The 55,744-nt window shown below is 51.2% G+C and overlaps 3 protein-coding genes across 5 annotated transcripts in view; 2 read left to right on the top strand and 1 right to left on the bottom strand.

Moving 5' to 3' along the window:
• CDK18 (cyclin dependent kinase 18) overlaps positions 1-12,009 on the top strand; it is a 28,178-nt gene extending 16,169 nt beyond the window's left edge. The window contains exons 3-16 of the mRNA XM_026053169.1: positions 4,972-5,120; positions 5,361-5,486; positions 7,345-7,401; positions 7,624-7,738; positions 7,864-7,958; positions 8,087-8,149; positions 8,547-8,670; positions 8,831-8,951; positions 9,345-9,442; positions 9,795-9,900; positions 10,116-10,158; positions 10,728-10,818; positions 11,059-11,136; positions 11,449-12,009. Of these exons, the coding sequence (XP_025908954.1) occupies positions 4,972-5,120; positions 5,361-5,486; positions 7,345-7,401; positions 7,624-7,738; positions 7,864-7,958; positions 8,087-8,149; positions 8,547-8,670; positions 8,831-8,951; positions 9,345-9,442; positions 9,795-9,900; positions 10,116-10,158; positions 10,728-10,818; positions 11,059-11,136; positions 11,449-11,483 (1,301 nt within the window). The 3' untranslated portion in view covers positions 11,484-12,009. The remainder of the gene's footprint in view (positions 1-4,971; positions 5,121-5,360; positions 5,487-7,344; positions 7,402-7,623; positions 7,739-7,863; positions 7,959-8,086; positions 8,150-8,546; positions 8,671-8,830; positions 8,952-9,344; positions 9,443-9,794; positions 9,901-10,115; positions 10,159-10,727; positions 10,819-11,058; positions 11,137-11,448) is intronic.
• Positions 12,010-20,278: 8,269 nt separating this feature from the next.
• MFSD4A (major facilitator superfamily domain containing 4A) lies at positions 20,279-34,345 on the top strand. Of its 3 annotated transcripts, XM_026053264.1 has the most exons (11): positions 20,279-20,421; positions 21,449-21,598; positions 24,189-24,387; positions 24,508-24,747; positions 28,918-29,086; positions 29,864-29,979; positions 30,338-30,511; positions 31,356-31,503; positions 32,174-32,244; positions 32,428-32,548; positions 33,238-34,345. In XM_026053264.1, exons 1-11 carry the CDS (start codon positions 20,414-20,416, stop codon positions 33,300-33,302), a joined length of 1,461 nt encoding a protein of 486 aa, XP_025909049.1. In that variant the 5' UTR covers positions 20,279-20,413; the 3' UTR covers positions 33,303-34,345. The 3 variants fall into 3 exon arrangements, with proteins under 3 accessions (XP_025909049.1, XP_025909050.1, XP_025909048.1); XM_026053265.1 differs by lacking the exon at positions 21,449-21,598 and having other exon boundaries at positions 20,280-20,421; XM_026053263.1 differs by lacking the exon at positions 20,279-20,421 and having other exon boundaries at positions 21,350-21,598.
• Positions 34,346-37,288: 2,943 nt separating this feature from the next.
• On the bottom strand, positions 37,289-48,108 carry ELK4 (ELK4, ETS transcription factor). Its single transcript, XM_026053147.1, has 4 exons — positions 47,898-48,108; positions 45,576-46,499; positions 44,341-44,457; positions 37,289-43,358 (listed from the first exon to the last, which is right to left on the bottom strand). The coding sequence occupies exons 1-4, from the start codon at positions 48,102-48,104 to the stop codon at positions 43,260-43,262; spliced, it is 1,347 nt and encodes a 448-aa protein (XP_025908932.1). The 5' UTR covers positions 48,105-48,108; the 3' UTR covers positions 37,289-43,259.
• Between the last annotated feature and the right edge of the window lie 7,636 nt (positions 48,109-55,744).

The raw sequence follows: 55,744 nt of genomic DNA, 5'->3' as shown, positions 1-55,744 counted from the left end.
CTTGCTGCTGCGGGTGCGCTTGCAGCATGCACTTGCTGCTGCGGGTGCGCTTGCAGCATGCACTTGCTGCTGCGGGTGCGCTTGCAGCATGCGCTTGCTGCTGCGGGTGCAGTTGCAGCGTGTGCTTGCTGCTGCGGGTGCACTTGCAGCATGCACTTGCTGCTGCTGGTGCAGTTGCAGCATGCATTTGCTGCTGTGGGTGCACTTGCAGCGTGTGCTTGCTGCTGCGGGTGCAGTTGCAGTGGGTGTTTGCTGCTGCCTCCCACGAGCGCAGCCTGCTCGTGCGTGGGTGCCCTCGGCACCGTTCAGGTCACGCTCCAGCTCTTTCTCTAGCCATAATTGCTAGAAACTTTTGCTGCAAGCAGAGGCTGAGGCTGTGATGAATTGCCTGGCACTTGCATCTGCCCTGGCAAGGAGGGATCGTCTCTCTGACTGTCTGAAATAAGAGATGCGATAACCTAATTTATAGGCACTCCTGCAGCTCCTGACACACTTGTCTCCTTGCGCACGCGCCGGTGCTCTGAACAGCACCCGTTTGCAGCCTCCTTCCCTGCACTGACACCTGAGGCCCCATAGGGAATCCCAGTGCCACCAAAAGGAGGTGGCACCACTCCCACCAACACCTCCCCTTGCACCCTAGCCAGCAGACTATAATTAGTCTCGAGTCCTTAATTAGCTGTATGGCAGATGTGGGGAGGAGATGGGGCAGGGATCTTGCTGGGCACTGATGGCTGCAGCTGCTCCTGCCTTGGGGGCTCAGGGCTGTCTGAGCCTGGGCTCGTTATCTGCGCTGTGCAAAACAGGGCGCTGCTGGGGAACCTCTTCCCGGCTCTGCTGCTTTGATGAGGCTGCAGTCATGGGGCTTCCTTTGCCCTTGAAAGGCAGAGCAGGACGTGCAGCATCTGCCTCTCCCCCACCGTGTGGTCTCCGTCCTCCTGAGATACCTGGRAAGGGATAAGAGCAAGGTGAGAGCTGGGCGAGCCCGGGGCTGGTTCCGGAGGTGTTCCTAGCCCGCGTGGTTGTGGATGAGACGAGACAGGCAGTGACAYGGTAGCGCTCAGGGGATGGTCTTGCTTGGATGCAGGAGTGCGCCAGGAGCTGGCCCTGGGCTCGGGGAATTGACATTCCCCACCCATGGGGTATATTGTGCTTCCTGAGCACCCAGGATGGGGCTGGGAAGGGCCAGCCCTGCACCATTTCCCTGCTTGGATGCAGCACRTTGGTGCTGTGCCACGTTTTCCTGTGCTCATGGTTCCCTATTTACACCCAAGGCTTTTCCCGTGCAAAACAGCCTGGGAATTGCTATCCCTGCTGTCTCCCCCACCCTGACAGGTCTCCTCCATCACGCCCAGCCCGCTCCTTCCTGGCCGGGATCTCTTGATTAAGCCTCGCTTGGGTTGTAAACAAGCCTGAGAAGTCACCTCCACGGTGCCCTTAATCTCCATCCCCTGCAAGCGGCGGCTGTGGTTTATGGAGAGCCCTGACAGCCCCATTTGTCCGAGGCATCTCCAGCATCAGCCCCTGGCCGCTGGGAGCTCTTTGCCCACAGACTTGTGCCAAGGGGCCTTGGCAGACACCCAGCAGAAGCAAGTGGGAGACCCGGCTGCAGAGCTGGCTGGGGGCACAAGCCCAGCACCCCCAGGATGTTTTGGGGGGCAGGATCGATTTGGGGATGCTGGAGGGGGAGCAAATGGGGTTTAGTGGGCAGGTTCCTCCTCTGCAGGGGTTGGTGGGGAGGACTAGATCTCTTGAGGAGCTGCCTGATCTGGAGAGGGGTCTGAATTAGGGAAGCAGGAGCTGCCTGGAATATCCTTCATTTTACATATAGAGAAATCAGGGTGCGGAGAGAGCAAAGTCACTTTGCTAAGGTCATGCAGGAAGCTGTGAGCAGAGCTGAGACCACAGCCATGGCAATTACTCTTGTGCCTCTTCTCTCCTGCATGACACAGGGCTAAGGCTTTGCTTCGGGGCTCCTTTTCCTTGTTCTGCATGTCCAAACATGCCCCTAGGGCTGCCTGTCCTGGTGATCGCAGCTCTCCAGGTGAGTGGGTGCCCGGGGACAGCACAGGGTGATCACTGACACCAGAAAAGGGCAGTAATCGCAGTGGAGATCAGCAAATCATTTCAGCTTCGTCACCTCATACAGCTCTCCGGGGAAACACTTGTGATTTTTATTCCCACCCCAGCATCAGAAATCACAGGTTATCAGAACTCACAGGTCCCCAACAGTCTGCAAGCRCTGTCCTTATGTGGCTTTTGAATGGCTCTGCCTGCCCGTGAAGGTGATGGAGAGGCCGAAGGAGCYGCTTGAGATGCTCTCAGCCTGCAGAGAGCTGCTGTGGCCGGACAAGGCACAGCCGCCTTTGGGTTGAAACCTGCCTGCTTTGGTGGTGGGGCGGGAAATCCCACCCCTGCTCTCCCCATCCTGGAGTCCCTTGGCCTCCCTTGCAGCCACCGAGGCCGAGAAAGCCAGGCTGGGAGGCAGCAGAGCTGGCAAATGGAAAAGCAAACAGCCTTGCAGCTCGCAAAGCTCCCGTCCCAGGCAAAGTCACCTTGGCAGAGTCCGAGGAGGTGGAGAAGGGAGATCAGAGCTTAATTCCAGGCTGGGTTCTGTGTAGTATCTCTTCTCTGACATTGGCCGCACCGGCTGCCTCTGGAGAAGCAGCAGCACATCTGTGGAGATGGGATTCCTTTTCCATGGCTGCTCCAGGCTCTTTCCTTTTGTGCTTCCCTAGCTGTGCATCCCGAGCATCCCAGACCTGCTTTCTAGAGGCATCGAGTCTTGGTAGCTCCCGTTTGCTTTGATCAGGGCTCGGGGCGACAGTTCACATCCATCCCAAGGATTCACAGCTACTGCCTGGGCTGTCCTCTGAGGCCAAATAAAGCCCTATATATGGGCTGCAAAGCGTGCATCACTCCGAGCTTGCAGTGAAATAAATCAGAGGCAAAGCTGGCCTTTGGAGCACAAGGCCACGACGAAGTGGTGATGAACAGGGGGAGGAAGGAGGATGAATAATCCAGGATCTGAGGGCAGCTCTGCCCTGTGAGCATAACAGAGCCTTGAGAGAAGAGTTCACATTTAGCAAAGTAATTAAAAGTTCTAAGTCAGGCAAGAAGCGAAGGGTTCTGGCCCCTTTCCTCAGGAGATCAAAGCTTGTTTTGGCAGAAGCTGTGTTTAAATATATTTATTAAAAAAGAGAAAAAAAAAAGTGGGAGGTTCGTCAAAGGCAGCCGCTGTGTCTGCGGTCTCACTTTAATTTGCTTTGATATCCCATGCAGCCTCATTATTTGTGTGGTGTCAGGGCTCCCTGTAACSCACATGAAATGCAGAGCAGAACCCAACAGGCCTCCTTTGCCGAAACACCGGAGAGAGGCATTTTCAGCTTGGATTTGCYATATATGCCCCATAAGGAGATGTATTCACTCTTCCCGTTGTTCATCTGCTGAGATTTTGCTYCTGCAAAAGGGGCAGCCAACCTTCTTGTCCTGACCTGATAGAAATGTGGTGCTGAGACTGTCCAGCTTGGGCACCTGCACTTGGGTGGCTCAGTGGCCACCATTCCAGCAAAGTGGCACTTGCAGGACTTCATGTGGCCACCAGCAAGCTCTCCTTGGCGTCAGCGGGAAGAGAAAACCAAGGCAAACACGCTTATCTATATGGTGCATCCTCCTTTGCTCAGCGGATTAGCTGAACTGCAATCAATCCTGTGATAAATCACGTCATTCAGCTGCTAAATGGCCTTTTGTTTAAGATAATTTGCTCAGGAGGGCAGCAAGTTAGAGAGATCTGAAACAGTTCAACCCGTGCACTTTTATACCTGTGGCTAAACTAATTCCAGTCRAATTTCCTGGCGCTTTTCTGCTCGGATAGATACTGGGAGAGAGCAGCAAGTGCGTGGGCTGTCTGTGCAGGATGGCATCCTGCTTCCCTGTGCTCTCCATCCCCTTGTGCTCCTAGTGACCGTGGCAGGAAACCACAGCTTTTCCCGGGTCATTTGTGTGCCATCTCGCATCCATCAAATGGGCAAACTGCAGCCAGGTGCCAGCGCTGCTCTGTGCTCAGGATAAAACAGTTTAGACTGAAAAGAGAGCGTTTTTTGGCTACCAGGAAGGGGCCAAAATAGTTGTTCCAGCTCTGCCCAACACCCTATAAAAGGACAATCTTCCCTCTGGGATGTGGCTGTTCCTCCGTCCACCTGTGTTTGAATAGGGTCCTCCCACCTGGAATGTCCCCCTTGGAAACAGCCTCTTTGTGAATGAGGGGATCTGCTTTGCTGGGTCTGGGGGACCCATGTGGAACTCGTCAGGGTTTGGCTGAGGCCTGTTTGTGTTGCTGCATGCCAGAATATTCCCAGCAACCAGCCAGTAATTACAGAGAGAGCAAGTCTAAGTGCAAACTCAAGCTGAAGACCAGAGAGAGCTGAATGGGCTTATTTTGTCCTGATTTCTTGATCCTTTCAGGGTTGCATGGGCTTGATGGGGCTTCACACTTGGAGTCCCGAGAGGAGAGGCATTCTTCTGCATTGCTTTGGTTTCCGTGAGAGTTTTTGCCCTTCTCGGGGCTGTGTGTCTGGCWAAGAGCAGCAGGTTGAGGCAGGAAAGCCTGGAGTGTTTTGGTTCACGCTAAATGACTCTGCAGCCTTTAATCCCAAGCATCGCCTGCTCAGAACTGGTCCTCGGAGGAAGGTGCTCACCCTGATGGCTGTTAGTTTTGGTGGTTCCCCGAGCAGATTAGATAAGCGTGTGTGGAAGCAGCGTGGGAGGCAGCGCACCAGGAGCCCGGAGCAAAGCGTGGGAATTCCCTCTGCTTCTTCCATGCGGAGGAAAAGGACTTGCCATGACCCCAGGCTATCTCTGTGTCTGCAGACCTCCCTGCCCTGGCTGCACTTTGTCCTCAGCACAAGTGGTTTGGGCCTTGCAGCTTTCCCTGCCTCTCCAGCCCCTTCACTCCCTTTTTCTCTTTATTCCCAGACCTGGCCCAAGGGCACCTGCAGCTGGGACACCTGGGCAGGGATTTCCGGGCCAGCACGTCRCCCATCTCCCCCTCGGAGGCAGAAGGCCAGTCCCCCGTGGCCGTGCGCTACCGGAACAGCAACAACCAGCGCCGCTTCTCCATGGAGGCAAGTGCTGCTGCGGGCTGGAGCAGGCACGGGGGGCACGGGGGGCATGGGGGGCACGGGGGGCTCTCCGTCGCTTCTGGGCATCGAGGACCTGCCCGCTGGTGTCTGCACCAGTTCATTCCAGGGAATCGTGGCGGCATATAGGACCAGGGCACATCCCCTTGCGTGCACATGCGSCCCTTTGGTCCTCCCGTGAGGACAAGAGCTGGACATCAGCAGCTCTTGTGGCCCTCTCCGCAGGACGTCAACAAGCGTCTCTCCCTGCCCATGGACATCCGCCTGCCCCCGGAGTTCCTCCAGAAGCTGCAGATGGACAGTCCGGAGTTCCCCAAGCCCCTCAGCAGGATGTCCCGACGGGCTTCCCTGGTGAGTCCCACCGCACGGGGCGAGCAGTGCCAGGCACAGCATGGCATATAGGTCCCAGCAAGCAGATGTATGTGGTATTTCCAGCCTCTCATGTGCAGGAATCTTGCTTCACGCATGTAGGTCCCAGTAAGCAGATGTATGTGTTATTTCCACCTGCTCATGTGCAGCCTTGCCTTCCTATGCCAGCTCCWTTGTATGTTATTGAGCTTGACACACACACGTGCCCATGCAAATCCCCTTCTGCACACACRGCTGTGCACATCCCCTGGCCTGCATATTCCTTCACTCATCCCTGCACATACCTGCCTTTCCTCGCTCAGCCTGACTCCTTGCAAGAGGAGGTGGAAAACCTCTCGGAAAGCCTCTTGTGGTTTAGCAAGTGCTGGAGCCTCTGCTAGTTGAAATGCAAATGGTGCTAAATAATGAATTAGCCTTTGCATTAATGTTGGCTTCTCTTTTTTTTTTTTTTAAACTGCAGAGCATCAGCATATGTGGCAGCAACGACCTGGTGCCCTGTTTATAAATGTGCAAGCATGAGTCCTGCTGCACCGAATGCTCGGTGRTGCACAGAGGTCTTGGCAGGCATTTCCAGCTCTGTTATGGGCCTTCACGAGGAGGGAGGGTAGAGAATAGAGTGCTCATATTTACCTGCACATTTTGTCTAGCGAATAAAATAGACTTGGCCAAAGCAACGTGCTATTAATATTCATGGTCCCCTAAAYGAGGGAGGCATGCGCCTGGAAAATTCACCATATGGCACTGTGCGGTTTTGCAAGAGTTCACGTTGCAGCAGCCACCTCGTTTCCCTGCCCAGCCTGTTCTTGGGGTAGCTGCGTGTTTGGGGGAGCTGGAGTCAGTGATTCCGGGTCCCCCTGGGACTGCTAGAGCAAAACCAGCTGGTGCGAGCCAGGAAACTGGCTCGAGGGCAAGGGCAGCGGTGCGGGGCTGGGAAGCTTTAGCCGGGCTGGAGGCAGAGCTGGCCCTGTGCCTCCTCTGCAGGCACAAAGGAGTTTGAAGGGGAACCACACGAGTTTAGTATTTATGCTAACGGAGCGAGGAGTGCCTCAGGTTTCAGGTGGCTGTGCTAGGAACCAGTCCATGCGCTGGCTGGTGAATGATCCAGATTAACTGAGGAAGTGTCCCAGGAAACCTGAGACCACGTGTGATTGAAGAGAGCTGCTAGGGAAACCTCAATCTCCCGTATTGCAGGGAGATTCTCCTTTCTCCTCCTTTCTTTCCCTGGGTGTACGACAGCAATACATTAAGCACTCGCTGTTCCAAGCAGGGAAATGCCTCTTTCATGCTTCATTTGGAAAGGACACCGAGAAATGGAGTGCTCGYGCAGACCAGCGCATAGGAGAGCACTCCAGGAACAGGCAGGGTGATCCCACTAGGTTTCTCCACCAGAAAGAGCATCTGCTCTTTCAAACCCACTGCTCTTGTTAGACTGAGCCATTGCTGGTGGCGTGGCAGGATGATGGGTGAGAGGGATAAGTGGGGAGGAGAAAAAGGGAATTGGAGGCGTGGGAGCGGGCAGGAGCAATCTTTCAGACTCCGGCTCCCTGCGGATGAAGCCAGGGCCATGGCTGTGCTGGGATGTAGGCAGCTGGGGTCATCCATATTCCTTAAGCAGTTGTGGAGCTTTGTGATTGATTGCCTGGCTGCCTGCACTGCTTGTCTGGAAAAGTAATAGACTTTATGGACCTAGATCAGCTGGGCTGCTGCAGGCAAACAGCTACCTTGATTTATCCGCCCCTAAAGCTATTACTGCCCTGTWTCCTTGACTTAACCTTCCCCAAGGTGGTTAAGCTTTCCCTGGACGAGATCCCCCAGTGATGCTCTCCCTTTTCTTTTGCAGTCAGATATCGGGTTTGGGAAGCTGGAAACCTATGTTAAACTGGACAAACTGGGAGAGGTAAGGAGAGTGTGAGCCCCCTTAAAATTAAGTTTTAAGGGCAGCTTATAGTGCAAAAGACAGACCAGCAGAATTTCTTCCATATCTAAGGCTCTTTAGATCAATTTGCTCTGGATTTCAGGCCATTCAGCTTCAAATTGCCGTTCTTGCAAACAGCATAGAATATATGAGCGTTGTGCCGCTCTGTGCGTGTGCACGGCCTGTATTTTGCCTCTTCCCCAGGGCACTTACGCGACGGTCTTCAAGGGGCGCAGCAAGCTGACGGAGAATCTCGTGGCGCTGAAGGAGATTCGCCTGGAGCACGAGGAAGGGGCCCCTTGCACGGCTATCCGGGAAGGTGAGGGGCTCCTCAGGTTAGAGCACAAGCCTAACGATGCCTGCTGTGGCTAATTGTGCACAGAGCAAGCAGCACGCAGCGCTGCGGTGCCGGCTGCCCGAGCCTGCCCTCGCCTTTCGTTTCAGTGTCCCTGCTGAAGAACCTGAAGCACGCCAACATCGTCACCCTGCACGACATCATCCACACGGAGCGCTCCCTCACCCTYGTCTTCGAGTACCTGGTGGGTCCCGGGGAGCCGCTGCGGGCGATGGGGAGGGCTGCGCTGCCGTGAAACGGAGCTGGGCTCGGTTATAGGGAGGGGCTGTTGGGCAGAGGGGAGGCAAGCTGATGGATTCTTCCCTGTTGCAGGATAATGACCTCAAACAGTACCTGGATAACTGTGGGAGCCTCATGAGTGTGCACAATGTGAAGGTAAGCCAGAAGTGCCTGGGAGCTGTGCCCCTGCTCCCTCCTAGGGAGAGGTGGCAGCTGCAGGGAACTCGCCCCAAGCACATCCCGGGACATCAGAGCTGGGATGAGGCTGGAATGCCCATTCTCACAATTTGGTCCTTTCCCAACACCCCTTGACCTTTTTCTGCAGGCTCTGATGTTCCACCAGCTTTTCTTAAGCCACAACTATCTTAAATAAAATGACTGCATGGGCAGACGTTGTTCTGAATTGCTGGCCATAGGCTTGAACACTGGTCTGCAGTGCATTTCATCCCAGGCCAGCTTCAAGGCATCTCTCCTGCCCACAGGCTTTGCAGTTCTTAGGACAGGCTTGCTTTGGATGCCTGCGCCCCAGTGCTAATTGCCGCTTCCTCTGCAGATCTTCATGTTTCAGCTGCTGCGTGGCCTGTCCTACTGTCACGGGAGAAAAATCCTGCACCGAGACCTCAAACCCCAGAACCTGCTCATCAACGAGAGGGGCGAGCTCAAGCTGGCTGACTTTGGTAGGTAGCACAGGGTAGGTAGCAGCTCTGCATGAGGGCAGCCCCGTGCTTTGTGTTAGTCCGGCTTTGCCTGCCTTGTGCTGCCTCTCGGGAAGAAGGCAGCGTTGCAGCAAGGTGCAGCTGGATGCAGCTCCTTGGTGCACGTGCCCTTCGTCCCCAGGACTAGCCAGAGCCAAGTCAGTCCCTACAAAAACGTATTCCAATGAGGTGGTCACGCTGTGGTACCGGCCCCCAGATGTTCTGCTGGGATCCACCGAATATTCCACACCCATCGATATGTGGTAAGTCCCAGTGCTCGTCTGCAGGACGGAGTGGGGAAGAGGTGAACTTCCAAATGAAGATTCCCAAGGTCTCCAGGACGAGTGGGTTGGGCATAGCCTTCCACCTGCCTGTGTAAGTGCTGATAGAGTTGAGTTGATGGTTAAGAYAGCAGTGTGTGCCCGTCTTAGATGCAATGCTGATATTTGTGTCCCATGGGTCTCAAGGTCTTTGGACACACTTTCCATGTAAATGGTTATCTGTATCCGTGCAGGGGAGCGGCCCTTGGAGCTCATTTCTGTCAGCAGGGACCCAATCAATCAGCTGGGGGGCTCGGGACCCCCTCCAGCCCTTGCTAAGGGGCAATGGGATGTGCACAGGGGTTCCACCTTGCTAATACTCTGCTGCTCCTTTAGGGGAGTGGGTTGCATACACTACGAGATGGTCACCGGCCGGCCCATGTTCCCTGGCTCCACGGTGAAAGAAGAGCTGCATTTAATCTTTAGGCTGCTGGGTGAGTCTTCTGCTATCTCCTAAATCCCCACTTGAGGGCAGTGGCTGATTGCAGGTACTGTGAGAAAGCCACCTCAGCTGCCTGGACGGGGCCTATTGGCAAAGCAGAACCCCATATCTTTGCACCAGCCTCGCAGCCAGCCAAGCTCCTAGGCTGCTGCCCCCCAGGATGTACCCCCAAGTCCAGACCTGCTGATGAAATTCATGCTTTCTGTCCTGCCCCCTTCTTGGGAGAGGTGGGCACGAGCTCTTGTCCTTACATCTATGTCCTTACACCTACGAAGCTCTTTATRTCATCTAATTTAATGATTCCCAAATGATCATGATGGGTTTCCCTCTCTCCCCACCCTCAGGAACCCCAACAGAAGACACTTGGCCTGGAATAACATCCAACGAGGAGTTTAAGGCTTACAATTTCACACAGTACCGAGCCCAGCCGCTAATAAATCACGCCCCAAGGTACCTTCCTGAGCAGAGACATAAGGCATGGTAGGCTTGCGCTGGTCTTAAATGGGAACCTGGGGAGACCAGGTTCGTTTCCACGCTGTGGAAATGGCACCCTCTGAATGAAGTTGGACACTGGAGCTCCCAGATGACACATGAACCTTGTATTGGCTATTGCAATGTGCCCTGGGCGTGATAATGTTGTGCTCTTTATTTCCTCCTCCTCTCAGGCTGGACTCGGAAGGCATCGACTTGCTGATGAACCTCCTCCTGGTGAGTGCTAGCGCAGTCTGGGAGGGTGGCAGTGGGATTTGCTGAAGTACCTTGGCAGCTTTGGATCCAGGCAGAGAGGAGGGACTGGGGCTGCAGAGTAAGCCATGCTCATACAGTTGTGGCCATGTAGATGCTTTCTTCAACCCCATTATCTCACCCTCTGACCCGCACTGGGTTCACTCAAAAATTCTCTGGAGATTCTGCTTCTGTCTCCTCCTGAGTTTATAGCCTGCTTGTTCGGAGCCYTTGTCTGCCCTTCATTGTGTTTGCGGGTGGATGCACCCTCCTTCTCCCCGTGCACGCACAAAAAGAGGTGATCCATAAGACCTGAAATGAGTGATGCACTCCTAGCGTACCGCAGTTCCTCGTGAACATGCAGACTCCCTGCAACTTCCTGCACGTCCCCATGACGCGCTTTGGACCCCCTCTCACCCTGTAGCACATGAAATCCCTTGGGCACACACTCACAGGGGCCCATACCCTATACATCCACACATCCCCGGCTGTGCGCGCAGCCTCGGTGCACRTGCCCGCTGATGCCGCTTTCCTTTCTCCGGCGCTCGGTGCAGTACGAAGCCAGGAGCCGGATCTCGGCGGAGGCAGCTCTGCGGCACGCGTACTTCAAGAGCCTCGGGGAGCGCGTGCACCTCCTCCCCGACAGTAAGTGCGAGCGCCGACGAGCCGCTCGGCCAGCGCCGCRGGTGCTTTGCGGCTGCGGCTCCTCCGACGCTCGCTCCTTTCCCCAAGGGAAGCGAGTGCCCGTGCAGCGTGGTGGGGAGGGCGTCCGCGCRTGGAGAGCGGGAGTTTGGGGTGTGATGGGCACAGTCTTGACCCGGGATTTGCAGGCTCCTGTTGGCTTAGCGAGCTGGACTGACCTTTCTGTCTGCCCCTTCTTCCCAGATGTCTCCATCTTCTCCCTGAAGGAGATCCAGCTTCAAAAGGACCCAGGCTACCGAGGCTCAGCCTTTCAGCAGTCAGGTAGGGCTGGGGAAAAGGAGACTGGTCTCCTCTGGGCTGAGAGAGCCTGCAGAGGTGCCACGGACCGCACTGGTGATGGGGTAACTCCCAGCGCCGGGACCTGTGTAAGGAAAAGACAAARTGGGTCCCTGCCACCCCCCTGAGCCCACAGCAGCCACCAGTTACCCCTGGGGCATCCTGGCTTGTCCCTTGCATTGCACCCAGCTGCTGTGGGGCAGCATCCCCGAAGCAACGCGGGGGTGCAGGGGGGATGTCCCTGCAAATTCCCGCTCTGCATCCGGCCTCTGTGACCCATCTCTCTTTCTTCCTCAGCCCGAGGGAAGAACAGGAGGCAGAGTATATTTTAAACCTGGATCTCATGTTCTTCCCATTGTCACCATGGAGATCAAAGCACTGAGAAAGGAGACAGCAACCCGCTCCCACCTGACCCATCGGAGAATTATTGACTCGAGCAGGACGATGCTGAAGCCCCCTTGGCCGCAGGCTCTGCTCTGCCCGTCCCCACAACCCTCTCCCACCACCCCTCACCCCCGGCAGCTGTTGTGAAGATCTGTGACCTTCCTCCTCACTTATTTTCATGTTGTGTCCATCAGACAGGAGCTGCTACCCTCTGCCCAGGTGCTGTAGGGAGTAGYAGCCCTAATCTCGGGGCACGTGCTGGCCCTATGGAGACCTCCTTGCTGCCCTTGGAGAAGGGAGCAGGGGGGTCTGGTGAGCAGAGGGTGGCTTCTCYGAGAGTTGAGGAGCTGCCAAATCCTGGTACGCCGCCTCTCGGCCTGGACAGGCATCTCTGGCAACACCCCTTTGCTCACACAGCTGCCTCTGGATGAGGAGGATGTCTCCTCCTCATGTAAATGTCTCCTGGAGAGACATTTACAGCCACATTAAGACTCGGGGTCATGGCCCAGACAGGCRCTGGAGAGACTGAAACTCAAGAAACGGGGTAGCCTCCCCCACTGTCCCTACAGAACCCGTTTGCTCTCCCTGTCTTTGGACCTGACTCCTGACGGAAGGATGGAGTGGTTGGGAGTAAAGGGTTCCCGTTGGTTCCCCCAACATCTCCTTGCCAGCATCGCGTTTATAAATACGGCTAACGGGCTGCTGCRGAGATATCCCTAGCTGGGAATGGGATGGAGGATGGCTCAGGGTGGAGCTGGACAGAAGCAGGGCCAGACACACTCCACGCACCCGCTGGTTTCTGTTGCCGAGACGAGCCCTTCATGCAGCCCTTTCCAAGGCACTGATGTCGCAGCCCGTTCCTCGTGCCTGGAGCTACCGCCCTGTTAGCCTGGGACCGTCTCCACCGTCGCCGCGAGGGAAAGGCCACGACTCCCAGCGCCTCGGGAGCGTCGGAACGGCTCTTCCCAGCCAGCCTCCTGCAGGCGCTGTGCGTGGTGTGGCAGAGCCCGCGCTGCCGTCCTCGCCGCCCCGGAGCGCTGTGCACTCCCCCCGCGGCGCCTTTCCACCTGGAGGAAGGGGGAGAGGAGCCAACCCTCCCACAGCTCAGCTGCGGGGCCCGAAATAGACCCGGAGAGGAGCACAGAGCATCCCTCAACCCGCTTCCCAGGGCCCCGGCATCAGTGAAATCCTCCTGCGCGAAATGTCGGAGCACGCAGTGGCTCCGAATGGGCTGTGCTGGTGGACGACGCATCCGGGCGCGTTTTCCCCTCTGCGCGTTTCGGGACCATGCCAAATCCGGGGCAAAGAGGCCCCGCTTCGYTTCTCCAGCTTCCAGCTTCCAGCTGTATCGTACCTACGTCTTGGCTCCGCTAGGTGACTCATCCCATCGCTCCTGCAGCCCTAGGAAGTGGCTGGGAGGCTCTGGGCATGACGGGCACTGTGACCCCGTTACTGGCGGGAGGACTGGCAGGAAATGCCAGTGTCTTAGCCCATCCCGTAGCTCTCCCAGCCTGGCAGCATTGCTCAGCGGATGGAAACCCTCCATGCCTTTGCTTCCCAAGCGAGCAGGGACTTAGAGCCCCCTCGTCCCCTTTTTCCACTTTGCTAAGTGGCATTTCCGCGACTCCCTGGACATGCAAAGTGTGAGGATAAAGCAGCAGATCCCAAAGCTCCTCGAGGGCTCGGGAGGCGGCTGTGCCCGAGTGCTCAGCGCGGTGCTCAGCGCTTCTCCYGTCAGACCGAAGCTGTTAAGCCGGGCTTGTCCTAGACAAGCATCCAGACGTCTGCATTGTTTGAGGTTTGCCCATCCCTGCTCGGTGCCTTTGTCGGTATGTCCAGTGCACGGCGGGCTGAATAGCTCATTAATTGTTTCCATTTAATAGGGGAGAGCGGGAAGAGCCCCAGCAGCCCCCAGTGAGGCGTTTTGCCCTCATACAGGCGCATGTGCAGGGCAGCGTTTCGCCTGGTTTCGCGTGCCCTGCTGCATGGGGATTTTGGAAAGAGCAGAAGGGCGGGGGGTTCGCAAAGGGAGGTGCTGGCTGGAGCGAGGCTGAACTCGCACATTGTCATCCTCTCTTTCGCAAAGGCATTTTACATGGAATTTTCCTTGGCCTAGCAGGGATCTGTGCAGCAGACTTGCGCCTTCCAGGGCAGCCTGTCCCCAGTTAGCAGCTCTGGTGGCATCCAGCTCATGGGGACAGCGGCTGCAGCGGGGCAGGTGCCGGTGGTGGGGCCCGGTGATGGGTGCACGTGGTGCGGAGGTGACTGTGGGCACGTGGAGGGAGAAAGGCTCTTGCTACTGCTGCCCTATAGCTCCCGGGGGCGGCAAGAGCTCCTTGTCACCAGTCCAAGAAGCCTGGCGTGGTTTTGCCTGTCCCCACAGGACCCGCTGCTCCTRAAAGGCAAAGTCACCTCCTGAAAGAGCATCGTGATACGGGGTTGGGAAAGGCTGGTGGAAAGACGTGGCGAGGACTGCGCAGACAGCCCCGCTTTGCCCGGGGTCAGAGAGCAAGGAGAAAGGGCCTGTTAGTTGCTGTTTATTCTTCCACAGCCTTTGCCTTTTCTCCTACAGACCTGTCCTGAAGGAGATCTTTGTGCGGAGGCACTATTATTTATTAGCCCCGTGCGCTCCTAACAGCTCGGGTTTAAGATAACCCCTTTTGTTCCGCCGCATTTAGTGGGCATTTGACCCCTATTCGGGAGAGCGATAGTTTGTGTAAATATTTGGCACCCCGCAGAGCAAGGCTTGATTTATAAGCTCCGTGTGCTGCTCCGCTCGCACGTGTTGGCCGGCAGAGCCCGGCCTCGCGTGGCACCTTGCCCGCTGCAGCCTGCCAAGGAATGGGCTGCAGCGCCGGGTCAGCTCCCTCCTGGGTGCTGCCACCGTCCCGCTGCAGAGCACGGAGCCCACGGCGGGCTGAGCAGGACAAAACCCACACGCAGAGGTGCCAGGCGCCTTGCAAAAGCTCCCGGAGGTGCCCGGCGCCTTGCAGCAGCTCCCACGCGGAGGGTGCCGAGGTCCCCGCTGCTCTTGCACCCTTGGCTGCTGCTCTCTGCTTCCTCGGGCCGCGGTGGTGCCGCCTTTGTGGAGCATTTGGAGCCGCGGATGCTTCCAAATTTGGGTTTTAAAGTGGCGCTAAGGAAAATGCTGGGAATTTCTGTGGCTCTCTGGAATTTCGTGGGGTGTTTTTTTGGTCATTCTGTGGGTTCTTCATCAACAGCTTCACCGCGTGGCTGACACTTCTGCACAGATTGGGAGTTTTGACAAAAAGAAATTGCTGCTCCTCTTCCAGACGTTTTCCTTGCGATTTTTATTTTTATCCAACAGAGTTTGGATGTGCGCTCAGGAAAGGCTGTGTTCTTTCATCCCTCCAGCTGACAGCTAATTAAAGAAATGCAAGTAAAAYAATGTCAGTACCAAGGTCTGTATTACAGCACAACAATAAAACTTTACAGGCAGTTATTTCATTTTACTCTCTCCATACAAATACGCACACGCCTTTCCTGGCCTAGCCCATTGCCAGATCTATGTTAAGATTTTAAATAACAAAACTACATTGTATCTTGGAAACGAAGGAGATAATAGGTGTTTTGTTTCCCTCCCTTAACACACACTAAATTAAAAATAGCAAGCCGTTTTCCCAAGCTTCCTAAGTGTTTGGTTTAATTTGTTTGTGTGTTTTCCCAGGACATATCTTTGGTCAGAAACTAGGTCATCGTAAAACCCAGGGCTCCCAGGATCAGGCTGGGAACAGGCAGGTGGGAAGACATTGGAAAAATGGTCTAGTCTGCGGGAGCAAAAAACATGAACAGATATAGGGAGGTTGGTTGTGTGTCCCTGAAAAAGGGAAGAGATGGGAAGAGGTGGGAGCCTGGAGCTGGGGTGTGTGACAGGTAGGAGCAGAGTCTCCATCCGGACACCTGAGTGGTGCAGASAGGGTTTTGGGGAGCAGGGGCTGGTTTGCAATGGCCGTTCCTCTGAACCTCTGCCTAACCAGAGTAAGTCTGCGCTAAATCTGTGCCCGTCGCTTAAGCAGAGGCTGCAGCCTGCACCCCACGTGACGAGGAGGAGTCCTGCAAGGGCCCTAGGTTTGCATGAGAATTAAGAGTTAAAAGCAATGTTGTCTTGCATGCCAAAAGCCCGGGCCTCTGCATGAGCAGATTGCTCCAGCTCTGCTGTGCCTCCCCTTTCTGCACCCTTGGGCCTCGCCTGAACTGCATTTTGATGTCCYGTTAGCATTCCCACCAGCAGGATTGGGATCCTGCTTGGGTTAACAGGCGCAAAACCTGAGAGCCACTTGCTGCTTTCTTCATTGCCTTCTTTCATGCTGAGCATCGTGCTTGTCCTGCAGCAGCCAAGGCCAGTCCGGGTGGCCAGGGTACACGTACTGTGAATGCTCTCCGGGGTGACTCATTCGCAGCTACCAATAATGCATTTAATGAGCATTGTGCGACTGAAAGGTGCATTTTAAAAGAAACGATTTTAAAGATTTATTCCAAAAGAAGCAATGATTTTTTTATAGGAAGTTTTTTCTGGCATAAATGGAAAGATACAGAATAAGAATAAAAGATTGTATCCATCCATCAACCTTGTGTCTGAATGTTTTATAGAAATATTTAAATTTTTGCATTTCAGATGTTACATGGACTATTTTGTGGATGTGCTCGTTCTTGCTGAGGCTGATCTTGCAATATTACAGATGTGTTGTGACAGCTCCGAAGCTGAGATCGGACAATAAACTTTACTGAGTACAGGATAGCTTTGTGTAGGATATAATTTTTCTTTTTTCTTTTTTGGTAGGACAAAGATCCAGTTTGGTTTTGAGTTTCAAATCGGTAGAACCGGCATCTCGGGAGCGCAGGTACCTTCCCCATGCGGGTCAGTTGCTTTGCTAGGAGATGAAAAAGCCAGGAGGCTGCTTGGACCTTAAGASGGGAATTTTCTTTCCTTTGTCGTTTCTCCACAGCAGTTTTCCTGTGCTTTTTTGGTGAACCCCCTTGTAAAAACCTGGGGTTCCTCTTGGGCAAAGCAATGTGTGCGGCTTTGCAGGGCCTGGCTCAGGACAGAGTTGGTGAAGTCTGGTCTTTGGTGCTTGAATTACTGCCTGGGTAGGGGACACAGAGGCTTCCCAGCTGGATGGCCGGGACGCAGGTRCAGAACTGCCTTGTTGCTTCCTTGATTTTTATATTCTGCCTTGCTCCATTGGCACGAGCTCCTCCAAGCTGTCCTGCCCTGGGCTTTGCTATAGCCCTACACTGTCCCCAGGGGAATCGAAGCCACTGTGGGCTGCAGAGAGGAGCAACTTTCCATATGGGTTCCTGCTCCTGGGGCCGTGGGGACTGGATTCCCAGTTGGGACACAGATTTACTGCGGAGGGAGGTTCCCTCTACCTGCCCTTTCCAGCGAGCTGAAACAAAAGGAACCTGAGAAACTTGCACGCAAGAGGGAAATGTTTCTGTAGGCCCTTGCGTGGATCCCAAGGGCTTAAACAAATATTGCCATAAGCCTGCGGGGCGGATAAGGCGCACAAGGTGCATGTCCTGCCCGGGGCTGCAGAGCAAGGGCAGAGCTGGGGAAGGACAGGGATGTCCTGTTCCTGGGAACCCCGTGGGGCAGAAGGTCTCCGTGTGGTCAGAGCTGTTCACCTTGGACAAGTCCAGCTCTCTGTGACCCCGCATAGTGCCAAAAAGAACCCCAGGCACCCTGTCCAGAGGTCTTGCAAAGAGCCAGAGGTGGAAATGGGGGCACCTCAGGGACCTGGGGGTCTCTGGGGGTGCGGAGCAGGGAAGGGGCGATGCTCTGGTGAGATCCCAGCCCTCCTGAGTCACCTTCGGAGCCCRCTGACACCGGCGTGGGCAGATCCCGAGTGACAAGGTGTTTGTCAAACCAGTTCCTCCGTGTGCCAGCTCATTGCTCCGGTGCCGCTGCTGGGGCAGGGTCCGCAGGAATGCGGCCGAGCGGCCGAGAGCCACATCCTGCACCCCGGGGCTCTCRGGAAGCAGGACGTCACCATCAGCTCCAAGCCAGGAGCTCCACGTTCATTAGGGATGCCTCGGGATGCCTCATGTGGATGCTCAAGTGACGCCAGGAATTGCTTCCTGGGTCTCTTAGCATCTCTTTGCAAAGTGGGGATGGTATCGACTGTCCCCAGTGTGACTATCTCTGCGTTGTTAAGTGACAGAGCCTTTCAGGAGGTCGGTCTGACGGTTTCCCTGGCTCTCCTGCAGATCCCTGTGCAGCAGTTCTAGCAAAGCAGGAAGCATTTTGACTCCAGCTAAAACGGAGTGGGCGTGTTGAAAAGAATTATTTCAGTTGGATGTTAGGAAAACACGTAGGTGAGCATTTCCTCCTTTCCAACAAGCATTGCAGTGTCTGTAATAACTAGGCCAAGATCTCAGGGTAACATTTGACCTAAGGTGGAGCCAGGCTTGCCAAATAACRTGGCATGTGTTGAAACTCCTGCTCCCAAGTTATTTGGGGTTGAGAGCTCTCGAGGGTGCTGCCATTGCCCGTGCCCAGCGCATGCAGCCCGCGCTGCTCCCTATGGTCCTCACAGCCAAGAATCCAACTTGGAGAGCCCAGGTTCCACTGTAAGGGCCTCACGTCTTCTCTCAATAAGGCTCATCCAAGCGGCTGTTTTATGACCTGGTCAAAATTGCATAGTGCTGGTGTTCTTCTCTCGCTGCAGCTATGGAAAGGCAGCAGTGCTCCCACTTCCAAACGAGCGTGTGAATCTTCCCAAATAACAGCTTTCCCAACCCCATGTGTGGGGCCAGAGCTCATGCTGAGAGAGACCAGCAGCACCAAGCCCCTTCCTAGCCCGGTCTGGTACCTCTGGCCCCGCACACCTGAGCAAACCTGTTACTGGAATTGATTTCCTCGCTCTGTGGAGAGCGAGCTAAGGGAAATTATGCCAGTATCACAACAGCAAATCTGATAAATTAGGGCTTTGGGGTTGATGCTCCATAAAGCAGCCGCTGCAAACCCGGATCTAACATGTTAAATAGGTAATTGACCCATTAGCTGAAAAGATTGAGCTTATATAAGTGGACTCGATGGAAATAAATAAATAAAAAGCCTGCTGCGCCACTTGCTGCACCAGGAAGAAGGCGCGAGGACACAGGAAGCAAAAGGAGGGTGTTTTTCAATTGCTCGTCGGATCCTTTCGAGCAGCGTTGGCAGCCGGGTGCCGCTGCCGCCTGTCGTCAGGCGGCTCTGCCCTTCACTCATTCATGATTTCACTTTGCAGTTTGCAGCGAGCACAAAAAATGTGGGTGTTTAATTCATTACAACATAGATTCCAGTTCAGAAAACAGCCTGAAATGCCTCCTCGTGAAGCTAATTCGGGGCTTGCACATACTCATAATCCTATGGCTTGCATTTTTATGAGCTACCTCTGAGGATCTGGCTTTGGGGATCTGGAGCCAGAATGGATCTGTGTGTTCTTGTGCTGACTAACCCACCTACGCTTCAGCTCTTATTTGCAAGCATATCTTGCATGGTTTGCGCTAGTCTTGACAAAACGACCTGATATTCCTGGAAGCAGCACTTAGGCCGTAGCATTTAGGCCACTGCTTAGCAAAGCGGGGTGCCCCGCTGCAGCTGGGGCCAGGGCTATGCTGATAATCCCACCTCAGGTACTTAAATGCTGCCTTTTTGGTGTGTGCATGCAACGAACTTAAAAAGGGCAGGGAAAGAAAGCATCGTGCAGCCGTTTTGCAGGTGGAGAAGCCAAAGCCCAGCCTGCCAACGCTGTCAAGTCATGGCGATGGCGTAATGGACACGGAGAGGAGCCTGCAGGTCTCCTGGCACCCTCTCCRGTGCTCTAAAACTGATCTTTGTCTCAGATAGGGTGCATCTGGCCACCCGTAATAGGCCTCCCTGCGAGCCATTTGGCATCACAAGAGCAAAGTTGTCCGTGCTCGGATGGTCCATATCCTGCCGCTGTCGGCAGCGGAGTTGCGGTTATTTCCTCTCTCAGGGTTGCTCCATTTCAGATTTTGCAAAAAAAACAGACTATTTCTGAGCTTTTTCGGGGGAGTTGCAGAGTGTGTGTAAAATGCCTGGCAACTTGCACTGCGGTAGGATGGAGTTTAACCCATTTTGCCCGAAAACACCTAGGAAGTAACCAGGGGGACGGCACTGAGGGGCTGATGAGCTGTGGCACAGGGTGATTTGGGGCAGAACCAGCCTGCAACGTGGGACAARCCCCACCAGCCCCTTTCTTGGGGATTTATACCCAATGTGTGGAAGAGGAGGGGAGGTCTCTGGCCCATGGGACTGGGAGCAAAGGCTGGTTCTTGCASGGATGAATCCCGCCTCCCCCAGGCTGTTTTGTCCCCACTTTCACATGGGCGATGAGGTAGTCTTGGGTGGCACGACCTCTCAAAGGCTCCCATCCCCATACTGGCCTTAGGGCCTGTTAACAGATGCCTGCAGAGATGGACCGATAGCCCCAGTTCCCGTCACGACGTTGACTCATTCTGCATCCTCAAGCAAATCACTTCATCCCTTTCCGGCCTCAGTCTCCCCATCCGTTAAGCCAGGTAAGAGCATTGGMTCCCTCCAGGCACTTGCTTAATTGCTTCCAGGTGCAGGTCGCTTCCAACCACAGGTGTTTTCCCTTCAGCAAATCCTCAATCAGGGGTCCTTTTCCCATCTGAAATCCACTACAACTGCCCATGCACCATCACCTTGTCTGGAGGAGAGGAGACAAGGGCTTCCCTGCCTTGCCTCCCAGTCTAGAGAGCTGGACATAGTTTGGATTAGCTAAACATTAAACTATGGTTAGGTGGAAATGAGCACCTGAGGCTTCAGAACGGCATTCCAGAGACACGGCTCAGGGGACACGTGAGGTTTCCATGCGGATCCCCCGGCATGAAAAGGTACCTGGTGTGTGGCAGGGCTGGGATCTGCCCCTCTGTCATGGCCCAACACCAGCAGTTCTGGCTTGCCTGGAAAGAGTGTTCTAAAAATTACCAGCCTTTCCCTAAAGTAGGTGAAATATTTATAAACCCATCCTCTAGAGGAGACCTTTTGCGTAAGCAGCAGCCGCTCTGACTTTAAAAGACACGCAGCGAGCCAGCCGAGGCTTCTTGCCCATCGCAGGGGCAGGGACAGCTTTAATTGCATTTGTCYGGAACAGCTGCACTTATTTACCGGTGCCGAGGCTGCCCGGAGCAGCAGCGGAAAGGCAGAGCTGGGTTTCCAGGGTGCCCTTTCCCTGGACGGGCTGTGCTCCTGGGTGCAGCGGGACCGCAGGGCTCGCCCAGGCGGGCTGAGGGTGCCTGGGGGGGTCACATTTTGGGGGGAGGTTTGGGGAGCAGGAGGCGCGAGGGGTTTCTCATGGGTGCCCCGTGAAGCCGAAGCGGCTCCGCGCTGCTCCGCTCGGTCCCGGGGAGGCTCCGCCTGGCCCGGGAAGGCTCCGCTCGGAACCGGGGAGGCTCCGCCTGGCCCGGGAAGGCTCCGTGCGGCTCCGCCCGGTCCCGGAGAGGTTCTGCCCGGTCCCGGGGAGGCTCCGTGCGGTTCCGCTCGGAACCGGGAAGGTTCCGCGCTCCTCCGCCCGGTCCCGGGGAGGCTCCGGGCGGCTCCGCTCGATCCCGGGGAGGTTCTGCCCGGTCCCGGGGAGGCTCCGGGCGGCTCCGCCCGGTCCCGGGGAGGTTCCGCCCGGCGCGACCCGGCTCGGGGAGGCTCCGCTCCGCCCGGCGCCGGTGCCGGAGGCGGAGCCAGCGCCCGCGCGGCGCCGCGGCCCCCGGAGCCACATCCCGGCCGGGCGGCGCGGGGCCGGGAGCGGAGCGGGGGCCGCAGCGGGCCGGGCTCCCGCCGCCCCACGATGTGGTGGGACGAGCGGGTCTCGGCGCGGTTCCGGAGGAACCTGCAGCCCACGCTCACCTAYTGGAGCGTCTTCTTCAGCTTCGGCCTCTGCATCGCCTTCCTGGGGCCCACGCTGCTGGACCTGCGCTGCCAGACCCAGAGCTCGCTCTCCCAGATCACCTGGGTCTTCTTCTCCCAGCAGTTCTGCCTGCTGCTCGGCAGCTGCCTCGGAGGGGTCTTCAAGAGGACGTAAGGCCGGGCAAACTCATCGCACCCCCTGCCTGGGGTGCTCCCCTGCCTCCCTGCTCTGCCCTGGCTGCTCCCTGCCCGCTGCTCCGGCACCCCCCGTCCTTCCCCGGCTTTGCAGCCCTCCTCCTCCTCCTCCTCCTCCTCCTCCTCTCCTGCCCTGCTTTTTTTTTGCTGTTGTTGCATTTTTTCCTCCCTGCTGTGTGTGTGTTTCTTGGGTCTGACGGCAGAGCGTTGCGGGCTGCTGGAGGAAAGCCCTGCGCACGGTCCTGCCTGCTCCGCGGCCACACTCACCTGAGTGCACGGGCACCAGGACAGGCCGCCGTCCCGCTCCGCTGGCGGCTCCTCCCGTGCTCGCACCGCTGCCCACCAGCTCCCCGGAGCTCCGGGCAGCGGCAGCTGTAGCTGGAGTTCCAGAGCTTCCTGGAAGATGTTTTCCCTAACCCAAGAATTTAGCACAAAAAATATTGCTGAAATCCTGTTTTAATAACCTCGGTGTTGGGCTCTGAGGCACGCGGCTCTGCTGCGGGGCCAGGGAAGAGGCTGCGTCTCCCCTTCGCGCCGGGGACAGGGGCTCTGCAAATCAGGAAGGCGCCCGGGCGCAGCCCAGTGGGGATTTGCTCCGCGTCTCCGCTCCAGGACACGTTTGAAATAAATCACACTGCAAAGGTTGCCAGCCAGGCAGCCGGGGTGATGCGTGGTGACAGCTCTGCCCTCCTCAGTGTCAGCTGGGSATTTACTTTGTCACTGATTCTTCCTGCACTGGTGGAAGGCGTTAGCTCAGTGCGTGTCTCTCCTGTGCGTGTCATATATACATATGTGTGTGTTTAGCAGGTATAGGAGAGGATTTTATAGAAGACCTTGGTTTCTGCAAAATGCCCCTGAAATGTCTGCTAAATTCCTGTCCCATGAATTGGGGAGGATCCCGAGTGGTGCCTGGCGGGGAGGGCGGCTTTAGAGCCCCTGTTCACAAAGCGTCACCTACCCACCGTCCCAGCCAAGATAGGCTCTAGGGTCAAGCCAGGCTTAGTTTCCAGTGACTGTAGGACCTGGACTCTGTTGTTTGCTTTAGGTTAAAATCCAGGTGTTGGTCTGAGCTGTGTGCTCAGGGAAAGCGCTGCTGCTCCCAGATGCTGCTGCGTAGGGGTAGGTGGGACCCGAACCCTCCGCTTCCTCYGTTGAGAGACGTTAACGAACCCCAGGTCGTCGTCTCAGCCCTTTCGCAGCCCTGCTGCAGTCTCGGAGCATGGTGAGGAGAGAACATAACGATGGCAGCCTTTCCTCTGCAACTCACCATGAGTCTGGAGCACTGGAACGGGCTCCAAAATTCCCCATTTACCGGATTTCAAGGAAGAAGAAAGTTTGCCCTTGCGAGTTTCCTCAAGTTGTGCAGAAATGCAGGTGTTGCCTTCACCGTTCCGTGCTGGGGACTCGGATATGCCGGGTGGTCTCTTCCATGGCTTGTGAGGAGGTGCCAGCCCAGGCTGCGGGAAGGTGCTAATGCTCCATGGTTCGTCCCACCACCAGGTTCATACAACAAGGGTGCTGGTTTCTGCTAACTGGTCTTTGGTGCCTGCTCTGCTGCAATTACAACTCTGGGCCAGAAGAACGTGACTTCCGAGGCAGTATCTCAGAATCATTCCTTGGTGGGAGCGGGTTTTAAGAGGAGAGCACCTCGTGCAAACCCCACTCCTGTGCGGGGCCAGGGCGGCAGGAGCCCAGTCAYGCATCGCGTCAGCAGGACGTGGCCAAGGGATGTGTTGGTTTCGCCTTGTCAGGACATGGGTACAGACCCCTCTGAAAGTCCCGGAGCACCTCAGCAAAGATGCTTTTGGAGGAGGTTGGTGGTTCCTAAGAGATCCTGCAGCTGCAGGTGGTTGCAATGGGCAGTGAAGGCCCTGGCAGCCCTGGGTGGGATGTGTCTGTGCCGCTTGCTCTGCGGTGGCTTTGCAGTCCCCTCTTTCTGCCAGGCTCGGTCGCCGAGCTGCTCTGCTGTCTGGTCTCTGCTTCCTTCCTTCCTTCCTTCCTTCCTTCCTTCCTGCCTCTGGGCTTGGCAGCTCCCGGGCAGCGCGGTGCCAACCTGGGCTCTGCCCGCGCGTGGAGCAGCCTCCAGCTCTGCGCGTGGGATGCGACTAACGCGCTGGCTCTGCCGCACCGCGAGCATCCCCGCGGACCCACCGTGAGCGCAGGGAAGCGGCCCTTGGCACCGGGAATGGTCAGTGCTGGCAGAGGAGGAGGCAGCAGCTCCCTCTCCAGGGCTCCCTGTCGTGCAAGGCGGGAGAGGGCTGGGGTGGGTGTCGCAGCTCCCTGGGTGACACGGGGACACCAGCAGCTCCAGCTGCCTCTCCTTGCCAGGAGTTGGGGTTTTCTGCAGCTCTCCTGGTGCAGAGCAAGGTGCAGAGCATCCCCCTTGCACTGCCAGCAGGAGCACACGCTGGAGCCACCTCAATGGGAGCTGCAGCCTTTAGGTGCATCTCTTATTGGTGCCTRTACATCAGATGGGCCTGCATTTGAAAGTGCAAGGCAGAACTGTGGCACAGATGCTGCTCTCGTGGTGRTAATTCCCGCGGCTTTCCTCTCTTCCCCGCCCCAGGTTGGCTCAGTCCTTGTTCGCGCTCTTCGCCTCGTCGCTGGCCATCTCCCTGGTCTTCGCCATCATCCCTCTGTGCCACAACGTGGTGGTGCTGGCTGTGGTTATGGCCGTGGCGGGGCTGGCCATGGGCTGCATCGACACCATCTCCAACATGCAGCTGGTGAAGATCTACCAGAAGGACTCGGCTATTTTCCTGCAGGTGAGCATGGAGCATCCRCCCTGAGGAAGAGGAGGCAGCAGGAACGAGGGCTTGAACAGCTTCCCCGCAGACAGAGGCGGTAAATCCCACCTTTGTGCCCATGTCTCCCGTCTCTTGCAGGCGCTGCATTTCTTCGTGGGCTTCGGGGCGCTGCTGAGCCCGCTCATCGCCGACCCCTTCCTCTCGGACACCAACTGCATCCTCTCCAACAGCACGGCCAACGCGTCCCGCAACCTGCCGCACATCCGCAAGTCGCTGCTCCCGCACCACCCGGGCAACCTGTCCCGCTACGACCTGCCCATGAAGGGCATGGTGGTCACGCACGTGTCCTACGCCTTCTGGATCATGGCCCTCATCAATGTAAGTGCTGCAGACGGAGCAGCCCACGCTGCTGCAGGGCCCGTCCTGCTGCTTGGCTCTGCAACCTCATTTGGGGATGTTTTGGTGTKTTTGGGTTTTCCCAGCCACAGAGAGAGGCGTGAGGGTGGTGGTGCTGGTGGAAAGCAAAGGGTCGTTTTTCCAAGAGTCTGCTTCTGGAGCAGGACGGGTGAATGTAGAGCAGCCCTGTGCCATTCTTGCACCATTCAGTGTGACCGTGGCTGATGTCCTGTCCTTTGGGAAGCCCTTGGGAAGCTGTTCCCACCTTGGAAGCTGTTTTGGAAGTTGTTCCCACCTTCAGGCCAACTCCAGCATCCTGTAGCCGGGGGTTCCACCAGTTACTGACACCYGGAGTCACCGCGTCTTCCTCTGCGGTCAGTCCGGGGAGGAACTTGAGGGCTTGGAAARGACTTGGCAGGAGGAGGATTCGCTTCCTTGTTAGTCCCAGGGAAMCGTGCGCTGCGGGACGGTTGGTGCTGCTGCTTTTGCTCGGGACCCGGGTGCAGAGCCATCCCCGCTGTGCTGGTACCAGCACCATGGGGTGGGCACCGCACCGAGCATGGGCGAGGAGACCCAAAACCAAGGGGCTGCGGCAAGGAAGCCCCACRGTGATCCCTGGGTTGCCCTCCCGTTCCTGTTGTGGCTCTTCCCTGTCCTGGTCACTTGCAATGGAGCTGCTGGAGCCGCCGCGGCCGTTCCCGGCATCCGGAGCCCCGCAGCGTGTCCCGTGTCGACGGGAGCGCTAGGCGCGTGTCCTGCTGCTGCAGCCGGGGCCGAGCGCCGCCCTCCGCGCCCGGGTTGGAGCCACGGGGAATCCGCAGGCTTGGGAATTGCCGGGCTGCTTGTCCAAGTTTTCCAGCTCTCCCCTTGCGAGGCTTTGGACAGATTGCAAATAGGTGTGCATTTGTTCTGTCTTTTGGGGTATTTTTATTTTTATTTTTATTTTTATTTTTAGAGAGAGAAATAGCCCTTTGCGATCAGAAGGGAGCTCCTCCTCACCTGCAGACAGCAGGTTTGGTCAAGTGTAGCCCGTCAGTGCCTCTTATTTTTCCCCCTGTCAACCAAAAGGAGAGTTTTTGGAGCYGTAAGGAGAGTTTTTGGGGTCCCCAGAAGGGTCTGTAGGACCTGCAGCTGTGTAAGTCGAGCCCTTTCCCACTATGGGAGCAGGTTTTCCACTGGGGCTCCTGCTCCGGGAGCAGGTTCCTCCGTGCTGCCGGGTCTGCCTGTTTGCTCATTAACTGAAGGCCCCAGGGCCTCGTTAGCCCCAGGCTGGCGCGAGGAGCTCGGGACCCCACGGTGGGTCTCTGCAGCCGCGCTGGGAAGGGAGGAGAAACCACCTCCAATTACCTCGGAGGCGGCGGATGCTCTGGGAAATGGCCTTTTAATTATAATTATACCAGAGCGGTATCTATTTTAGCAGCTCCCGAGCGAGCTGCCTTAGTTTGAAGTGTTTAATGCCCCATTCCTGGAGCATGGAGAGGAGAGGGTGGTTCAGCCCCATCCTATTCCAAGTAAAGTCCCTGGCAGGTTTTGCTGCTGCCACCAAGTGCTGGTGCCACCAAGTGTCCCCTTGGTCCAGGCAGAACCACATTGTCTTTCCAGGCCCTTGTTCAGGGACCTGACTTGGTTCCATGTTTAAATTAAATAATGCAACCCCAGATACGAGGGTGATCTTGCTCCAGAAATGGCCCTTGTTTTAGGTATAAACACCAGAGGAAGGAGCTGGTGCTCGGCATGCGAAACGCCAGGGAAGGGGATGCAATGAGCAGGATACAGGACTGGAAGCCAAGGCCATCAAGTTGTGTTTTTCTGTCAGAAAAATACAAAAAAAACCCCCAATTTCCATGCTGGCTTTTCAGAAATGTGTGTATTCTGACAGAGACAAAATGATTCATTTTGATTTTCTTGCTTTGTTTAGAGTTGAAATGTCTCTATTTTATTTTGGCGTGCCATGTGTAAAGCTATTAGAATAGTTGTTTCAGTGTTCCTGGAGGGAAATGGTTTTGTTTTAGTGGAATTAAATGGTTCAACATTATCAAAATGAAGTGCTGGGCTGACTCCCAGCCCCAATTTTTCATTCTAAGAGGAAAATTTGTCTTTTTGTCCAGATTTGGAACAAAAAACACATTTTAAAATTCAGTTTCCCACAGAACGGAAATTTCATCACGCAGCCCTTTCCAAGGGGCTGGAAATCAGGAAAATGTTCCTCGGAGAGGGATGTGTTTGTCCGGAAGGTGGTTTCCCACGGGAAGCGCGGCACGCTCCATTGTGCTTAGGTTGCTCAAAAGTAGCCGGGACACAATGGGAGGGAACAACGCGGCGTTCCCGGCGGGAGACCCTCGGGAGGAACCGGGCAGGCCTCCGTGAGCTCAGGGAATGGCCACAGGCTGTCCCATAGTGCAGGTTGCTTATTTTGCATGGGATCTGTGCGTGCAATTGCTGCTCGTTTTGCTCTTTCCCCCCATGCACGATGCTGATGTGACCCTTTCCCCTCTAGTCTAAGAGAACCCCTCTCCCCAAAAGGGCTCCTGCAAAAACACCCCGYGTGCAGGGGCGTTTTGCACGGACCACTCTGGATTTGGGATAGMTCCGAGCTGGTGGTGCTGCACGGGCAGCACCCTTGGGTGCAGGGACATGGGTGCTCCAAGGGCTGCTGTCCTTGTCCCGGCTCCGCGCGTCCCTTGGCTTTGGGACGGGTGCCCGGGCACGTCCAGCTCCTCTCCGTGTGCCCAGCGAGCCGCTTTCGCGGGCGCCGCGGCCCCGTCCACCCCCTGGATTTATGGCCGGCCTCTCCCATGTGCCGGTCATGGAAGACTTTCTCCCAGGCTTTTTGCCAGCAGGACACAGGTCTGGGAGCCCTGGGCAGCTGCTTGTCCTTCATCTTGCTCCATCGGCTTTCCCTGCTTTCCTGGAAGGGTCCCGGTGTCTTAATGAAGTGACAGGGAGCCCGCGGAGAGGTGGGAACCAGAGCCCCACGGCTTGTTTGAAGGCCACATCCATGGTCCTGTCCAGGCCCCATGTGCTCCTTAGGACTGGGAGCTCCACAGTGCCTACCTGTATGGTCAGTCCCTCTGCTTGTGGGTGGTTTTTTATGTGTTTTTTTTTCTTCTTTTCTTTCTCTTTCCTGCAAAATCTGCACTTTAGAAGAATAAAATCTGCTCCCGACCTCCGGAAGGATTAGAACTATCAAGCAAATGCATTTTTCTTCCATGGGACTGAACTAACTGTTCCGATTCCCATTGTTCCCAGAACAATGAAATCCTCGTAAATGAATTCAGTGCAGAGAGGCGGGAGGGGGRAGCAGGGGGGGCGGTTCTCCATACATTTACATGCTGTCCCGAGCCAGCAAAAGGCAGGAAATCGGGAGCTAGAGCTCACACTTGCTCCCGGGGTGCAGCAAACAAGAGCACAGCAGCTGCAGAGGGAGCTGCTGCTTGGGGATGTCCTGGCTCTTTCCCGGGCTTGCTGCAGAATGAGCAGCGCGTGGTGGCAAAGGGCGGTTTCATTTACTTTCCTTGATTTTTTTCTCCAAAAAAGAGCGAGTTKGGGTTTGGAGGCACCGCTGTGTTGTGGGATGGAGCAGGATGGAGCTTGTCCCGGCTCCGCRGAGGCGTCGGGTCCTGCCGGGGGTCCAGGAGCTCGGAGGGCAGGTACCAGCCCGGCCCTAAAGCTACTTTATTTGGTTATTATCACTTTATTCTTTGGCCAGGAGCGGCCAAATATTTTGTATGTGAAGGGCAGGTTGGTGCTTCACGGGGGTTGCATTCAGGTGCCTTCTGTTCCGGTGTCCAAAACGTGAGCGGTACCGGGACCCTCCTGGGACAGGTAGAGCTGGAGGAGATGCCGGAGCCGTGGGGCAGCCCAAAGGGGATCACGGCAGACACCTCGGGTTGGGAGTGATGCTCTCCACGTGGGAATGATGCTCTCCACGTGGGAATGATGCTCTCCACGTGGGAATGATGCTCTCCACGTGGGAATGATGCTCTCCACGTGGGAATGATGCTCTCCACGTGGGAATCTTCTTTTCCTACAAGAAGCCCCCGTGCGCGGGGCCGGTTCCGTGCGCATTGCCAGGCTCCCTCCCGCCGGGGACCAGGGCTGCGTCTGTGTGACACCGGTGACGTATTTACGGTGCCCTCTGTGCCCGCCCAGCTGCCGGTGCCCATCGCCGTGTTCTTCCTGCTCTACAAGGAGCGCATGGTGCCGTGCTGCAACGGGAGCAGCCACCCGCTGCTCTCGGCGGACGAGCTGGCCATGGAAGCGCGCCCGGGCGACAAGGACGAGCTCTCCACCGCGGTGCAGAGGCCCCAGGCGGCGAGAGGTGAGTTTGAGCTCGGGACGCCACCAGAACCAGCTTTGGGAAGGGGTACGGGGCAGGACAAGCTGCGCTCTGAGCTTCTCTGTTGAGAAGTGAAATCCGTCCCCTCTTGACTAAGGTGGGGACTAGCACACTGCCCAAGTGACTAACTCCAGGGTGCCCCAAAAGGTATTTTGGGGCCCAGTTACCCTTGAATTTGATGGGATCACACACCTAAGAATATTGAATTTGATGGGATCACAGACTCAAGAATATTAGTTAGTAACTGGCCACTGGGCTTCCAGGCTGGTTTGCTCCAAAATTAACCTTTGACTCCTAAATTACTTAAGTATATGTGAAAGCCGTGCCCTTGTTTCCTCCTGGCTTTTGGTCAAGAGGTGAGCTGGCTTCTCTGAGCTTAAAAGTCCTAAGGACTCTGCAGAAAGCTGATTTCTTTTTTTTTTTTTTTTTATTAAATCTAAGTATGGAGGTGGTGAGGGGCTGCAGGGGCTTTGTGAGCACACCTCTCGTGTCTAATGGGGTTTTGCTCTAAGAGCATTGCCCAGCAGCATGGAGCTCCCAAAGGGGAAGAGGAGCTCGAACAAGAACCCTAAGCAGAGCAGCGAGCTCGGGGTGGGTGGGTGGGTGAGCTCCCAGCCTGGGGCAGTAGCCCCCTGTGCAAAACCCCTCCTGCCTCTCGATATAGAAGTAGGTCTAGAGGGTCGGGGCTCCGTCCTGCAGCCGAGCGTGGGGCAGATGCGCGCGCTCCAGCTGCCTTTGCTCTGCCTYGTCTCCCACCAGGTCACGAGGACTTGTTTAGCTGCTGCCAAAGCAAAAACTTCCGAGGGGCTTCGTACGCCTACTTCGCGGTGCACATCACCGGGGCGCTGGTTCTCTTCATGACCGATGGCATTGTGGTGAGTTCAGCTGGTCCAGGCTCTGGGCTGAGCAAAGCTGTAGAGCTTCTTTCCCTCTAAAACAGGCCCTTGTGGGGGAAAAAGGATTTTTGTCTTTTCAAGCTAAGTGCTTTGCATGCATTTTACCCAATACTGCTGTTAGTCTTGCCCTTTTGGAGTCTTTCCTCTCTATGTTCTACTTCTGCTGGAAGTTTGTCCCCAGATGCAAATCCTTGGGACTAGGGATCATCCAGGTGAGGCTGCAGGTCCCCACGTGGCTCTCCAGCAATCTGCACGTGCAGCAAGCGCAGGGGACAGGCAAGGTGCAAAGCAGGAGGTCTGCAAAGCGACGTGACCTGCTGTGCTGCTCTCCCCGCAGGGCGAGTACTCGGGCTTCATCTACAGCTACGCCGTGGAAGAGCCTCTCTCCGTGGTGCATAAAGTCGCCGGGTACCTGCCCAGCCTCTTCTGGGGCTTCATCACGCTGGGCAGRCTCATCTCCATCCCCGTGTCCTACCGCATGAAGCCTGCAACCATGGTCTTCATCAATGTGGTGAGGCTATTTTTTTTTGGCGTGTCCTYCTCCTGCTGGTCTCCAAGCTGCTCTCTGGCTTGGATGTGCAGAGGGGCAGCTCCTCTTGTACAACACCCAGGGTTGCTCTTGCAGGGAAATTTATGCCCCTGTTTTCCCTCTTTTGGGGCTGATTCCTCAGTATATTCTCTGCTTAGTATGTAAAATATCTGGTATACCTTAATTTCATTAAATATTCTTGTGAAGAAAGGGGAGGGAATCCTGGATCCAAGCTACTCTATGTGCAAATGCACAAATCCAGAATCAGGCTAAACAGTTAAGAAAAATAATGTGTACTGGTGTTGCAGACAGCATGAGCTCCCTCTGCTGCCACTCTGTGCCATTGCCAACAATTGGTCTTTAATATTTTTGCTTCTGCTTGTTGCTAAAGTGAACTGGAGGGAGAGCGCGTTTGGTGAAGTTCTGTGGGTTCTTCAGCTTTACTCCTCATGTTTTAGGGTTCTGAAGGGGTAGATTCCTTARCTGGTTGAATAAGAGTTTTTCGTGATCAAGACACCTAAACATTAGAGAAGTGGCAGTATTGGTTTGTTTAAAAGCTGAAAAATATTTTTCTGGTTATGGTCTACCTAATCAAATTGAGACATACTAATTATGTAGTTAAAGTCCTGTTAGAAATAATAACCGAATCCTATATTGTTAAGGCAGACAGACTGAGCTTAAGCTAGTTGTTTTGCAGATACTGTGATCACTTTCTCAGTATGGCTTATTTTCCTTTCCACAGTAATTTTTATTTTTAAATAAAACCTTCAACTCTCTTGCAGTCAGCCTTTTACCTCCCTACCGCCTCCGTTTGTGTTTTTCCCAGGTGGGTGTCCTCGTAACCTTCCTCCTCCTCCTGATCTTCTCCTCCAGYGTGGTCTTCCTCTTCGTGGGGACAGCGAGCCTGGGGCTCTTCCTCAGCAGCACCTTCCCCAGCATGCTGGCCTACACCGAGGACATCCTGCAGTACAAAGGTAGGCAGGGACCTGCGGGCACCCGCCTGACCTGCCTCCGTTACACCCAGCAAGCCCCTTCCCTGCTCAGGAATGCCTAGAAAGACAAGATATACTTAGGAAAACTATTAAAATTACCTCTTTTTCCTGGTTTGCAGTCAGAGAAGCAGGCTACCTGCGTCCCAGTTTAGTAGCCCGTACAGGCAGTGATCCAGAGTGGTGCTTAGGTTCCTGCAGCTCATCCGTGGGCCAGCGCTAGGCTTCCTGCGTGCTGACCAGCAGTTCTGCTTTCGAGGCTTACGGGCAGCTTGTTTGAAAGCACAGCCCTGCTCATCAGGGAACTGAAACTCCTTGAGCTTGGCCAGCTGCTGCAGGACATCCCTGCCAGCCTCAGGCTTTGGGACGGTGGTGGAGAAGCATGGAAATCTTTTCAGCAGGACGCATTGGTGCTCATACAGACACAGCGAGCGACAAAACAGGCCAACCTCTTCCTTTTCTTGGCTCAAACGTTTACCTTTCYATATTACCGTGTGTCAGAAGAGTCRTTCTCAGCGCCAGAAGGAAACATCCATTAAGGATTAGCAAATGCTGTAGAGAGAGACAGGAAAGAGCAGTTTAAAAGCAGCTACCACCTGACTGCTGCTGTGTTATTTGTTCCCTGTCAACATGACTCGCCCTGTTTTCTTTGCAGGTTGTGCTACAACAGTGCTAGTGACCGGCGCTGGGATCGGAGAGATGGTACTACAGCTACTGGTGGGGTCGGTAAGTGTGGACTAAGTCCAGGCATGCCAAAACCAGCCTGGMACAGGCAAGATCTTTTATTCCCCTATGTGGCCAGCTTCTGGAGCTACCCACCAAAATAAAGCTGGTATTAATGTCACCAGAAGCAAGTTAAATGAGTGCTATGACATGTTCCTCTTTCTTTTTCCCCTTCTCTAACTGCAGATCATACATGAGCAGGGCAGCTACAGTTTCCTGGTCTGTGGGATGATCTTTGGAGGCTTGGCCTTTACCTTCTACGCCTTCCTCTTATTCTTCCACAGGATGTACCCCAAGCCCTCGTCAGGTGAGAAAGCGCCAGCATTCAGCTCTGCTCTATAATGAGAGGCAGAGTGCCACAGGCATCAATACCTAACCAGCGTGCAGCACTTCAGCAAAATGCTAGGAAATGTTTATTTTACTTCTGCTTCCTGTCCCCTCTTCCTGCTTTGACTTGCCCACAAAAGCCTTGGCAGCCACAGCTCTGGATTGTGGGTTTTTTTTTTTTTTTGCATTAGAGATGTGAGGGAAAACTAGGAATGTTCTGTGGACCACAGAAGAGCCGCAACCCAAAGAGGATGGTAGCTGTGAAAGCACCTCTGTGCACTGGCTACTGCAGGGCTAGTAAAAGGAAAGGGTTAAGTCCTGCTAGTGGAGGATTCCACAAGTTTCCTAAGGCTGCTCATTTTCCAAAATCCAGGAAGATCTTGGGTTTCCCCTCCAAAACAGTTTCCAATAAGGGCATCACTGACAAAGGATCCCTCTTACCTATTGCCTCAGACGAGTTGCTTTTATCTAAGCACTTTTTACAAAAGCAGCAGGGTTTGACAGCCAAACAGCTTGTCCAGGTTGGGGAGCTGGAGGCCCTTCTCTCAGCTGATGAAGCTGMTGCTAATGCAGGAGGTGACAGAGCAGCAACAGCCCCTGTTAAGAGAGCATATGCATTTAAATCACCTAATTAGTGCATTCAGAAGTGTCTTCATGTCCCTTTTGCAGATCTGGATGCCACCTCACCCGACAAGCCAGCAGTAACAGAGGACAATGGACTTTATCAGCGCTAAGAAAACAGTGGACAAGCCCTAGACAAGCAATAAAACAACACACAATTAAGCGTTAGCATTGAGGATGATTTCACRTTTTATGACTGAATCGAGCAAGTTCTCTGCAATCAGACGCACATTAGATTGGAATAAGTCAGAATCGAGAAATTGCCCTAAAACACTGTGTCGAGACAAGCACAAGCTGCCCATGTCACACATGCCAAGAAGAAGACGGGAAACAGCAGCCTGGCCCTGTATGTAAAAGGCTGATACAGCAGGTAGGATGGAGAAGAGTGACTGCTTTGTACCAAATCAGAGAACAGGTGGGGTGGAGGGGTCTCTCTGTTCCATTTATTACATTTTAATTACCTCTTGGCTTAGTCAAGGAACTTAACTTTTTCTTTGGGTCTACAGGAGCCTTTCTGATTTACAGAACAGAACTGGTTTTGAATTCATTTTCGTGCAACACTGGGGTACCTAGGTGAGCTCCGTGCATCTTTCCAAAGGGGGAAAAAATGACATTCCTCTCAAACCACCACGTGCACAGTGGTAGCAGGCTCTATCCATGTTTGCACACTTGATAATTCTTGTATATTTACACAGCATCAGACATGTTCACCGAGACGCTGTCTTACTCAGCATGCTAGGGCCTCTTGATTATTAAAATCATTAAGCTTGTAGAGTCAACAATGAATTGTGGTGGTTTGTTTTGCTTTAAGTCATTAGTTTAGCTGCTACACTGCAGTGTTTAATAGGGCGGTTCTATTTCTAGCTTCCAGTTGAAGCTTAAACAGAAGTATTGGGGAGCCAGCCTCCAGCTGCTTAATCTGTGCAATACTTATTGTTAATAACAGGTGCCTTCTGTAAGGTACTTTTTATACCCCACGCATGACCTGTTACAAGCTATGAAGAAAGGACTGGCTTTAGAAGAGCATAAAGCTGCATACATCTATTTCTTCAGTGAGTGATTGGACATGTATTTTTGCTTTAACTGCTGTACGTGGATGTACATATGTATGTGTGTATATAAAGCAGTGTTTAATTAAAGATGATTGATTGCTAGATTTCAGCATGACTGGACTCGGGTAACTTAAGGCCTTTCTGGGACAGGATTCTCAGCTACACCTTAAGCAGCTGAAATGTTCATAATGAMTATAGCTCACTCTGAGAGCTGTTTAATTTAAAGTGGTTTTAGAATTTTCATTTTTTCACCAAGCATTAGTGCTTCCAAAAAACACCTTCGTGTGCACAATTCCTTTCAGAAGAACTGAAGTATTGATTTGACTTCATATGCCAGCCAAAGCAGGGAGAAAGTGTTAAATGCACCTGAGTTTAGGGGCTGTCTCCTAAATGTTCTTCTCATACCTTGTATCCAGTGCAACAGGAGCTGCAATTCCTCTCTAGCACCACYGGATGCCACTGTTAATTCTGCTGGAGATGGCTGGGATGAGAAGAGCGGTGCTGAAAATGCCATTTGTAGCAGAAAATAGAATCTGTCGTTAATAGAGCTCTATGAGAGCCCTGTCTCCACCCCTGTCCACAGGAAATCAGCATGAAACCATAACTCATGTWTACTTTGAAAGAAGTCAACTCAGACAGATTACATATACGTCAGTACAGAGGGTGGCAGAAGCAAACACAAGTCTTGTCCACCTTGCAAGGTTAAGACAGGACCTGGCTCAATGCTGGTGCCAGAACAGAGTTTCTCTATTGTCAAAGTGTGCTTGATAATGCAATTCTCCGTTTTAGCAGCAGCATTTCATAGGCTGGAGCAATTTGCCAAGGAAAATCTTAATCCAACAGTACCTGATCCATGGAAAAAAGCCTGTGCAGTAGCTCCCAAGCTTGCAGCAGCACCTCCAGCGCTGTCTCCATCCGGCACAGGGGCTGGAGCACGGGCCTCTAGGAACAGACAGGTTAGCATGAGCCTTATCACAGAGCTCGCTGCCCTGCACCTCTAACTTCCCCAGCAAAAACAGGCAAAAAGATGCGTAACTTTGTTAAAAATATTTATTTAAAAAAATACAATTGTTTTGCATGTCTGGTTGCACATAACTATTAACATATGATTGACTTGAATAATTTGCTACAATGCTTTTTTAAAGCCAGCTTGCATTATACAAAGCAAATCCCTCTGTCAGTTCTTACATAAAATAGTTTTCTTTAACTATTCCCACCCCTTTTTTAAAAAAGATTGCAATACATTGTTTTTTTTTTTTTTTGCACAAAAAATTGAAGCAATAGAAAAGTCACCTGATTTCTCAGGAAAGACCTTCATTATGTTTGAGTAACAACTGCCAAAAATGCCACTCTTTGAAAAGAGCATTTCATACTCTGAAGTGTCATTACAGTGCACCTCATCCAAAGTAAGCTTGGTAGCTTAGAACTTTGCCCTGCAAATTGTTGCCACACCTGAAATGCATTCAAATAACTGCATATTTGCTATAGTAAAGCTGATTTTTTTTCTTTTTTTTTTTTTTTTTTCAATATGCTATCAACATGCTGAAGGTCTTCCTAATATGTCACCTTGGAAGGTTAAATAAAAGCAAATTGAGTAACACCGAACAATTACGGAAAAACTTTGGCTATTTATGTACTTGCATTACATACCAGCGTTTTTTTAAACACAAGGGCATTAAGATACTCTGTATTATAGGTGTGTGCTCCAAAAACAAGATGTTAGGCTGAGAAGCTACTCTATCCCAGGCAGTGCACCAGCAAGGTCTAAGATTAGGGCTGTTTCTAAAAGACCATGTCTAGAATAAATCTCCAGTGTAGGAAGTCAGCAGACATTCTCTACCCCATACCAGAAATTTATTTCAGCTCTTGACTTGGCAGTATACATTAAATGCAATTCTGTTCTGGAAAGAGTGATTGAAAATGTTCTCTGCTGCCTTCAGTATAATTTTACAGAAAGGTCTGTTCAACTTACTTRCTGGAAAGTAAAACGGACTGTTGTTTCAGAGTTAAGGAGTAAGTTGACTGAAGTGATTGGTCTCAGTTCATCCTACATAAAGATGTCAGAGCTGCTGGAGGATTAAAAAAAGCCTGCAGACATCAGCTTAACTGAAAAATTCAATTGAGAGTAACAGGAAAAGCATCCAAAAGTCACTTTCCAAAACAGATGTGCACTTTTAAAAATAAAACAGAACAACAACTGCCCCATATTACCATTGCTGATTAGGTTGTTAAGTGCTCTATACCTTAATGTAAACTTCCCTGTCCTAAGTCTGGTGGGACATTAGACAAAAGCTGCAAGGAACAGGGGGTTAAATCCGATCCCTTGCAGGGCTCTGCTCCTGTTTCCAGCCCCTGGGCCCCGACACGAACCTGCCACCCCAAAACAGGCCCGCGAGTTCCCCAAGACAGGGGGTCCTGCTGGTCAATGATCCCTGTTGTTTCAGTTGTGCCTTAATTCCAGCTGTCCTAATATACGTTACAAAGAACAACCGATATTTGTATCCTTACTCTGCAAGTCACTAGAATTTGTCCATTTAGTCACCTCTATGATTAAGAATATATACTTCTCAGCTATAAAAACAGAGGGGGGAGGAGGGAGATAAGCATAAATGTGCTACTGTACTTATCACAAAACACTGTGACGTACATAAGGCCATCTGGTAACACTGCAACAGAATACAAACAAGATTTTTTTTAAAAGGGAGTTTCAGAATACAACTTTTTTTTTTTAAAAAACTACAATGAATAATCTCAACCCTGTTCACAGAGAATTAACATTAAAACTAGTACATCATATATATAAAACTGTGCAACTGAACAACAGCAGAACAAAAAAAAAAAAGAAAAAAAGAAAGGTCAACACAAGTCTCTAAAGCAGTTCCAAAGCCTGAAGAGTTAAGACATGCTAGCCAAAAAAACCACAACACATCTCAAGGAGCCTCGGGCAAACCCAGGTATTGTAACCCCCAGCACACACTAGGACCCATGCAGAGGCCGTCCACGAAGCCGTCCTGTGTTCATAGAATGAAGGAAAAAAGAAAATTAAAAAAAAATAAGAGTTTCCAGTTATTGGTGCAGCACTAGGGTGGTGCTGCTCTTGGGCTGGGCCGGGCTCCGACTCTCCTGCCCTGCTCTGCTCACAGTTCAAGCAGTGGCTCATGGCAAGAAGCAGCCCCCGGTTCCCAAAGGGTCAGAATTATCACGTTACAAAGCAAAAATGAAGAAGAAAGGACTTTTTTGAGATGAAAACCTTCTGCAATGCCTACCTAGAAGCACATGTTTGGGGAAAAAGAGAAAAAAAAAAMCRCCAAAATTTTTGTTCCATGAACATAAAACTAGTCAAAGATTAATTTAAGACACTTTTTTGGGGAAAGAAGTGGCATACAACAACGTCAAAGATGCATTTAAAAATAACCTTTGGCAAATAATTAGTCCACAAAGTGGTACAATGGATTGTACACCCCAACACCCCTGAACCCCCCCCAAAAACCCACAAGAACATGTGCAAAACATTCAAAAGTGGCAGCTGCATCCTGCATAGTGCAGTACCCGCCCCGGATACACGGTAGGCGCTGGCTGGCACTAGAACACGCTGAGCACAYGGGCTCACACGCGTGTGCAGCACACGCATGTGCGTATGACCGAGCTCACCCCACCTCCGTTAAGGGTATATATAAACCCCAAAGTTTTCAGCCATCAGAGGATGCTCTCTAGCACATCTATAGAATAGCTCCACAGTCAAAAATCTTCTACAAAAGTCTTTGGAGAGGGAGAGTAACTAAAAATCAGATCTAGTCAGTTCACTGTGGGTTTTTTTTTTTAGAATAATACATACAAAGCTTGCTACCCCAAAAGGGAAACACATTAGCATATACATTCAAGAGAAAACATAGGGCCCTGCCCTGCTTTCTTATCTTGCAAATCATATWTTTTTTTTTAATTAAAAAAAGTGTGGTCGTGGTCAGCAAAGCTGCGTCCTCTGAAAGGATGGACATTCTGCTGCAAACGTCCTTCCTTCTTTATTTGTTCTTTGCACAAAGGCAAAATGAGTGTAAAAGTTTAGGCTCCACTAGCCCCCCCAAAGCCAAAATTTACCCTTGCTGCTTTAGGTGGCCTCAAGAGACGGAACGAGGCAGAGGCTGCAGCACTTGGCAGTTCCACTATTGCATCCTTAGAGCTAAGAGCACGCTGCAGAGAAAGGGGTTGGGTTTATTCCACTAAAATATTTCCTCCTGCAGGAGCACCTTTTATAAAAGGCTGCTATGGTGTCAGTAACTGCTCGAACCAAGTGGGAGGCTTTCAGGCTGAGAACTGCCTAAACCAACCAGCACTGCAGTTTACATTTTAAGCTGCGTCTGCCAACCCCTGATTTCGGCAGATCAGCTGCAGCATTTCACGTGTTCATCACTACTCMACTCGGTGGGATGGCCAAAGGCTTCCCCATTAAGCACATTTGCTAATACTGTTCAGGCTAGAGAGCAGCCATTGCCATTTACTGTTTAATTGAATTCAATTACACCATTAAAATTCCTGTTTAGGCAAGACATACTTGACCTCGTTAAAAAAAACGCCCCAAATCAGCTTCAAAATGACGTGACTGCAATTCTAATGGATTATCAGCTGGCCTGCTGCGTGCACCGTCCTGTGGGGCTCAGGCTCTTTGCTATACCATGCTCTATAATTAAGATAAAATAAACTATCCATACTGAAGACCTCAGAGGTCAGAGAGTACGTGCATTTCTTACACGTGAGAACTAAGGAACAAAACAGAATGGAATTGCTGTGGCCTCCCAAAACGCAAACAGCAAGTTTTAAAATACCTGTCAACTTCGACGCTGTTCCTGAACTGCTGCTGTAGCATTTCCATTGCTGACAATGCCAAGATCACCTCTTGATACAACACTGAGATGCACCTTGTGAACAAGTATGCATTAAAAAAGGAAGAAGTTAAATTGTGTAACAGAACATGAGCACATAAAAAAAATTATATATGCTATAAAACAGGAGCAAAACCTAAAAGGGTATAGGAATCAAGCATGGAGAGCCCGCAGATTGTCAGAAYTGTAGGATTCTGCTAGAAAAATGCTACAGAAGTGGATCAGAACTCTGCATTTCAGTTCACCTGAGAAACTGCATCAATGGGATAGTCTGGTTCTTTGCACCGAGCTCAATTTGCAAGAGTTCTTGCATCAAAGCTGAAACCAGGCGGGAGCCTTCCTACGTTAGATGGCTGCATTTTTAAAAGCTGCGTAAATGGATATACACCCAGAAGCGGCCTTCACGGGGTTAAAATGAACACTATACAAAATAAAACCAACCCATTTGCTAGATATCTGAACTTGAAAATATATCGAAAGGTGAAATTATCCTAGACAAACCACCGAACAAAGTCTTTAAGAGCATAACTCACGTGCCACTGCATGGAGAGTGACGTCTCCAGACCCAAAGTGAATACAAAGAATGCTCAAATTCAAGGAATTTCTGTATCTCCTGACCTACTGCAACAGGCAACTTCAGGGTGCCAAAGCACAGGAAAACATTCAGCAGACACCGCTGAAGACCAGTCTTCTGAAACAAGGGTCCAGGCTTAGCTGAGGGGAGGGAAAAGACTTCCCTCCGTCATCCCCATTGCTAGGTTTACATTCCCTGGAAACAGGTAGAGRCAAAACAAGCTATGGTTTTATAACCATAGGTTTTTAGTAACTCATTTCTTCCTTTCATGGGTGGCCTTTGCTAGCAGCATGCGTTGCTAGTGGCGCCCTGCAGGTCAGGAGCTGAAGGAAAGCCAGACGTGGCACAGGGGGCAAGAGCAGCACAAGGTTTTTGGCCCCGTGCTACTATCACAAAGCAGCAGCAACAGGGAAAAGAGGCTTCCAGAAGCAGGACAGATGTGCAGCTTCGTGCTCATCCAGGCTAATTCTATCAGCTGTGCATTAACCATTGCAATGCAAAAACACATGAGCATTTGAGAACAGCTACGTCAGCAACGTGAATTTTAATATAATAAAATGTTTCGGTAATGCTGCACTATTAATTGCTTTAAACCAACATGGTATAATACTCCTATACAAACAGCCTACACGGCAACTAAAAAAGTCTGTATTAACCCCTACCTTCCCTATGCTGTATTAAAAAACAAGCTGCAACAAGCTGCAAAATACTCCGAACGGAGCTGGATTTGCTAACCCTGCTCCAAGGAATGCAGAACGGCGCTGTGCTCCGTCGGGAATGCGCCGATTCCAAAACGCTGGCAGTTGGGTACTGGTTAAATGTGCGTTTAATGAGATGGCATCACCCTAAGCAACCTGGAGAAAAGGGGAGCAAGCATGTCAGCTCGCTTACCCCTCCAACCTGCTTTGCCAACTGCCTCCTGAGGTTATAATCCTATGTGGGGCTTTTATTTTCCTAGGCAAGTGCTTAAGAAACAAAAATAATCACCTTGCAGTGCTACCTGTCAGGAGGTTGGGCATTATCGGATTGAAACCAACACATCCAGGCTGCATTTATTTCCATATTAATTTCCTCTGAAGAAGGTATTCCTAAAGAAAAGATGAACGTGCCTCTCATCAGCCACCTATGGCAGTGCAATCTTAGGAAAATCCTTGGAGAAGAAGAGCATGACACGAGGCCAAGCCAAACTGAAAAGCTACATCAGCATTTGGTTCTCTTGCATACCTATACTCAAAGTGATACAGTCTACAAAACCATTAAGTGCACGTGTGCACATCCACAACTTTTAAGCAAATAAACGTGGCTTTTCTCCAAAGGGTACAAGGAAAGGGAAGCAATTAAATTGCAAGTCTTTAGTGCTCATTAATTATTTTTAAATTCTAATCCTAGTCTGCGATGTTGCTGTCGGGTCCACACACTCAGTGGGAATAAAATCGGCCAACCTAACACAACCATTGAAAGTGCCGCTATTTATATAGAGCTATATATAATTTCTAGAGCACACTCATCAACTCTCATGCAAACCAGAAAATTCCAATGCCTGCTCTTAATCATGACCTGCAGCTTTCTTCCTGCATTAAGAAAATAAAAAAAAAAAAGTCAATATTGCACATTGTCATTTAAGAGCCACCGGCACGGGAACTGTATCCTCTCTGATTAAAACAGGCATCGGGATTATGCCTCGGACTTAAGCCAGCGGGAAGACAGTTCATTACATGAGCTAACTCCCTGCAGCCTCTGCCTAGAGCCAGGCACGTGCTTTTCTCCAGCCTCCCTCGGGACACGGGGCTTTCTGCGTGAACGGTGCCCTCAAGTGACACCGTTGCGCCCAGCCATCGAGCCCAAAAACGCACCCTTTGGTTGGTATATGTCACTGCTAGAATACAGAGCGGTAAATTGAGGGCATCGCCACACATGAGCATTAAAGTGAATCCAGAATCTGCAGGAGTGGCAGAGGGAAAACTCCCAAAAGTCGAGCTCACCATGGACCTGTGGGATGGGTGGACCAGAGAGAAGCACAACGCTGTAACAGTGCAACGCCAGCTCTCCCTGCTCCGAGGGCACAACCTTGCTCTGCTCAATAAACCTCAGTCTAAGACAGGAYGTCAAAGCAAAGAGATGGTCGCTGGTTTCTAGTGGACATTTTATGCCAAAGATTATCCTGCACCACCAGCTCCACGTACGGATGTGAGTAGCAAACAGAAGCTGCTGCCTGACAGCAGATGGCTACAGCGGAAGGACACACGGCCCAGTGCCAACAGACCACGACAGCCACTCTCCAAGGGCTGGGAGAAGAGAAACCCTTCTCTTTCATTCCTCAGTTCTCTTAAAAGGCCTCCTGAGGTTCTAAAAATCTATGTACAAACTTAATTTCGTCAGTGTTTCAAATGGCTCTGGAAACTAAACTCGTACTAACCCATACACATAAAGCCACCAAGAAAAATAAGCAAGCACAAATTTACAGTAAGGTTGATATAGTGTGACACCTCTCAACTATCTGTACACACTAGGCCTAACCTTTTCAGGGTCTCAGCTCCTGCTCAAATAACGAAAAGCAATAGATTTAAAGCAAAACTTGGGGGTAAGTGCTGGGAGAAAAGGAGCTTTTCCACTTCAAGTGTCTCAACTGTGGGAAASGAGCAGTAACGTTAATGCTCGGCTGTTAGTGTTCTCACCCACCGCTTGGGTCTGAAGCTCTAGCATCAGGCAGCAACCTCACCGAGTACAAACACACCCTCGATCCTCACGTAAAATCCATCGTGCTGCTAATTTGCTAGCAGTCAAATCACAGGCTTTCTAACAGATTGCTGTCAAAAGAAATGYTTGGACTGGAGCATTCAATCGATCCGAGAAGTGAAAGGAACCAACCCCGCCATCCGCTTGTGTCCTTGCCGAAGGGAGGGCAGGGAAGCCTCCAGCCCCTTTCTTGGAGAGGTTTGCATGCAATGCTGTTCAAAAACAAATGTCTGTATCTCAGTAACACCGTCGCTGAGTTTTTTCCTTGAAAATTGCTCCCTGCAAAAAGACAAGAGGTTTTTACAGCAGATAAGACGCGAGCTGTTTCGTTGCTGCCCAAGTTTCTCAGGCCCCAAGGCAAAGCCGAGTGCTCACACCCCTTTCCCCAGCATTTCCTGGAATGTCAGCTTCAATCACACTTAGATTTCTTCTTGCCAAGCACAGGAAGCAGAAGAACAGAGGGTTTTCCAAGAGTCGAAGAGAAAAGACTTCTCTGATACCTTTTACTGCAGTCAGTGCAGACTCAGCTACTGCAACACAAAGTGAAATTCCCTTTACCCATAGCGAAGTCTTCCAAACCAGGAGGGAAGAGAAGAGACTGGAGCTCTGGGCTCCTATTAAGGCGTTTGCATATACATTCCCGATTTGGGTCTTCAGAACAGGGAATTTCGCAAAAAAAAAAAAGGCATTTTACAATTGGGAATGGCAGAAACTATGACTGTTGATAATCTCTGTGGAATTATAAATTGCTCATTTAAAAAAACACGGTTAAATATAAGTGTCATAATCTTTCCCTTGCTCGCCAATATGTCCTTTCCATGAGTTCGTGTGCTATGTCTTCTGAAGATCTGGGGAAAATGGCCCAGGGGTAGAGGGTCCATCCAGTCCAGACAGAGTAAACGGCCCATGACTGTTCAGCACTGATGGAAACTAAGAGACAAAAGAAATGATTAACAAAAAGGGCATTTTAATTTACTGTTCCTCTCATACCTGTGTCTATAAAAGCTCCCCCACAACAAAAGACCAAAATGCTTTCAAGGAATCTCCCGGGCTTCCTCCAGTGATGGACTGTTGAAGTGCCAGGGTGTCACCGACTGTAGTGACAGCCGATCCGGCTGTAGTGCCGAGTACTGCTGTGCACAGAGAGGATCAGAGTCTGCAACCCCTGCACTCACCATGGGCTATATCCTGAACTAGTTTGATTCCTACTTGGCGATTTTAATACCTGTTCTCGGAAACACCGCTTTTAAATTGTTCCTCGATTCCTTATCAGCTATTACAGAGAAAGAGATCCCGTGGATTTTCAGACCTCCTTGTTAAACCCCTGTTCTGACTGTACATATAAGCTACTSCCTTCATCTCCATGGAGATGACAGATATAAACCCAAAAGACAATTTAAATTTCATCCTCTAAGCATTATCAGGCAGTATATACAGSTATTCTAGCTCCAAAGGGGAAGGARAAGCATCACCAATTACAACTTGAGGAMCTTAAAAACATGCATTACTTAAATGAAAATATGCATCAAAAACCATGAAGCTGAGAATTTCCAAACAGCAGAAGAGAGCAAACTATGAAGATCATGCAAAACTGTGCTACATGTTGCTACAGCAATCACACAGATGCAAAATCTCCCTCCCATTAATAGCAGTGAGACTTAATTAATGTGCTTCAGCAGAAGAAGCTGTAACAAACTGTTACAGGACTCCGTGGAGAGCATCAAATTCCATTTCTGGTAAAGTCTCAACCAAGAATGGGACAGGAAGGCTTTTTTTTTTTTTTTTTCAGGAGGGACAGACCTAAAAAAATTCCTTCTCTAATTCCAACTACCATTGGAACTACCATTGGAATACAACTACCATTAATTTAAGTGTGTGGCCCTGTGGCAGGGCCTGGCTGAGCGTGGCTTACCTGGAAGAGGGTATTAGCACCTTGCAACCTGGCAGGACTGAGAGGAGCAACCGGGCTCAGAGTACTCCAGAAGTGAATGCTGGAGAGCAAGGGGCTGGGCGTCAGCAGGATGGGAGTCTGCAAGGGAACAAAGAAGGTCAGCCACAAGTTAAACCTCCTGCATATGTAAATCCAGGCACAATAATCCAGCTCCTACAGCTGCATAGGGCTAGATCCGAGCCGTTCCTCCCTCCAAGCCCACAGGAGCACCAATCCTCCTGCCTCCCTTCCCCGTTCTTAGCAATTGGCCCCATTTTCCCAGCAGCTGCCAATTCCTGCTGCAACTTACAGCAAACCAGGCGCAGGCAATTCAGTGTGCAACACCTGTAAGAGGTTTGGGAAAACTCCATTTATGAGTTTAAAATTAGCAGGCACTGGGCGTACAGGTGACCTGAGTGACACCAAATGTCAGCTACAACTAAAGAAAGTTGCATCCAACCTCTGCAACCACTGGATTTTCCAGGTTCCCCTGCCAAATACTCTAAAGGGTGCCAAAAAAGTAGCTACGCTTGAGGTTTTTTCCTGTCTTTAGCTGTTTTGGTCTTCAATCAGCAGTTTCCCTACGGTTTCCTTCCAACTGCAGCTTATTAAAGGAAAGAGATTAAATATATACAGAACGATATACCAGCCTAGCCCTATGCGTTTCTCTTCCAAATCTCCCATGAGGAACGAAAGCCTTTCCTTTCCACACAGTGATAACACCCCAGTTAGGCAGCCATCCACATGACTTTTAGTCACAACACTCTGTCTTAAGCAAATAGCTACTAAATCAAATTAAAAACCACCGTTAAAAGAAACCTCAGTGGCTCTCTGTTTATTTTTAAACCATTTTCACAATCAGCCTGAAAGACAGGGAAAGATTTTAGGATTTTTAAAGAAATTCCTTTCAATCTGGGAAGCTTTACCAGGAAGATCCTGGTGCTGGTTTGGGGCGTGCTCCCCATATGCTAAGCTTGYACAGGCACGTAAAGGTGAAACGTATAGGCACACTTTAGGGTTAAAGTTAATGTTGATTACAAATGTTTTGGAACAACCTTCTGTTTTACAGAAAAAGGCCGTGATACCCTGATACATCCTGATTTCAGAACTCCAAATATAATCTACTGGCTATTTTTCCACTTCTACTCTACTGTTTTTAAATATAACCACTATTATTACCTAATAAAAAAGGAAGGTTAAGAAGGGGATTAGGTTACCTGAGAGAAAAGTGCTGGAGTAAGAGAAGCAGTTGGGAGAGAAGGGCTCAGTATCCCCAGCGGGCTTGGATCACTGCCTGTAATGACCAGAGTGGGAGCCAACTCCAGCCCTTTGGGTTTTTTAGATCTGGAGAGGTGATTGGCAAATTCCTTCTCCAGCACGGAGGAATCCTGCTCTTTGGGCTCTGGGGATTGGTGCTGAAGGCTCTGAGCCTGTTCCAGCTGCTGAGAAGCCACTGACTCTATGTCCGTGTCAATGTCCAGGTCAGGGTTAGAGCTCAAGGGTGGCGAAGGAGGTGTAGAAGGAACTTGCAGAGYGGGAGAAACCGAGGACACGGGGGGAGTTGGGGTGAAGCTGGTGGTTAAGTTTGGCAAAGGTGCTGGAGCTTCGGGGACAGTTAACTTGGGTAAAACAAGAGTCTCCAAGGTCTGCAGAGCTTCTTCTGATGCCACTGGAAGAGAGGATGCAGCTGAAGTGGCAGAAGCAGCTGAAGTGATGGAGACTGTTGAAGTGGCAGAGACCAGGGGGAMAGACGAAGGCTTCTTGGAGGGCATGGTTACAAACTTGATGACGGATGGGGTCGGGTCCTGAGCGGGTTTCTTCTCCACCAGTTTCTCAGCTGGATTCTCAATCTTGATGGACCTGAAGAGTTTCACGCTGGAAGAGTTCAGGGAGTTGAGAGTGAAAGAGGAGTACAAGCCTGAGTGGATGTAGTCATTGCGGCTGGAGGATTTCCCACAGGACTGGGACTTCTCCTTCCCACAGTTTTCCACGTCCTTTGGAGCGCTGCTGACTTCTGCAAAACCAGCCAATTCAGGGTCTCCTTCTATACGGCCCACCACGAGCGGGTCCATGTTTAAAATCTCCGGATAGGAAACAAACTTGTACACAAACTTCTTACCATTCACTTTTTTAATGATATTCTGTGGGTAAGAAGATAAATATTTTTATTCCTCCTGCAGCTTAATTTTCACGATATAAACATTGCCTAAAATAGACCAAGGAACTAGATGGCCAGATAGCCTGTACCCTTTAATCAAAAACCACATTTTTTTTTTTTTTAACATACACTGGATTCTTGAAGCAGGTGAGTTTAACTTGACCTTAAATATACAAATGAGTCTTAAAGCTGAAAAACAATTCTGTTTAAAATATTTTCAAAGATCACATAAAAAGCAAAACACATTCCATTTCTTGCATCCAAGTCACTCATCTAGGTACAATAAATATAATCTTACTTACACGCAAGAGAACCTGCAGGATTAAGGCTTACAGGTCTGCTGGACTGAGGCCTAATCAGATCAATCCAACCCTATTCTTAATGAAACGACACTAAAAGAAAACAAATAGCTGTGCCAGTCAGCAAAATGTAGGCTAATCGGCAATTTCAAAGCCGCACGGAGCACCTATCAAACCTCCTTTGTCCTTAACTGATATGTGACATGCAATTTCAACTAAAAAGATTCTTACTTGTTGCACAATTGTTATCACTACAACTTCTCCATACAAAGTCAGATTAAAGACACTCTGCTCCCCCATAATGAACCCCAAGCAGCACTACCACCTGCTACAAGCTGACAGCTTCCTCGGAAACCGTGTTTTGTTTTCTTATCTCGCACACCCACACAGTAACAGTTGTGGGATAAACGGCTCCAGGAGAGGCTATTGAAACGAAGGTAACAATCCCACTTTGTAATTCCAGTTCAGCTCCTCGACGTTACCTGGACGYTAACGAAAGGCTCACACAAGTTGTCAGAAGACACTTGCTAAACAAGAGAAGTGTCTCGCTCAGCTTGGCCAAATCCACTACCCACAGTATAGGTGCAYGTCTGAATACAATGAGGAAATGCAGAAGATTTTGGGGCTGCCTCCCTGGGAATCCATATTTTGAGAGCCTTTTTGCAGAGCCAGTTACAGTAAAGATCTCAAGATGGTGCAATATTGACCATTTTGATTTTATTTTCTTACTTGTGCTGGCAAGTTCAGGATTTTAACCCTTGCAAGGCCACGTACATTTGGAAAGGGAGTAGAAGAGAGATTATTATTCACAGGAAGGCTCCTGTTAGCAAAGACATAAAGAAAAAGAGGCAACATTTTGCAGAAAGTTACCTAGAGCCTTATAAAACTCTGGCTGGGCAGGAACCAGGTGCAAATTAAGCTGAACTAAACATAACAAAACGTAAACCAGCACACCTCACCGAAGCCTGGGGGACAGAAGTGACACCTATCTCCTTGAGGAGAATGGAAAAGGAAGCAAAGCTCATTATGCAGAAGCTGGTAAGAGGGATAAGGCTTGGAGGTGGATTTATGGGCTCGGTTACCTTCACGTAATAGTATCTGAGAGCACGGCTGAGTTTATCATAGTTCATACTGGGCTTGTTCTTGCGGATTCCCCAGAGTCTGGCCACCTCCTCTGCCTGCAGCAGCTTGAACTCCCCGTCGTTGGAGGTCCAACAGATGATGTTCTTGTTCTGAGGCTCTTGGAGGAGCTGGAGGAGGAACTGCCACAGGGTGATAGCACTGTCCATAGCAGGAAGCTGCAATTCAGAAAGGCAGATAAGAAGCAACGCGTTAGGAATTGCACATTTTCTTCGTCTCCCTAGAAGGTGCTAAGGGAGCAGCGATGTTATTTCCAAAGGCAGCAGGAGTAAAAATTATTAGTCACCAGTCGTGAAAGATGTTCCCTGCAGAACAGGGAGGCTGAGAGCCAACTGCTGTCGTCTCCTCCCACATGTCAGTCCTTTTCACATAGGTTATATTTAGCCTCATTTAACTAAATCAGGTCACTTTGGGTAAGTTGCAATGAGTCACTATTCAAAAAAGCCAACTTCTAAGTTGCTCCATGTTCACCCATTCTGACTTGCGCTGCTTTATGAGAAACAGCTCAGGGGCACCTGCTTAAACCCAAACCCCACTCGCTGCCTCCTCATTTCCTTACCTGCACCCACCTCCACCATCAGTGTCTTTACAAGAAAATGAATAGCAGGCTGAAGAACTGTTTAAGCCATAGGCAGACCCAAACAGCAAGAATACAATCAATTTTTCCTTCAATATTCATATTTCTACTGCCTCTTTATAAGAGGTCCTCTCAACCCACTGTATCAACCTCCAGTCTCCTCTTATTCAAATAGTGGTTTTTGGACTTCATCCTTGCTTTTTCTAAGAGAATATGTAAGAAAGTTTAACAAAAAAAAAATCTATTTCTGATCTATTTCTCACGAGAGATATTTGTTCCCCAATCACATCTGACTGCATAAGACACTACCACAGTGGATGTTTTTTGGTAGAACAGTTAAGTGATTTTGTCTGCACAACAAGAGTTGTATAAGCTGCAGTGTGATTTAAATCAAGTTATATTAATGCAATGTCCTACATGGATCATCTTATTCCAGAACAGAATGCCTTCTCTCACTATAATTGAAACTCCTTCCGATGAAATAAAAGCAGAATCAGCCACTTTGCAGTAGGAACCTTCACACTCATGACATTCTGGTACACGCTAGATCCTTCCCATAGAGACCAAACTCAACAAAGGCAACCCTAAAGACTACAGGGGCTTCCACCCAGGTAGCCAAGAGGACCAAATGCTGCTCCCAAGCATCTTCTCCAAAGCAGACCCGCAAGGTAAGTTCAAGATTCAGGCAGCACTGCCAGTTYGTACTTTGTTCCCCAAGCCTTTTATTTCAATCCCATTACTGCCCAGCACTTATCCACCAGAAGACAGCCCTATATAAGGAAGAGAACAGTCTACGTGTCAGAGCTTCAGAATCTAGTCGGCCCTGTAAAAGGATTACTGCTGCTGACAGTGTACACAGGAGGCCACATTCTTTTTTAAATAAGGTGCCCTAGGGCAGGTACTTTTTGCAGGCAGAGCCCAGTTCTTTCAAGCTATTTTTGCRAATACCTGCCTAATGGCACCTACGTGACTGCAGCGGGCTGCTGCATTGATCAAGCCCGTTAAATTGCTGCAATTAGAAGGAACAATCTCAAAATGAAGGACACCCACTCCACCGCGTTACACTGGCCTAAGGTGCTTTCCTGGTTAATTAYGGCACGCGCGCAGCTCCGCGCTTGCCCAAATTAATTGCTCAGTACTCTAAGAAAACAGCAGCTGCTGAGCTCGGGCCTGGAGACTCCTCTTGCGGCACTGGGATTGTGCAGCCCCATGGGAAAACTGCAGGGCTTTTGAGGCAGGGAATTGAGTTAAAACCTTTCCGGGACTTCTCCGACGTGTGCTGCCCAGGTGCGGGGAGGACCACGCACGCTGCGGGGCATCCTCATCCATCAGGATGCTGCCCTCGCCACTGGGCAAGCGCAGGGAGCTGATTCTGCTGCTCTGCAGAGCTGTCAGAGCTGCCGTGGGTGCTACAGGAGAGGAAACCGCGTGGCGAAGCCGAGTGATTATTCCCACGCTGCATTTATATACGGCAGCTTCAGAACCCCCCCGCGGCGCCGCATGCTGCAATGGGAGGCAGGCGCACAGGATTAGATCAGTTGAAAACCTGGAGAGCAGCAAAGCCTTTGTTTTTCCTAGAGATCCGTGCAGCTCTCGTCCCAGAATTTAAACGCTGTCACTCCACAAGAATGTTTCCCCTTAGCAAGAGGCACCTCAGCATTGTCAAGTCAAAGCTCTCCAACCTCTACTGCGGACAAGTCCCCGTGCCTACGTTCTGGCTATCCCTGCACCAAGTTAGGGATACCTGATGCTGCTCAGCAGTACCAAGTACAGCTGGAGCGGCTGAAGCTACTCAATAAATTACAGATTAAAATGAAAAGAAATAACCAACCCGTTCTTCACGAAGAGCTATGTTGTTCCAAGCAGTATTCACTAAAATAGTAGAGTGGTTCCTCCTTAATGAGTTTGGAGTGCCTGGATCTCTAAGACTGTAGCTCTCTGCCTGGAAGAAGGTTCCCAGYGGCTGACAGGACTCTACTGGGATGATCAAACTCCCAGTGGCGTTTCCAGAATGCAGAGGCTTTAGGGGTGTCATGATTCCTCCCATCATTTACACCAACTGCCCCTCAGCAGGATAAAGTCTCACACTGGACACGTTAACAACRGGAAAGAGAAATTCTGCTTAACTTGTTGCAAAACATGAGCAAAGAGCAGTGCTGAGCTGTTAAGATTCTGGTTACATTGACTACGAGGAGAATGGCTATTTCTTACAGTGAAAGATTTATTTATTGCACACATCTACAAGAAACAGCAGAGATACTTTGGGATAGCAAGGAAAACAAGGGAGTTCAGTCTTTCTGAAGATTATATACACATGTACAGACAAAAGGCCAGAAAACAACCAAAACTGGCCCAAATATATATATATATAAAATATACACATATATATAGGAACACAGGTGGATCTTGCTGCTGCTGAGTTCAGGAGCAATCTGTAACTGGGAATGAACAGTATGTATACGGCACGCAATGTTGTACTATGACTGAAGATCACTGCATTTAATGTTTTTATTTAGCGTGCTTGGGCATTGCATAAAAATGCATCAAAGAATCATTGCTTCTTGGGAAGCAGCAGGAAAAAAAAGCACATCCCGCACAAGATGTCAAATTAAAACCGGTACAGCCGAGGTGCAGCCACAGAAAAACACTCAGGAAAATATCTGTGTAACGTGCTAGAAGTCTGGGCCTTCTTCAGCACCTGGGGCAGGAAAAGGCCTTTCATGAGAAGACCTTGCGACCTCATGCAGAGCAATCTCTGCACCCTGCGTTTGTTATCCTGGTTTTGAGACTGCGTTTGGCAGCCCGTGTGGGGGGACCAGCTGTCTTGTGCTGGTAGCAGAGCCCTTTTAAGGGCCCACGTACTCCARTGTCCTCCTCTCTGCGCGAGTATGGAAGGATCGAGCAGATCCTCCAGGCCCTTCTGGCCCAACCTGCAGCCACAGCAAAAGCAACAGCAAAAAGCTGCTCCTCACAGAAGCTAAAAGAAACGAGGAGGAGGAGGAGAAGCCACAAGGCCTCTCCCGTTCCACGCCGACACGCCGTTACTTCTGTCATCCTTGCAAATAGCATTTCATCTGCTTCCAAATCCATGGTTCCCTTCAAAAAAAGGGCATCAATCTGCGAGCAAAGCTCCCTGTCAGCACAAAAAGCCCAGCACTTTGCCTGCTTTTTCCTCAAGATGAATATGCCAATAATTGCAGCACGCCGCTGAGAGCGATCCTTTTTTTGCTGAATTTTGTTTTTCTTACGAGAGCCTGCGGAGCAGGAGAAAGGTCCCACTTGAGAAGACAATGAAGGAATTAGAGGAGCAGGGCTGCCCTTTGGGAAAACGGCCTTTCCTCTTCTGCATCGCTCGAGTGTACGGAAAAAAACACTTGCTGGAGGCAGAGGGCAGTTATACTTTGTAATGAGTATGCTAAAATAGAGCACTATTATTGTCTTGAGATCTTCCCTGACGCCTACGGATGACCCCTTGAAGAACAGAGAGCGCCTGACAGCGCTTGGCTGCAGTATCCAAATACAAGCGCTGCAAACCCGGGCCTTCTCGTGCTGCTGCAGCTTTGCTCAAGGGCTCACAGAGCCCGGAGCTTGCAAAAACCCAGAGCACGAGATAGGCATCTCTGTCACAAAAAGCTTCGTGGATACAAAAAGCTTCTTTTGGACTGCAGAGCGTCGAGGCTCTGCACATCTTTTGCGGAAGGAAGTCGAACTCCTGCAAGGCAAATGGGAGAAACGGCTTCCCAAGCGGCACGTGGGAACRGCGACAACCTACAGCTGCTGTGCAAAGCACCCTGAGGCCTCCAGCCCTTTGAGGAGATGCAGAAAGGGACCCCTCAACGTGTCCCCCTAAGGCACGAGCCAACCAGCCCCAGAGGTGGAAAGCGGCAGGATCCCAGGGCTTCAGCCCTATCCCTCCGTGCAAGGTCTTCCAGGGGCTTCCTGCAGCCCTGGGAAGCGCCTGCGGTCTCTGTCACCTTTATTCCTCCTAACGGCCTCCAATGGCTTCTCCGGATGGCCTGGAAAAGCCCAGGCGGGTCTGTGAGCTCCTCRGGGCTCCACAGAGATGCAGGGATGGTGCAGGGCACAGGGAAGGGAAGGCTGTCACGTTGCTGGTACATGACGGGGGAACACGGCACAGCAAGCCCTCACTGGGACACTTCAGGCTGCCCAGATATTCACACAGAAGGGACATCTCAAAAGACAACTTTGCAAGCAGCAGAGAGCACCAGATGGTAGCACCACTGAAGACCCTGCTTGAGGACCGCCAGAAACAAACTCCCCTCCATGTACAAATACACCAACCTCAAAGCAAAAAACAACCCACCAAAAGGCAAGAGTCCTCCTTTCTTCCTAGAGTGCTTATTTTAAAATAAATGCTTCTGTTTTAAGCAGGTTGGGACCAGCAGCAATAACTTCGAGATGGGCTTGGGGCCTCATGCTTAAAGCTGCAAGTGAGACACGCAGCAGGGCACCAGATGAGCAAATCAGGTCTACAGGCAATTAGAAAAGCCTCAGTTGCTAGGACTTTATTGGGCTCGCACAGAACTATTCCTGGGGCTTTTAAATAGATTAAGATGGCCACGGTGTATGAGCAGAAGGAATTCGGAGACATGAACTCCTGTTACATTGTGCAATACCCCCGCGTAGACAAGGCCTTGGAGAGCTGTTCCAGGAAAAAAAAAAAGCAACACGGAATAATTTAGATGGAAARAGATGTTTGGAAGTCACGAGGCCCAGTTCCCTGCTCAACCTGGACGAACTTGAAAGTTGGACCAGGTTGCTCAGTACCTTGTCTAGTTAACAAATCAATAAATTGCTGCTCTCTTCCCCCCATTCCTCCTAAAAAAGGAGGAAAGCAGGAAAGAAAATGGCCAATTTCAGTTGTATTTTAATGAAGAGAAGGAGCTGCAATATGTTGTTACTGATGAAGCATCTAATTAAATGGTTATCAACATACAACTAAGGAATAATTTAATTAGTACAGCACCTAAAATATCCCATTGCTAATAAATTTATCAGAAAACTCTTTCAAGCTCCCAAGTGACTCACTGGAACTAGTACTTTTAGCATTTTATCAATTTKGCTTTGTTTTACAGAGAACCTGTGGCCCAGCTCATACTAAACCCACCGTYCAGAGCTACAGACACACTCCGGTGCAGTGGAAAGCAAACAAAGAACTACAGGATTTAGATCTTTTCCAAAAAGCCTGTTTTATGATAAGATGAAGCTACTATTCACATGGAATTGAACTGCAGATCCAAACTCCTGCATCTGCCACATTACTATCAAAAATCCCAACACTGGCAGCTTCCTAAGACGCATTTAAATTGCACTTTCTCTAATAAATACCCAAATCAGGTAGGAATGGGAGTGGGACATCCTAGACTCCATCAAACTCAAGTCTTCCTCTTGGCTCTGCTCTTTGCTGCACTCTTGTTTCCAAGCCAGGCCGGAAAAATCAGCTTGTTCTGAAAGAGAAACTCTGGTTATCGAGGCAGGAAGTTCCTGGGAAGGAAATGCTGAAGGATGTCCTCGTGATAAGAGCTGCTCCAGAGTTTTCACTGCTTAATCCTTCTCCAGGTCTGACAGTTGTATTTATGCAAAGCAAATGTCACCAAAAGTTTGGTGTTCTTGGCTCAAAAATTAAGCTGCCGAGTATACATGAAATTAAGATGTTTGCAAATATTTTGGGCTTGCGGAGCAGTTTGTTCCATCTTTTTAATTCCCACCTAAAAAATAAGCCTTTCCTGTTCTGCTTTCTTGTTTGCTAATACTCTCTGCTTCCAGACTCCTAAGAAAACCTCTATGTCAGTGAGCAAGCAATGGAAATCGAGCCGCYGGGGACACCAAGAGCAGTGGAATTCCCAGCCAAGCTAGGGAAGAGGATCACTGCGTTGGCTGCGGTGCCAAAGAGACGTTTTTAAACCTCGTTACCTAGACAAAGGCACCCGGCTCGTTAAGGAGCCCGGTTTTGGCGAGCACACCCTGCCATTCAAAAATGTTCTAACCTGTTGGAACACGGCTACAAAGGCGACTTCCAAACAGAGGCCGCGTGTTTCCTGAGGCTGCTGCAGCCATCCCACTCCTCCGGCCCTGCGGATAACTGCATCCCTGCTCTGCCTCGCTGGGATCCACCTGGACCTTTTCCTTTCCTGCGACGGTTGGATGACAGCCTGAAGGGAAGCAGCACGGAAGCCTCGGGACAAGYGGAGGGAAGAGCAAACTAAAAGCAAATGATCCCTTGATCATTTCCTTGATGGGTTGCTAACACTGCTGTAAATTTTCCTGAATAAACCATAAAATCCTTATTTCCATAGAAGCTYCTCTTCAAGCAAATCACGCTTGCTGCCTCCTTATCTGCCGTGCAAGGGGCTGAGGGGAATGTTTACCAGGAGCAGGAGGGATCGGGATCGGCTTCGCTAGGCAYAATATACATGCTGAAAGTCAAAGCATCCTCGTTTATCCACAGCGGTCAGGTCTCCRCAACGCGCCCCGGCACCAGTCTCAAACAAAAGCTTTAACGTTTTATGCCGACCCTAACTTTATTACGAAAAGGAAGTCTCATTTAAGACGGAAAAGGTTTCCTCTAATCATGTTTATAGTACACTCAGCCGGGTTGCTATGACGATGGAACAACTATTCCCTACAAACAGGCACTAAGCCCCTAAAAATAAACAGGCCGGCGAAAATCACGAACACGCAGCCTCGTCGGGAAGGCTGCGCTCGGCGCAGGCACCRCGTTCAGCGGGAGCACGAGGAAGACCAAGACGTTCCAAGCACTCGGTCCTGCTCCCAGCAAGCGGGGCACCCCCCTCACAGCGRCTCCTGCCCGGGGGCTACTGCTTAAAAACAAAGCAGGGAAAACAGAGCCCCAGGAGGAATCCAGCCAGGCGGCCAGCGGGACCACAGGGATGATGGTTTTTGCACAGAATAACTTGCAATAAGTATCGTATAAGTGAAGCATATGCATATCTTACATATATTTGTGCATGGGAGGGCCTCCACGCATGCGAAAAGGAACATAACGGCCGGTTATATTTTTGCACCGCGTTTGCATGCTTTCCGGGAGGATTTGCATGCTCGCTCCACGCATTCCTTCCCCGCTGCGGGCCGGCRGCCGCCTCTGCCGCGGAGGGAGCGGTGTGCGGAGAGCCAAAAAAGAGAAAATTGGAATAAAAAACGGCAGAATCGGGATGAAAAATAATAAATAAA

Source organism: Nothoprocta perdicaria, unplaced genomic scaffold (genome assembly GCF_003342845.1).
Source record: "Nothoprocta perdicaria isolate Ctin4 unplaced genomic scaffold, notPer1 scaffold_97, whole genome shotgun sequence".
NCBI lineage: Eukaryota > Metazoa > Chordata > Aves > Tinamiformes > Tinamidae > Nothoprocta > Nothoprocta perdicaria.
This window is presented reverse-complemented; position numbering and strand designations above follow the sequence as displayed.